The sequence below is a fragment of the Antechinus flavipes genome, chromosome 1 (assembly GCF_016432865.1).
Source record: "Antechinus flavipes isolate AdamAnt ecotype Samford, QLD, Australia chromosome 1, AdamAnt_v2, whole genome shotgun sequence".
Taxonomy (NCBI): domain Eukaryota; kingdom Metazoa; phylum Chordata; class Mammalia; order Dasyuromorphia; family Dasyuridae; genus Antechinus; species Antechinus flavipes.
The window spans coordinates 182,349,504-182,421,592 of record NC_067398.1 but is presented as its reverse complement, the minus strand read 5'-3'; positions in this window follow the sequence as shown (position 1 = coordinate 182,421,592).

The window sequence follows — 72,089 nt, the reverse complement described above, 5'->3', positions numbered from 1 at the left end:
ATACTTAGAAGTTTTCAGGTGAGTTTTTCTTAGAAAATTCATAAAATATCACTGAGTTTGATTCTAACGTCAACTTTTACACTTGAACCTCAAATTCTCCAAGTGTCATGTAACTGAAACAAACAAAAACTATCCAAAAATGTACATTAGGCACATATTTTGAATCATAATATGAAAAGTGTTGGCTGTAGTTTTAAAGCCTAAAAAGATTCAAAGAGTATTAATCAGGATGCTGAAACAGTAAGGACTTGACAAAAATGAAGTGCTGTTATTTGTTGGAAATCATCCTTTCTCTTGTGTTTCTCTCTTGCATTGTATCTCATCAGTACTAATTAAGGAGTTTTGCACATAATAAGTAATCAATGAGTGACTATTATTTAATGAATGATTAATGTATTTTAGCATCCTGTGAAACTATAAGCCCCTATTTCTAATTTCTATTTCTAAGTGATATTATGGAATAGGATTTTCAAAGAATCATATTTGTTTCTAATTTGCAAGTTAATTGTGGATCATGTGTGTTGAAGATGATAATGATTATGATGACTAACTTTTTGCAAACAGAGGATGATTTTGTTTTTGTTATTATTATTATTGGACTTTATATCTCTAGAGTTTAGCATACTTTATGGCATATAACATTTAATAATACTATTTGATTTATCAAAGTTTATTACTCACAATAATCCCATAGATAGATGGTGTAAATAATATTATTTCTGTTTTACAAATGAAGAAACTGAGGTTCTGTAAAGGTAATTTGCCAATTGTGATTTCAGATCTAAAGAAAAGTTTCCTGACTTAAATTTAGAAGATATGAGCTACATTTTTACCTCCCCCCAAAAATAATATAAACTTGGGCTATATTAGTAAAGGAGAGAGAGAGAGAGAGAGAGAGAGAGAGAGAAGAGAGAGAGAGAGAGAGAGAGAAATCTATTTACTGAAAACTAATTAATTAATTCAGGAGGAGAATTTAAAATCACAATGGCCATCCCATTGATACCACATAAAATATCACAGAAAGTTCTTGTCTATCAACTGGGAAATTTCAACATTATATACTCCATAGGGCTAATTCAACCTAAAGAACATTCAAAAAGAGGAAGATAAGTATTATTTGAATTAGCTCTGGACAGTCTCAGGGAAAATTGTAAAGGGTTTCAACACCCAATTAGGTCCTCTCTGCTTTTAGGAACTTCCAGGAGTCATTAAGCTATTTCTGTTTTTCCCAAATCTTATTTTCAAGAAATAACTGCTACTAGGGAGCATGAGTAAATCAACATCCATCCATCATCACCTAGGGTAACAATTGGAGTAAAGGTACTATTGCTTAATGGGAAGGATGAGAAAATCAATACTTTATTACCATCAAGGGAGATTCTTGTCTGAGCCTTAAGTACCCTGCCTTAAGTACTGTCACCAAGAGCCCCAGTTACCAGAAAGGGTGACAAAATAAACCCTTCTATACTTTGTTACCATTAACAGAAGTTTAGTTTGCTTAATGGAAAGGATAAGAAAGTTAATTATGTCTCAGCTTCCATAAACACCAAGATTAGCTGCCAGAGGTCCAGCTCCTACAACTCCAAGCCTCAGACACCAGACTAGACCAGGAAATGAGAAGACCTAGGGTATTTTTTTTTTTTTACTGTGCGTTAGCGAACTCCTGCCATCTGATGAGAAGCCAAAGAAACAGTGAATATGAGAACAGTCTCCTGGTATTCCAGTCAGCAACTTTTCCTTTGTTACTTTCCTAATGTCTCCTTTTTGCTACTGTTTGAGGAATAATCCAACAATATCCTTTTCTATTATTTACAGGAGTATCATGGAGGGAAGAGTTGAAACTAGCTAGCTTCTTGTTTTTAATCTTATCTCTGTAATTTAGAATTACAGGCTGTCTGTAAAGCTTGCCCCCTTTCTACTATTATCTGCTGTTTTACCCTTGTCCACCTCTGAAAATCTATCCTGCTCTGCCTCCCTTTTCTATATTCAAAAATAAGTGAATGAATGAACAAATTATTTAAAAACATTTATTTTGTTACTATCTGCTAAGAAACACTATGATAAAAATTAGAAGATATAAATACAAGTAAGATGTTATTTGCTTTAAAGGAACCAACTTGGCAAATGAAAAACCTAAGACAGAGTTTCTGGACAATAAATAATCAATTTATTAATTAGATTGGCAAATAATCAATAAATTAATGGTCAGTGATCTCTCTTAGGAACTTAGCAAATATTCTTCATTGATTTATGTAGCTTTTTACATAAGAACTTTTGCTGCATGTGTCAAGTTTTGGGAGATTTTCTATATTATAATTTTATTTTTTTATAATTAATGCATCTATAATATATTTTGATCTTTTTTGACTCATTCCCATTCTTTCTTTAGAATCACATTCATTAGTTATTCTTAATTTGAATCTAATTTTTTCTTGTAATTTTCCTTTGCTCATTATAATAAAAGTTGTTACTTTTATTGTATACTTAATATTCTTTTCTTCCTATATTTGCTTATGATTTTTTGAAATTTCCTATCTTCAAATTTTTCAAAGGTCTTAGATAAAGCTGAAAAAGGTTGTATATTCTTTTAGTACTTGTTCAGTTGTTATTGAAAAAATATATTTTTAAAATATTGTTATTGAAAAATATATCTATTTTAAAATATTGAAAAAGAAAGATATTTATTTCTTTATTATTTGATTTTCTAGTTAATTTTATGTATGTCTGAAAGGGAGTGTTGTTGAGATATGGAAACAAAATTATTACTTTATATTCTAAATTTCTGTGTAATTAAGTAATTTCTTCCTTTAAATAATTAGATTCTGTGTCATTTAATTTACATATGTTTAGTCCTGATATTATGTTATTAACTATACTTTTTTTGAACATAACATAGTTCCCCTACTTATGCATGTCTATTTTTACTATTGCCTGAGATCATGATTGCCAAGCAACCTTTTTGTGGGGGGAAGTGAGAATGTAGAGTGTAATTTAACTAATGTATAAAAGATTCTAGTCCAATTGTGTATACATTTTTATAAGTGTTTGCTTTTGTAAATAAGATTTTGTTTTCTGTCCATTCTACTATATTCATATTTAATGGGAATATTCTATCTTATTCACATCTACAGTTATAATATTTAGGTTTGCTTTTTTTTCTCTTTTATATCCTATTGTAATAATTATTTATGTATTATTTTTGTCACTCTTTTACTTTGATAGAAAAATTAAGAGAGGGGAATGTAATGTAATCAGCACAATTGCTGAGTTTGGCAAGTCTGATATCAATTATCTTCTCTTTTCTTATTTCCCCAGAACACAGATCATCATGAGTTGCCCTTTCTCTTTTTTTTTTTCTCCTTTATAATGAATTCTATGTAATTGAAATTTATTTTGCTTACCATTGTTTCTTCTATGACACTGCCCTTTCTTTTAATTTCTATTTATCCTACTTCATCTGGGGACATATCCAGTTGTCCTGACCTATTTTTTTGCCTCTGGATCCAGATGGCTTCCTAGGAAAGATTGAAGCTGGTGGATTTCCATAGATGTGCTTCATTTAAAACTATTCACTTGCAAGTGAAGGTATCATCTTCCTGACATCATTGGTCCTCTCTGAGAATAAAGGACAAATAATAATCCCTAAACCAGTCCAGTTTCTGGATTATTTGTATCTCTTTTCTCAAAAGAACAATATTTCTTAGCCAGTCTCAAAGGCAAGTTTATGTAATTCCAGTTCCTCTTCTTTCTTAGATAGTCCAACAATCCATTGTTTTCTTAGGTTAGCCTCCCCAAAGCCAATTGGTCTTGTTTCTTTAAACATTCAGACCCTTAAATTGTCTTCTTTGTCCTCTCATTGGTTTCTACAGTTAGGGAAAGAAAATGATTTCTTTCCTCCTTTTCTGAATGTAAACACTTGATTTAGCCCTTTCAAAATGTTCAAATTTGCTTCCCTTTGCCTTCGCCCCTTACACTGGCCTTTGTTTTGGGTTTCTCTTGGTTTCTATGTTATTAGCATTTCAAAAATTCTTCCCATGTCTGATTTTCTCAATAGTTATATCTGAAGGTTTATCAATTCTATTTAAGGTCTGCAGAAATTCTTCCTATGTAATGATTAAACTCATTTTTGCAGGTTGAGGTCTTTATGATAGAAGCCTTTTTTATTTGCCTATTGATAGGTCATATTCTACTCTTTGCTTTATTATCCTATATTTACTCTCTTCATAAGTCCTGATGGCTGTTCCAAACTCTGAAAGGTTCTCAGCCTGTGGAAGAAATCATTCAGCTGTGGCTCTATCAGTCTAGGCAAAGACTCATTATCTAGAAGATATGAATTATTATAGATTGAACCCACCAGAAATCTGCTTTTAAGTCCTCATGTCTGGAAAACCATCCTTCTCACCTGAGCTAGCTATATTTTATGGATCTTAATTCTATGGTCTTAGCATAATAGAATCAAAAACATTTATCATATCAGATATTGATGCCTATTAATTGTTGCTTTTATTTTTGGCTTTTAATCAACCAGAATTAGTTAATAAATAGTGAAGAAACATTTTTTAAGGATCTATTATATGTCAGGGAATGTTCAAAATCTAGGGATGTGAATAGAAATAAAAAGAAAGGCAACCTATACCTTCAATGTACTTATACCATAAGAGAAGTTTATACAGACATGGAAGCTCAGAAACTAGGGAAATAGGGCCATGAGGGAGATGAGAAGATTATAGGCCTGGGACAGGTTTGAAAATACCAAAAAACAGTGTTGCTAGTGGAGAATGTGGCTGAGCACATTCCTTAAGTGGAAACCTTAGAGGTCAGACTCTGCTTTTCAGTCAAAAGGTCCACTCAGGGTACCTATGAAATGAATATACCAAGACTGATTTAATCTTGCAGGGTAATGAGATTTAATAATTAGCACTGGATAACAGAAAAGAAAAAGAAAAAAAAAACTATAGTATAATGAAAATTTTACCATTTGGTTGCATGGAAGACTCCAGATATAGATCTGATCACATTACTCTCCTACTCAATTATCCCCAGGGATTTTCTACTGCTTCCAAAAGTAAATCCAAAATATTCTATTTGGCATTCAAAATCTTTCATAAATAGGCCCATTCTTACCTTTCTGGTCTTTTTGCACCTTATTCCCCAATTTAGATTCTTAAATCCAATATCACTTAAATAAAAATAAATGCAACTGACTTTTCCAGGAACAAGACACTCCATGTTTCAGCTCTGAACATTCTCACAGATTGGCCCCCAAGATTGGAACATTCTCCCTCTTCAGATATTCTTTACTTCCTTGAAATTCACTTAAAATCCCAGCTTCTACAAGAATCTATTCCCAATCCTTCCTGGTTCCAATGACTTCTCTCTGTTATTTTATGTATACTTTTGCAAGTCTCCCTCATTAGATTATAAACTCGTTTGCCTTTTTTTTTTTTTTTTTTGTATCTCTAGTTCTTAGTTCAGTGACTGGCACATAGTAGGTAAATAATTAATATTGATTGATTGATGATATGATACTGCCTCCTGTTTTGTAAGGTACTTAAGTTAAAAGATTATTTTTTCTTATTTGTATCCTAATTGCCTCACACAGTAATTATCATACCTCTCAAAAGAACTTAATATATGCTTGTTGTATTAGGTTAGAAAGGAGACAAGAAACTCATTCACAATAATAATAGCTAATATTTATATAATACTATATACTTGGCATTTTCCAATTATTACCAAATTTTATTCTCAAGATAACTCTGGGAGGTAGGTAATATTATACCCTTTTTACAATTGAGGAAACTAAGGCAAACAGAAGTTAGACGACTTGCCTAGGGTTACACAGCTAAGTGTGTGAGACCATGTTTTACCTCAGGTCTTCCTAACTTTAGATCTAGTGCTCTCTCCACTGAACCACCTAGATGCCTTTTTTTTCACATGAAGATATAAATGATAGTGTGCTGCCATTTCTAAGGATACTTTATAATTGATTTTTATTTTTCAAAATACATGCAAAGATAGTTTTCAACTTTCACTCTTGCAAAACCTTGTGTTCCATATTCTTTTCCCTGCCACTTCCCTACCCTAGATAATAAGTAATCCAATATGAGTTAAACATATGCAGTTCATCTAAACATATTTCCATATTTTTTAAGATATATGTTTTTAAAATGAATGTAAGACTACACCAAAGGGATATCTAATTGTAGAATTTCATGTATAACTAAAAAGATGTAAGACCAAGACCTTAGTGTATGGGCAGCTGCTTATTCTGCTTTATAATATTTTGTTTCTTATGGGGATTTATTAGTTCTCATTAGTCTTGGGGACTAAAAAATGTTCTTATAAAGGAAATAAACTCCATTGCCATTGATTTATGTCAATAAAGTATAGCTAGATACAATACTACTTATGTAGCCTAGGACAGATATTTAAGGATAGTACGATGGAAAGAGTACTCATAGTATTGTGGAATGAGCACTCAATCTGAAGACAATGGGGGTTGTTTAGTCATTTTCATTTGTGTCCAACTCTTCATGCCCTTACTTGGAATTTTCTTGGCAAAGATATTGGAATGGTTTTCTATTTCCTTTTGTGACTCATTTTACAGATAAGGAAACAAAGGCAAACAGGGTTAAGTGACTTACCTATGATCAAACAGATAGAAAATATTTGAGGCAAGATTTGAACTCCAGAAAATGAATCTTCTTGACTCCAGTCCTCAGTCTTCTACCTATTTAGCCACCAAACTATCCCTGCAGACAGTAGAAGTGAGTTCAAATCTTTTTGAGTGAGTCCCTTTATCTCTTTGAAACTCAGGTTCCTCCTTTGTATAATATAGGGTCTGCAACAACTAATTTATAAGGTCTTTTTCAGTTCTGGATCCAATAAATCCACCAAGAAAAGTTGTCATTTGGGAACATTTTAAAAATAACTGAAGTACATTAACAGTCGTCAGCCCTGCTGATTCTCTCTGTGACACTCCAGCTGCTCACTAGTCATTCTCAGGCAGCTTGAAGGTGGAAAATTTTGCATTTTCATCAATAAGGGTGATTTCAGGAGATAATCCAGGCGTAAGAATCCTCTTGTGCCATGGACCTGCCCTTCTTCCTCTGAAAGAGCAAAATTTATGGTTACTCCCAGGAGGGATGCATTTATCTAGAATTATCAGAGATAATCCAAATGAAATGAAATGGAAAGAAGCCCAACCACAGGTGATGCTGATATTACTATGGGATGGAGTATATAAAAGTGGGAGAAAGATCCTTCAACTTGCATTAGATTGTATGGAGAAAATGAAGTTTTATGAATAAGCTGATTTTCTCTCTTGGTATACAGCTAGCACCATGGATTGATGTCTTCATTTAGCTTCCTTTCCGATTTAAGTTTAATATGCAAGCTATATATTATTTAGTCTGATTTCACAGATTTAAGTGGGTGGGAATAGAGTTGTTCTATTTTGCCTTGACACAAAGCCTGGGCTTCCTCCTCTGTTCTCAAGCAGACAGTTTTGGATTTTGGTTAGGAAAACAAACACTCTGTGATGGACGACATTAATAAATAAGTATTATACTTGCACGGCAAGAACGGTCCCTCTTCATCTTTATCTTCTTGTTTAAATCCTAGGGGGTCTTATATTGCTCTTTATGGAGATCAAGAAGATTAAGCAAAATTAGCTTGCAACCACATAATGGGCTTCACTTTCCTGGCATGTTTCTCTCGACTCTGCACGGGGTGACTCCCTCTGATGTCAATAGGAGATTCACAGATGGAGGAAATATTATGCTCCGGGAGAGCAAAGCATATATGATTTTGGATTTCTCTTTAGTTCATTTTTAATTGATGCCTATGCTAATTTAAAAAAAATACCCTAAAAATGACAGCTACTAAAATGGCCATGAAGCTTTCATTCAAGCATTCACTTGATGTCGGACTGATCTCCTCCTTCTCAACCAAGAAGCAGTTATTAAGTGCCAACTAGGTGCCGGGAACTGCTCTCAGCTCTGGAAGTAGAAAGGTAAAAATCAAATAGTTTTTAACCTCAAGAAGTGTATTTCCTATCAGAAAAGATAACAGACAAAAATATGAAACTATTACAAATATTTTCCTTTTTGTGGGGAGTGGGGAAGGTTACCTGTGATTTCATTTATAATGGGACTTCCCTGTTGAAGAAACATCTTCTACCCTATGTAGATCAATATCTGTCCAGTAATTTATATTTAGAGATTTTCTTAGGACACTTGTCAAAACTACGTGCACTATGTGTCATTGCCAAGATAACAAGCTTTGAGGCTAGCTCTCCATTCATTCTAAGATGCTTTATCTCATATTCACAATATATACAAAATAAACAAAAATAAATATTTTAGTGAAGCACTAGCTACTAGTAGTCCTCCAGAAAGAGGCTTTTATCTCATAGATAAAAATTCTAAATTATAATCTCCTAATGCTGAAGGGATGGAAAGAGGTCATGCTATTAAACCACATCAGACAACAAAACCTATCCTGAGTGTGAAGAACTTTAGATCTTTGCTGAAACAGAGAAGGATTTTGCCCAGATAGTATGATTTGAGGGATATAGAAAGCCCCATACATTTAATTCAATTTAATAAACACACATTAAGCTCCTCTTTTTGTATTGGCATTGTGAAATTTGAGAGACATAGAGATGAAAGAGAACAGAATCTCATAAATATCTCCCTCCCAGAACTGCAATAATGCCTGAAATTCCCATAACTAGCCTTTATTCCTCAAGGATCCTTTAAAGAATAGATGTACTTTCTAGCAGGTTGTTATTTTATTTCCTGGGAAAGAGTTAAACATTAACTAATTAATTAGATATATCAGCACAGATTATTTTTTAATTAGTGGAAAATCCATCATTCCACCTAAGAGAGAAAGAGACATTACTAGAATGAATACGAGAATAGAAAAATTTGGAAGAGATGCAAACATTCTACTAAGGAGGATTTGGTTCCAGAATATGAGTTCAAATTCTAATGCAGGATTGCTACTTGTGTAATTGTGGGTAAATTACTTTTTGTGTTTGGACATTTCTTCTTTTGTCAAATAAGAGGGTTGGGGCACCTGATTTTGAAAATAACTTCCAGGTCAAATTGTTATGATCCTACAGTGAAGAGGGTGGAGGTACCAACATAAGGTGTTCATGGAGTGTTATATCAAGTGTTCCCACCCCAAACCAAGGGCCAGTAAAAAGCTTTGAATTTGGGAGGGGCACCAAAAGAGTGCCCATTAACAGTGGTAATGAAAACTCTTTTTGAATACACACACACACACACACACACACACACACTCTAATACATAACTCCTTTTGCTTCTGTCTCTGAACCATAGAAGGAGAGGCTATGGCCACTCTCAGGAAAACAAGGTCCCGTTTATTGTGAACAATAAATTTTCTGAAATGGTTTCATTATTTCAATTTACATAGCTAAAATCAAACCATATTTTATATAATTATAACTTCAAATAGTACAAATGTATAACCAACTGTAGAGCTTGGGTACCTACTTTCACCATTATAGTTATGGTTCAATTTAGTCTGCTTGTCTTTCAGTTCAGTTAGATCTTTTTCAGTACATTATCAATGGAAATAGTTATCATTCTTTACTAATATTTCATGGACTTGAAGATAATAATTTTTTCTCTTTAGCCTTAACCTCTTTAAAGCTATGTAACTATATTTCCTTTAGTGTTTTTTCCCTAAATCCTGATTTTCAAATATTTAATGCAGCCACAAAAATAGGCACTCTCCTATACCCTAAAATAAATCATGGTGGGCTTAATTAGCATAAGGAAGCTAGAATAATGAGAATCAGGTTGTAGGCCTAGCAGGAATATACACGACCTCTGCTTTCGGTTCCCTTTTCCTTTGGTTTTTATGGAAATCTGTGTTTTGATGGAACTATGAGTGACATTCCTGCTGGCGTATGTTTTTCTTTCTCTTACCCTACTGAATTGGGCAGTAGCAGGGAAGAGATAAAGATGTCAAATAGTGACAATAGGTGGCATTTAGTCTTAGTGCCTAAGTAAGGTTTCTTATATATCTTTGGCCCTCAGAATAACAGAGAAGAACCAAAATTTCTTGGGAAAACCCCAAACTTATTAAATTGTACTCTTTGGTTTTCCTGGAATTCCTCCAGAGATGAGGTGTTGGCAGTACGAGATTTAGCCCCATGCATTTCATCCCTACATTTCTATCGAAGAGAGAAGAGAATAGACTTGAGGTACTAATTAAGACACCTATACATTTAGAAAAAAGACTAATCTACTCTTTTGGCAAATTAGGAATAAGGCAAAATTGGAAATAAGTTTAGGAGAAAAAAAGTCTATGGAGTAACCAGACCTAGTAACAGTAAGAACAAACAGCTCCATTGTTCTCTGGACATATCTTTATAGGAATAAGAGCTCTGTATGAAGCTACTGCCCTATTTAAAATTTTATTTTATGTACATCTTAGCACTGCAACAAACTTAGCACCATTCTATGGTATTATTACTGTAATTATGACAGTCATATTTGCAGAGTTCTGATGCAAATGCATTTTTTTTACTCTGCATGTACCAGCTGCCTTCACCAAGAGAAGAAATGACCTCTTTCTTTCAAAAACTATTTATTACAGTTGTAAGACCTACATATTTCATTTTCATATGTGCTCTGTTGGTCCATGGAAAATTCCAGCTTTAGGCCGACTCCTTTCAGTGGAGATAAAAGCCAATAATGTATGAAATGGACTTTATCACCAATATGAAATAAAAAAGCTAATATAAGACAAATAGTAACCCCAACATTACTGAAATGCTGAGCATTTTTACAGCACTTATTTCTATTAGTGTTAATAATGATTTAGAAGAATCACTAAGAATGTGATAGATGCTGTGATAGAACACTGAACCTAACAATCAGGAAGAGAAGAGTTCAAATTCTACTTCAGACACTAGCTGTGTAACTCTGGATAAGTCACTTTGCTGTACCTCGATTTCGTGCAATATTGATAATAATAGTACCTACTTTATAGGGTTGGTGTGAAGATTGACTGAATTTACAAAAGGAAAATGCTTCATAAACTTAAAACTGCTACTCAAATGCTAGCCATTAAAAGAAATATTCAAAATGGCTCATATAGGAAATAGATCAAAGTCATTAGGTCCAACCCCTTGTGTTTAGGCATATGATTGTCGGAATTACTTATTCCTAAAGAGTTCTAGAGACACAAATACTCAGTTCTCTCAGAAGCCTCCACCAATATCTTTGGAGATGAGTGAAAAGAAATAATGAAATAACCATTGTGTTTCTAGTGGGAAAATCTGGGTCCCAAGTCTGCTACTTAGTGATTGTGTGACTTTGGAAAAATATCAGCCTTTCTAAATCTATATTTTCCTCATGTGTAATTGGAGAAAATAATGTAAACATTACTTCCTTCTACTTTTGTAAAAATCAAACGAGAGAGTATGTGTGAAACACAGTAAGTAAGTATAAAAAAAGCAATAGAATCTAAACAATTATGATAATTTCTTACTCAGAGAATTAAGTTATTGCCTATCTAGAATCACTCTATTTTTTTCTTCTGTCCTCTTTAGAATTAGCCAGTGATAGCTACTGAACCTCCATGTGTATGAAGTACATAATAAAGCCATCCCCTCAAATTTTGGGTTATCCCAGAAAAAAAATATTATCTTTTTTGACCCACTGGAGAATCATTATAGAAATCTATGCAACTTACTACTGGGTTTATATCCCAAAGAAATACTAAAGAAGGCAAAGGGACCTATATGTGCCAAAATGTTTGTGGTAGCCTTTTTTGTAGTGGCTAGAAACTGGAAATTGAATGGATGCCCATCAATTGGAGTAAATTGTGATATATGAATGTTATGGAATATTATTATTCTGTAAGAAATGACCAGCAAAAAGCATACAGAGAGGCTTGGAGAGACTTACATGAACTGATGCTGAGTAAAATGAGCAGAACCGGGAGATCATTATATACTTCAACAATACTGTATGAGGATGTATTCTGATGGAAGTGGATATCTTTGACAAAGAGAAGATCTAATTCAGTTCCAATTTATCAATGAGGGATAGAAGCAGGTACACCCAGAGAAGGTACACTGGGAAATGAGTGTAAACTGTTTTCATTTTTGTAATGAAATGAAATGAAAAAATGAAAACAGTTTTTGTTTTTCTTCCCAGGTTATTTTTACCTTCTGAATTCAATTCTTCTTATGCAACAAGAGAACTGTTCGGTTCTATACACATATATTATACCTAGGATATACTATAACATATTTAATACGTATAAAACTTCTTGCCATCTATGAGAGAGAGTGGAGGGAGGGAAGGGAAAAATTGGAACAGAAGTGAGTGCAAGGGATAATGTTGTAAAAAATTACCCATGCATATGTGCTGTCAATAAAAAGTTATAATTATTAAAAAAAAATCTTATCTCCTCTGGCTAGATTAAAAAAAAAAAAGAAATCCATGCAACTTAGACAAAAATCTCTCACTTCCCACTAAAATATTCAGATTTATGTTAAGCTATAGATAATTACATGAAAATTTTTCTTTGGATTTGGAGCTGGTTGAATGGTAATTGTAGTTGTTGATATTATTTGTTCTTCGTTTTTGAAGAGGACCATGACATCAGGAAGATGATGCCATGACTTATAAGTGAATTGGATTGACGGAGGGAGAGCTGTGCAAAGTCACCTGCCTCCCTCTCCCGTCCAAAACCATTTGGATCCAGTGGAAAGATATAGATCAATTACACTGGGGATGGCCCTGGATACAATGGGAAACCTTGGCCTTTTTAAGCTAAGGTTTTCAACAAGTCTCAGTTTGACTGAGGCTGTCCCCATTCAGTGATTAAGACTGGTAGCAATTGAGGCAAAGAATCTCCTCTTTGATCTAGTCAAAAACAATCTATACAAATGAATCTGCTAGGGGAAGACCCTTTCAGACCCGAATAACTGGTCAATAATTTCTTTGAATGGTTTGATTATTCAATGTCATCTTGGAAGATTTTCTCCACAGAAGTGCTCCAGGGATGCCTGCATTTTTGTTCTATATTATTTAGCAGTCTTATTCATAATTTGGACAAAGTAATTACTGTCATGCTTATAGATTACAAAATCGGCATGCTAAAATAAATCACAGAATTAGAAATTTAAAAGATTTTGGATAAGCTAGAACTTGACTTAAATATAATAATATGCTGTTTAATAGGGATAAATGTGAATCTTTGCACTTGCTTTAAAAAAGCTCAGTTTTCTGAAAAGTTGAACATCAAGTCATGGCTAGCTAACAGATTTTTAGGGGAAAACAGACACAGACAGAGACAGATATAGACATACACAAATGCACACAAAATAGACACAAGCCTCAAGTAAATGTCATTTGAATGTCTAAGAGAATTGGATGAGAATGTACTTGAGAAGGGAATATGTAGGGATAACATGATAACCATAGTCAAATTTTTGAAGAACAGTTATCTGGAATGGAGATTAGAGCAATAATGGATTGAAGTTGAAAATAATAGATTAAGTTTAGGCCTGAGGTGAGAAAAAAATTTCCTGAACAATTATAGCTATTCCAAAGTCCTTTTGTTACTTATTACTTGTTGTTTTGTTAAAACTGTGTCATCAAATTGAAAAGTTAGAAAGAATTTCAGTGGCTATCTAATCTAATCAGTGACTGAAAAAGAATTGCCTCTAACTTACCCTACAAAAGACCTCCAAGGAAAGGAACTCATTATCTCCATCACCTCTAAAGGTAATATTTATGAGATTGAATTTGCTTCTTTGCATTAACATCTTTATTTCACCTTGTTGATACCCTGTACTTTGAGTATCTGTTTAGGTCACGGTCTTTATTAATGTCTTTGTTAATATGACCTCCTAAGGATCACTGGTCTTCCTCACTGATATTTTTCTATCCATATTATAAATATGATTTTCTGTATGGCAAACCTTGGAATATCCCCTTGCAGCAAGATGGCCATGCATGGGTAGGTGATTAGGGCAATGAGAGTTAGGGACAATTTACTTCTAGAAAAAAGAGGTATCTGATAGTTCTGATAGTTTGCTTCTTAATTTCTTGTGTAAATCTCCTTGGCTTGAAACCTCTACTCTTGGACATTACGGTTCTGAAATATTTCTGGTTCCTGACTTTGCCCAGCCTTTGGTTTATGTTCATTCTTGGATTCCATTTTGGAACACACCCTCTTTTTCTAGGAAGGATTTTTCAACTTTAGTGAATTCCTTAATCACCAGCACATCAGTCCCCTGAGGAGGATATGACATAGATGAGAACACCATTTTTCCTCCCTCTCCATTTTCAGTTTATAGTCCTATTGATCAGATTCACACATGTCTGAGCAGATTTAATTTTACAGGTCCTCCTGAGAAGCATGCTATCCTTGACAAAGTCCCATTATTCCTACATTTTAAACACTGGCCCAGCAATACAAATTCCATTCTCAGACATAGTTTTCTTAAACTAGCTATTATTTTCCCAAACCCAATCTTCTCAGGCTCCTATCTTCAATCAGGAGTAGTGAGGAAAAAAAGGTATTTAGTTGCTGTCCCACCACTTCACAGTTCCTTACATACTTTCTTTATGTAAGTATAATGTTTCCTTGCAAATTATATCCTCAATTTGTAAAAGTCATTTTGATGAATTTGTATATTTGTACAGAACTAAAATTATACCAGAAAGCTTCATGGAGCTTGTAAGTGGTCTTTTTTGAGCAAAGTTACTAAGTTATTTTCTCTCTGAAGAAGAAACATCCCCAAATCCCTGGAACAGTGCTGATAAAGTGCCTTATACTGCATTTTTATGATGGTATTTTGACAGTGTTGTAAGGAAGACTAAAGAATCAAGTTCTTCTCTTGAAGATATCTCTTCAAGCTTAGGCTTTTCATACAATTGTGGTTTCGGTCAGCATAGATGTGTACAACTGTTTCTCCTTAGTTTTTATTAAGCAGTTTTTTGGACTAGGAAAACAATTGTTATTGTTCTTTAGTCATTTTAATGTTTCTGACTTTTCATGTTTCCTTTTGAAGTTTTCTTGGCAAAGATACTGGAATGGTTTGCCATTTTCTTTTCCAGCCTTTTACAGATGAGGAAACTGAGGCAAACAAAATTAAGTGACTTGCTCAGGGCCACACAACTTGTACTGAGGCTGGATTTGAATCCAGATCCCTCTGACTCTAGGTCTGTGCTCTATCCACTATAACACTTGGCTGCACTGATATGGACCTTTAAAAAATTCATTCACAAATACCCTACACTTAGAATACACACTTAGTGGCTCCCAAATAATGTTTTATCCAAATGGAATATTTGAGATATAGTTCTCATACAACTTAAAAAGGCAACTAATCAACAACTAATACTCATATAGAGGCCCCTCTTTTTCTCCAGAGGAGTGACATTCACAACAATAGCGATTTAGATAGTATTGTTAATTTGCTGCTGTATTTCCTTTTGAAGTCTAGTATCAGTAGAATGGGTGTTATGGGAAGGAACCCATTTATGTGGTTTCTCCTGCTGAGCCAGGTTGGTTAACTCAAACATGAGGACAAACTGGTGTATTTTTAGGCTTATTCTTCTTTAGAGAAAAGATGGGGTGAAGTGATACGTGGGAGTCAGCAGTAACACAGTTGTCAGGTTGAGACACAGGGGATGCCCTGTAGCCAAAATGGCCTGGTTGTCGAGAGGGGTATAATTTGCCTTGTACAATGTGAACTACATGTTATTAAAGATTCAGTTTAATGTTCTTTTCCAAGAAAGTTGTCTCTGGTGTTTTTATTGTCCAGGGAAATGTGGCACCAAAAACAATCACATTTCCTGCAATTTTCTTTGAAAGGGGGTAAACTTTCTTGGAGTTTTCTCTTCCTTCCATTAGAGTTGATAATGAGAAATTGTGAGGATTATTAAACACTCTTAGCTTTCAGTACAAACTTATTTAGCACAGATGTTTCTATAATTGCAGTACACTGGGAAAATTCACAATGTTCAATGGCCCAAGACTCATTATTACTTATTACTTCTACCTGTGTATTGTGGTGCTAGCAAGTTGGGCTGAAACGTTTAATGTAGCAGGGAGTTGTCATTGTAGATGCCCATTACTTTTCAAAGGCTACTGAAAAAAAAGGAGTTAATGGATGTTTCTTTTTCTCAACCCCTTATTATTTACTATTATTGTTCAATTTTTCTCATACTTTGTCACTTTTCCTGAGAAGACCATAATCTTTGAGGAAGAATAGGCTACTAAAACCAGATCCATTTTGGATTCTAGCTGATGGTTACCTATGCAATGCCCATCAGAAATTCATCAAGTCCTTAGGGACTTTTTAAATCCCAAGCATTACTGATGCTTGTGTTTTATTGGAAAGTGAAAGAGTATATCAGGTTCTCTGCAACATCTTAAATTACATCTCTCTCCCATGAGCTGTATTTGTGGTATACTCTTATAATGAGGGCTTAGAAGCTATGGCATAAGGGCATAAGAAATATATTGAGCAAGATTTGCAAAAGCCTACTTGGAAGAAAAGAAAGTTTTTCTTCTCTCCCTCCTTCCTTCCTTCCTTGCTTTCTCCCCTCCTTCCTTCCTTCCTCCCTCCCTCCATCCTTCCTTCTTTCCTTCCCTCCTTCCTTCTCTCCCTCCTTCCTTCTCTCCCTCCTTCCTTCTTCCCTCCTTCCTTCCTTCCTTCGTTCCTTCGTTCCTTCCTCCCTTCCTCCTTCCCTCCTTCCTTCTATTCCTTCCTTCCTTCTTTCCTTCCTTCCCTCTTTCCTTTTTTTCCTTCCTATTCCTAATCTTAATTTTATTTGAATTCTTTACAGGTTTGAACCTAGTTTTAAATATTTACTAGCTGTGTGACCTTGAACAAGTTATCCTATTTGCTTCAGTTTTCTTATCTATAAAATGAGCTGGAGAAGGAAACACTGAACCATTCCAGTATCTCTGCCAGAAAACTCAAAATGAGATCACAAAAAGTTGTACATGCCTAAAACAACAATAATAAAACCATTCCAAATGACAAAGAAGAGGGAAAACATACCCCTTTTATTTAAACTCACCTATTAGGAATGAAAGTTTAAAATTTTGACTCTAGCAATAATAAACATCAAAATCAGAGATTTTGATTTAAATTTGTCATACTTGGAATTTTTATTAATGATTGAAGGATTGCTTTTCAAGTGTTCTTTCTTTTCATAAAAATTTGTTTGGAGCCAAAATTGATAGGAGGAGGAAAGCAGGCTGGATTGTCTTTTGGATATGTGCTTTGAAAAAGCATCAAGCTTTGCCCTAAAAAAATACCCATCTTTGGAACAACAATATTCTTTTGCTTATGCTTCCTGGATGTGAGTCATGGAATATTATGATCTCTGAAGAGTCTCAGATTACTTAAGGGTAGTCAAGTGATGGCGTTTCAGTAGGCTGCGACATATTCCTGATGAAGGACTGAATAGAAGTAGCAGAAACAGTGTCATCAAAGAAATTTATGCCCTGAAAAAGAAAGTGGGAAGTCATTAAACAAGTACCTGGATTAATCAATAGATAGCCTACATGCTCCATTTTATTCAAAATTTCCACAGGTCTATGAGAGGGTTTCATGTTTTCTAAGTTGGCTCTATATGAAGAATTTACTGGAAGATAGAGATAACAGCACAGTATGAGAAGAGTGAGATGCATTGCAATTTATCATTGTAAAAAATGCATGTATGCAGATCAGGTACATCAAAATCTCAAAGAAGCATGGCTGGTTTTTCTCTATCATGGAAAACTTGAGGACTGTGTGAATTGGAATGTGTTTCCCCAGAAGGCAGTGTGTTTTGCCTAATATTTATTTTGTAAACATTTTGCTAAATATTTCCTAATTTTATGTAAAATAATTTAATCAATTTTTTAAATGAATTCCAAATTCTCTATCTTTCTCTTATCCTTTTGTCTAACTTGAAAAGGGAAGCAATTTGATTTCAATTATACATGTTAAATCATGTGCTGGAACCTGGAATTCTTCTTAGGTAAGTATGAGGGAATGGGGTTTGATGCACCCTCGTTACCTCATACCTGGACTACCACAATAACCTGCTGATTGTTCTTTCTGCCTCAAGCCTTTCCCCAGTTCAGGCTAACTTCCAGTCAGCTGCCAACTTCTCCCCAGAATACAAGTTTGACCCTTTTCCCTCTATTCAATAAATTCCAATCATTCCCTGTGAGCTCCAAGATCAAATGTAAAATTCTTCTTGATTTTTATAACATTCAAAGCCTGGATCTTGTACCACCTTTTAAGTCTTCTTATACTTTACTCCTTTTTATATTCTCTCTAATCCTGTTACATTCCTTATTGTTTCTTCTCACATTTTTTCGGGCTCTCTATCTATACATGGAGTTCTCTCTTCCCTCAATTTGGACTCCTGGCTTCTTTGGCTTCCTAGCTGAAACTCTGGCTTCTTCAGAAAGTCTTTTCTGATCGCCCTTAATGCAAATGTCTTTCCTTTTGAAATGTCTTCAATATCTTTGATATATCTAATAGTTGTACATAATTGTTTCATGTCATCTTCTCCACTAGACTGTGAATCCGTTATGAAAAGGGATTGTTTTTACATTTCTTTGTTTTCCTAGCACTTAGAGTTTCTCCCATATAGTAGGTGCTTAATAAATGCTTATTGACTTTACTTTCAGTTCTAGATCTGTTATTCTAGGATCATATGAAACAAAAAAAATCATTCATCATATATGTTTAATGAGGGATCCTTATTCAGGAATATTTTAGACTAGATAGTCTCTGAGATTCCTTCCAACTCTGGAATTTTGTAGGAATATAATATGTAGTTTTCAGTCTGCCTAACTATATGATTGACAGTTTCAAAAATTGAAGAGTAATTAGTTACTCAAAGAGGTTTTTTTATTTAAATCATTCTGATTAGCAAATGGACAACCTTCAACTCATCAAATAAGTCCTACTCCAGTTATTACAAATGGATATTTTATACTTAAATAATCAAATAATTGGTCTAAAGTCAGAAATTATTAAGCACTCACATCTTCTTTTAGATCAATTACATGTAAAGAATATTTCTATGAACCCTACTTTTCTAGGTCTGTATGTGGAAAAGTTTGGAAGCTAAAATAGTGTCTAATGATGAGTTGAATTATTTTAGGGAACAAAAAAAGGAAGCACTTTTTTTTTCCCTCAAAGGGCAGGTGTGTATGACAGAATGTTGTGCCTACAGTCAGGAAGACTTAGTTTCCTAAGTTCAAATCTGACTTCTGACACTAGCTGTGTGACTCTGGAAAAGTCACTTAATCCTATTTGCCTCAGTTTCTTTACCTATAAAATGAACTGGAGAATGAATTAGCAAACCACTATAATATCTTTGCTAAAAGAACCCTAAATGAAGTCACAAAGAATTGGATACAACTGAAATGACTAAACAGCAACAAAATGTTTCTCAAGCTCTAAAGGATAGATACTAGATATTATATATCTCTACATAAATATAAATAGTTTATATTAAGAAAAAAGGATTCCTGTTTACTCTGCTTTCTTTCAACTCCCTACTCCTTTCATGTATCCAGTTAGATGATAGAATGTTGGACTTGGAATCAGGTGCTATGTGATGCTGGACAAGTCACTTAAACTCATTAGGCTACAGCTTCATGAAGAAACAGATTTAGAACTAGAAGTGACCGTAAGATTCCTTATAATCTAGTCTCTATGAGGAAGGTCCAATCTTCCAGGATCTTCAAGGTCCCTTCCAGCTTTAAATCTATGATTCTAATGGAATCACTAGAAATCTGGGAGTCAAATGGTTGGGAAATTTGGAGGAGCATTGGTGACTAAATGAGAAAGAAATAATTTTAGCTGCAAGGATGGCTTTAAAAATGAATGCAAATGTAGAGCAACTCAGCTTTCTTTTTCAGAAAACTCAATAGACTTGGAACAATGGTGCAACATACTTAAGAAGGCTTAAATATTTCATATACATGTAATGCCAGTACTGAGCAGATGCTCCATTAATTAAAATGTCTTGCTAACTCCTACAAGTTGCACTTTTTTATTGTGGCAGAAAAAAAAAATCTCAAGGTTAAACTACTTATGAAAACCTTCTCATTAGCATTCAAACTTTTTAGATCATGTTTTCTAGTGAGATCTAAAACACCCTAATCAACTTGATCATGAAAACAAGCTAGTTCAAAATTCAAAATAGCATCTACATTATTTCCCATTTTCGGTTTCAATTGGTACTGATAATTTTAAAGATAAAGAAGTAGAACTAATTAAAAGTTAACTAATCTTCACTGGATATCACTATAGCATCAGTGTGGCTGAATGCTGCAGGGTCAGATTGTTGAAGTTGGAAGATGGGAGAGGGTTGGATTCAAGTTTTTTTTTAATATGTTCACCCCTTTCTCATTTGGGTTTGCTTTTTCCAGACTCTAAATCAAATTCTTCTATAGGATGGAAAATAAGTGACAGAGATAAATCTAAAGCCAGTGACACTTGCACAAAATATGCCAGCCTCAGATGGAGTTATCAGCATTTCATCCACACTGCATTGTACTAAAATCCTTCTCACCCATTCCTTCCCTGGAATATGTCTATTGAGAAGGAACAGTAATAACTGCACTGCCAATTAAGATGGTGTACCTGGGGCCAGCAAGCGCTTAGTTTGGGGACAAGGTCACTTCCTGGGATGGAGTTGTAGTTCCCCAATTACTAGTCGTGCCACTACCTCTTCTAACTTGTCAAATAATGAGGAGACTTTGAAGGCTAAATCCAGCAGTAGCTCCTAGCAGGGTTAGTGCTGAGTGAATGACAATGATCCGTGGAGCCTGAGAATCTGACAATGTCTGTCAAGTTCTGTTCACAAGGATGACGAAGTTCATTTCGACTCTGCACCTATCTAGGAAAGGTATTGGGCTTGATCCCATCAGTGAGAAAAGAGCAAATTACTCACTTTCAGGGAAGTGCATTCATTCTTTCAATCTACCATGACATTTCAAACCTATTGTCCAGAAAAAAGTTTCCTGTAGAAAAGTAAGGAGTTCACCAACAAGTCCGTGTCCTTTTTTTTTTTTTTTTTGTCATAGCTCAAGCTTTGAGTCCAGCCAATGAATTTTTTTTTTCCTTCTGGACTTCTGACATCAGTGCTGTCTCTTGGTGGTAACCTATCAATTAGCAATAGCACCAAAAAGAAAATATAAAACTTAAGGAAAAGCCCTCAATAACTTGAATTTATCTGGCATATTAAAGTTTTCAAGCACTTTACAATATTATATTTTATCCTGAACTGGAAAAAAGATAAAACAATAAGAAATGAAATGTATATCAGTAATGATATCCTACATTGCAGATAAAGACTTCTCTGAGTTAATTACATTAAGATTGGGGAAGAAGAGTCCAAAATCATCATGATCTCATCACATTAGTAATAAATTCATTTAGCAGTCCAACCTCAGTTGGAGACATCCTACATGACCTAAGAGCTAATATCTTCCAGGCTTTATTTCTATATTTTATCTTCCATAGACCTCATAAGTAAATAGCTAAAATGCTCAACTATTTTTGGCTAGTAGATCATTTGAAACGTATTTTCTTTTCTATTCTGTTTATTTATTGCGATCAGTGGGAGGGCATTGTAGGTCTTTGAATATGTTTGAATTCAGCTGTGCAAAAGATCAGGAAGGTGAATGATTCTACTTTCTCCCTAGGTGTTCTATGACTCATTCTTGGAATTCTGCTTTGATTCACTTTGGGGGATAGAACAGAGATTTACTCCATGTTGTACTGACAAAAATCCCTAAAGAGAAGCTGATTGCCTTATATTCCCTTCCAAATCAATCATTCAGCATAGAATTCTGTATCAGAATTGGGATTTTTTTCCACTGAGAAAAGGAGAAAGTAGTGTTTTCCTAAGTCTGAATGTTTTATAGGAAGGATCTTTGAAGAACTTCACAGATAACATATTTTACTGGTCCTTATTTAACCTTCCTGGTCTTCAGCTTCCTCATCTGTAAAATGAGGGGGTTGGACTAAATGGCTTTTTGTCTCCAAATCAATGATTCCATGATGAATTACCACATTCATTTGAAACATTTGATTTTGACTTACATGGTAAATTCACCGAGAACAGGAAAATAATCTGCTTGGTTGGTATCCACATAATCTAATTTGTAAACATCTATCCACTGACATGCAATTGAAGGAAATAATGAAAAATCTTCCTCTTGGGTTATAGTTATCCCTCATAGGTTACGATATTCCCTTAAGGGCCAAGATTTCAAATAACTAATCTTCAGAATTATGCCAATTACATACCCCTCCTAGATAACTTATATTTTAAGAGTGACTTTCTGAAGAAAATCCTGCACTCACACTCCTTTTGTTGTCTAACCAATTGATGACTCTGAAGTGTGAGGTTTTAGAGATTCTGAGAAATATTTCAGCAAGTGGACATTGTACTGTCTCTGAAGTATCACTACTTAATTGCTACCCTTCCCAGTGAAGGCTGGCTCCACTTCCCCCAATACCCCCAATACCCTTGGAAAAGCAATTGTATATTGCTCCAATCTCCAAGCTGATTGGATTAAATGAGAAGGTTCACATATTAGCTCAGCTTTTTATTTGTGTGACCTTGGGAAAGCTATGAGTCTCTGTTTCCTCATCTATAAAATAAGGAGAAAGAGGGCAATGTTGATTTATATGACCTCTAAGTCACATAAATATAAATTTTGCTTTTAATGTATAAATCTTAAAATTCTCAAATTACATAAATATTCTTTTTGTTTTTAAGGGCCAAGGGAGTAAAGGAGATAAGTAGTACAACTTCAGGATATTTTTGTGTTCTTGGAGAATCACTTGCCTTTTCTGCAGAAACTAGGTTTGGAATGTGGTCTAATATAGCTTTTCCACAGAAGGAAGCAACCTCTCTACTGGACTTTTCTGCGACTAAGGATCACTTTCCCATTTCCTGCAACATCTGCTTTTTTCTGTTTCCTGGAACAGCAAACTTTTATGTAGCCAAATGTGTCTCTTTTTAACTGTAGCACACTCTACTATCTTTTTTCCCACAAGAAAAAGTAGTCATTCTTCACTTAACAAACTTCATTTGTTATTCATAATTAAGAAGGTTCCATGTTGGCCTTGACAAGGAATTCTTTATTATACAGGATAGATTTTTACGGTTATATTAGATGTTTATGAAAGATAATTATAATTTCAGGAATTTTAATATTGGTGGATATGGGCAGAACTATGCCACAAAGAGAGGAAGAGGAGGAATCCGTTAAGAGATTACTGTTACTTTTCTGTTATTTTAGCTCACTTCAAATATTATATAACTCTATTGGACTTTTCCTAGTTTATTTGTAAGTCAACAAATACTTATAAGTGCTTATTATGCACCTAGCATACAGAGAGATAAAGAAAAGCAAAAACATAGACTCTGTATTGAAGGAACTCATAATCTAATGGGGGAGATAATTGGCAGATTTCTTAAGGGATTCTATCTTATTTTTCACATACACACATTTTATCTATACATCCATATGTTTTATATATACTTGCATTACATATATAAATGTAACAATTACTTAAATATGTATATATATATATGCACATACATCAGTTTTATCTATACACCTAGATGCTTATGTATATGTTTTATAAAAATCTTCATTATATACATATATGTGAAAAATAATGATATTTATAAATATATACATTTATATATATACACACTTTTATTTATTTAAAATAGTATCTATTCTGTTACTGTACCATAAGGATTATTCTGATTTGTAGAATTTTCCATATGTTTTGTCTCCCTCATTAGAATGAGAGTTCCTTGAGAACAGGCACTGTCATACTTTTCTATTTGCATCCCCAATACTTAGCAATTATTTTGTACCTAGTAAGCACTTAATAAATATTTTCTTCATTCATTTTCTTGAACATTATATATTCCCCCAAAAGAAATATAGAAATTCACCTCTTGTAAGATTCACAATACCTCTTTAAACAAACAAAATTCTTCTTAAGAAACAATGCTGTGGACTTCAAAACTTCAAGTTAAAACTATTTATTCAAACATTTAGAATAGATTCCCTTTATTAAATTCTTTTGATCCCCATAGAAGTGTTGCATTTTATTCCTAGGGACTATATATTGTACTTCACTTTAGACTCCAAGAAATACAACTCTTTTCCAAAGGAAGGCTCCTTACTGAGTACTTAGAAAAAGAAACACATACTTTTAAGTTTATTTTTCTTTGCATTATAGATGATATTATTTCCCTATGACATAAATGCCTTTGTAGATGATCATGGAGTTGGGAATGGATAGCATGATGATAATGGAATATTACTGCAGTATAAGAATGAGTACGAAGAATATAGAGAAGCATGGGAAGAATTAAATTAACTGGGACAAAGTAAGATAAAAAGAATATTTTTACACAATATACAACAACTACAACAGTGTAAGTAGAAGAAATAATATATAAACAAAAGAAATATTTTAAAAGATCTTTGAGAAAAGCAAAACAAAATAAGGAATAACCAAACATATTCCTTCCTTATGTTAATTTCTTTTTATAAGTAAATATTGAATCACCATTTGATCCTTAGGAGTTAATTGATTTAAGACATATTCTTTTGCATATATTTACTATATATTGGATTACTTAGGGAAAGGAGAAAAATGTGGAACACAAAGTTTGCAATGTTGAAAACTATCTTTACATGTACTTTGAAAAATAAAAAAAAAATCTATTTGAGTTCAAAAGCTAGTCTTTATTATTACTTGCTTCATTAAATTTGTCAGTTTACTTCATATTTCTGTATTCCTGTTACAGGCTCTCTGGATTCTGCTTCAGATCTCACTTTGTATTTCTATGCAATTCACTTGCACTCTTTTAGCCTCAGTTTACTTATTTATAAAATGAGGAATTATATAATGCCTAGCTCACAGAGTTGTTCTGAGAATCCAATGAGAAAATCTGTGTAAAGTGGTTTGAAAACCTTAAAGCATTAGATGAATGATAGATATTATTATTTTTAATTGTTACATATGCAATTTACCTCACAAACCTGTTGTAAAGAGTTTTTTTTTAAAAAAAACTTTAAGCATTATATGACTGTAAATTATTTGAAAATGTGACAGTTTTTATAATCACCTGATATTATCTACTCAAGTATTCTTCGGATTCTTCCTCACCTGCTTGAACAATTACCCAAAGGATGCCAGAAATCTCTGAATATTCATTTTGATAATCAGTTCCCCAATTTTCTTCCTTTGTACAATACCAATATTTACATAACAATAATTTAACAAGATAAAATAATGATGTGCTGTACAAGAAAAGAAGTGCATTGAAATTTAACATCTTCAACAATACATAGGAAATATGAAAATATTTATATTGATTTATCTGAGTTTAAGTAGCTTTTAAACAGTGTTTATAGAATGAGTGAATAATTACTATTTTATATAAGTAGGGGAAAGGCCATTAGGCATTCAGAATAGTTAGTCAACCTGAAGCTCACCTCTGGAAGTTTTATGATATTTGAACTATTGTTCTATTTTATTGAGTTAGACAACAAACACTTTCCTCTTTCAGTTTTAATCTTAGTAAATGACTCTGCTGTAGGAGACTTTAAAAAATTGCAATGCAAAGCTTCTGACTATAAGTGAACTAACGCATTACTCTCATTTAGCCTTGGGTTCAAGATAGACTTAAGAGGTCAAATGTAATCCAAAGCCATCTTAAATGAGTTTTTCATGAAACTTGTGCATTTAAAAAATTTAATGGCTTGGGTAGCTTACTGCACTATCCGATGGTTGCTGAATTATAGAAAAGAATCAAATGGCATGAGAATAAAAAAGCAGCTATAATTTCTAAATTACCTCCATAAGCTTCAAATTCAGAAAAAAAAAAAAAAAGGTTTGAGCACACAAAGTTCATCTAGGTTTTGTCAGGGACTTTGTGGTTGTTGTTCAATTGGGTCTGTCTGACTCTTCATAATTTTATTTGAGGTTTTCTTGGCAAAGATACTGAAGTAGTTTGCCATTTTCTTCTCCATCTTCTTTTTATAGATGAGTAACTGAGGCAAACAGAATCACATAGCTTTAAGTGTCCTAGGCCAGATTTGAACTCATAAAGATGAATCTTCTTGATTCCAAGCCTAGTGCTCTATCCCATTGTGCCAACTAACTACCTAGTTTGTTAATTAACTTGGCGAGAGAGGAGAGAATGGAATGGGGATGAGTTCTGACCCATATTTTCTCAGTGCAGCAACACCTAATCTATAAACTCTTTCTAATAATACTCCTGACAATTTGTCTGTAAGTTGTGAAAACTAGTGGGGTACTTGAGGCAAATAAATGACATAGTAGATAAAGTGCTGGACATGGAATAAGGAAGATATATACTCTAATTGTGATTATGGCACTTGCTAGATGTGTCTCTGGACATTAATAACAGTAGCTAGCATCCACAAATCCTTTAAGGTTTATAGAATGTTTTACATTGTTTATCTCATTTGGGTTGTCTCCCAGTTCTCTATACTAGGTATAAGTTATCTTTCTAGAACTCTGGTTTTTTTATCTATAAAATAAGGGGATTGGGATTAATTATCTCTAATGTCCTTTCCAACTCCAAATGAACAATTGACTTAATTCCTGGTTATGATTTTTATGTATAAGAACTGGAATCCAGTTCTTCCTGACTCCAGGATGGCTGCCAGAATATCTCTTAGTAATAACTGATGAAAGGAAATCAAATTTTTATTAAAATACTGTCAGAAGGATTATGAAATTTAAAGCTAGAAGCGTCCTTAGCAAACATCTAATCCACTTCTGTCCTCTCCTTGAAATTTTATACATGAAGAAAGAGTCTGAGAGAAACTGTAACATGATGAAAATCCAACAGTAGTAAAGTTAGTTTTTGAACCCAGATCTTTTAATTGAAAATTAAAATTACTTCTAGGTCATTTTCCTAGCAATATCCTATATCCCAGAAGTCAAGATTGACCCAAGTTCTCTGAAGCAGGGGTAAGTTGAGTAGCTACAGATACTACTGAGTATTTTCCATGTCTTCCCTACTTTTCTATTCAGTCTCAGTGGGGAGAGAAGTAGGTGAAGGACCACAGGTCACTTAAGTTATGGAAATAATAACAGGAACAGCTTAGGAGTAAGATGCTGATGATTATACAACAAAAGTGAAGGAAAGAAATTCTTGATGGATGTAATGATAAATGATTCCTCTAGTTCAAAAGGCACATATTTACTGATTTGGGCCCTGTTCACCTTGGTTAGGTGGAATTGCAACTCCAATCACATGTTCTTCTGAAATCATATATCACAGGAGATATCAAGAGACCAGTTCATAAAATCCCTGAGTATCTATCAAGAGAATTGTCAAATGTTTTTTGATTTGACTTATATACTCATACTCTAGCACACATTAATTTGTGTCAAAATTATTTGTTGATTGATTGATTGATATGTAAAATCACAGGAAAGGGAATAACTCTGAAAGTTCATTTTATAATCCTTTAATTCCAAATCATATGAAAAAAGTTTGACTTTTTTTTTTTTTTTGCAAAATATGTGTATTCAATGTACTCAATGGAATTTTCTCATGTAGCTAAGTTACTACACAGTATAAAGAAGTCCTTATCTATATCTGTTAACTTGGACATAGATTCATAATAACTCATCAGTGTTAAAGTCACTGGACTTTAAAAACATCCTTTATATTTATGGGTAGAGTCAGACTTCCTTTTTGTTGATGAAGAAGGCAACATTTCACATAGACTGTACAGAAGTTTTCACAGTACCTAAGTAGGTCTTTTGAGTTATCAGAGGTACCTGAATTTCTCAGTCTGCTCAAAAGGAGGGTCCTTTACCATTTGGAATACAATAGGATACAAATTAGGTCAGTATTGATAGGGGTAGAATGTTAAGAATACAGGACTTTGTCCTAACTACATGGACATCTGAGTTACCAAGAGAGTTGATAGTGTAGAGATGGAGTACATTTAAACACAGGGAAGAAGTGTAGAAGATAATATTTTCCTATTTCCCAGTTTTTCTTAGTGCTATCTTATGACTTGAATTATTGGATCAAAGGAGAATAGTCTGACAGTGATCTGAAAGCTCCTTGAATCCAATTTCCTCATTATACACATGAAAAAATAAGATGAAGATAATAAAGTCATTTGCCCATATGCATATACTAAATATCTGAGGCAGGGTTAAACTCAGATGTTGCCTACTCCAAACACAATGATTTTTTCAGTATACCACCCAACTTCTCTAAGTACCTTCTCTGGAAAACATAGGGGAATATGTCCATTGTAATTTTTTTCCCTACTTCATTTTCCCCTCTGGCTCCCCTAGGCTAACACACTCCAATTTTATATGAGGACTCTGGGATAAGACAGAAAGGAGACATGTGAAAAAGAAAAGGAACAGATAATAATTTTGATGATGATTGATAATGTGTTGTAATGATGACAATAAACCTACATGATGAAGCTGAATTTTGGTTCAACTAGAGAAAGAGAATGACACTAGTACCAAAGGGAAAATGACATATTTTCTGAGGTATACAGCCATATATATATATATGTGTGCCCCATAGTTACCCTTTATAATAAACCATTTTAAAATACATTTTTCCAAATGGGCTTTCTTGCTCTTACTGACCCCATAAGAATATAAGCAGGCAGCATCTTCATAAGGAACCCCTGTTGAAAATAGGTGAAGCCAAAGGCTAATGTTACCCTTGAGTTCTTTTTCTGGTGATAGTTTGTTTAATTCAAAGTCTTTCCCTGCCTCTAACTGAAGTAGACAAGTTGAAACACATTGTTATGTATAGCAACACGTGGATTTATTTACCAGACTCCCCCCACCCCTCTAATTTCTTTGACCATTTTCCCTTTTTCTCCCCACAATGATTTTTTTTTCATTCCCTAAGAGAAGTCAAACTTTTGCCCTTGTAAAAAAGGACACCATTTTCTCATCTCTGCTCTTATGGGTTTATGTAAGCTGACATTTACTGTGCCTATTCTCTCACTCTGAGCTATTTGAAAGTGCTTGGCCAGGAAATCCTTTGGGACCTGGTTTCCAGACTGAGGGCTGGTGTTGCTTTCAGGGTGAAACCTTGGAACCTCTTCAAAGAAGAGACAGGTTTGACCCCAGAGCCCTTATTTATAACAACCAGTCACAAGGTGGCCATCTTACATGACCTATGGAATGTGCCCTGTACTATTTTTAGATACCATAGAATGTGCTCAAGGGCAAATGACACATTCCACGATTAGGAATGAATTCCTGCAGCAACATTATTAAATATTAAGAACTACAAATAGCCCCATCAAATGGTTATATGACCCAAAAATCTTTTAGTAAAATATTTTTATTCTGAAAATATCCAAACATTTTAAATTATAGTTAAATGGAGGTGCTTTTTAAGAACTTTTTTAAAAAAGTAAGTTAAAAAAAAACTCCTAAAAGGAAGAAATGTGGAATCTTAGAAATGTCAAATGAGCACATTTTAGAAATGACCAAGAAGGGTGTTTTTCTTTTTAACTTCCCAAAAGAAGTTTAGTATATTTGTACTACTCAATGAAGAAACAATTGAATCATTCAGGGATTCGTGAACTATACATTCTTTTTCAGGGAGCTGCCATGATCTCCAAACAAGAATGATAATTTATTTATAATTTCTTATTTTAAGAATAAGAATTTACATATTCACAAATTATCTCATTTCCTTCAAATATCTTGACTTATTTTCTAAAACTTTATTGACATCATTCAATATCAAATTATAAAGAGAAAATTCTAGTCAAATAATATGTTTCCTTTCTCTAATGAATGGATTAATGGTCTTACTGATCTTTTTTCACTGATTTGATGTCATTTTCATCACATGGATTTTTCATGTAATGATGATTACATATGATAGTTTCAAAAAACATGTAACATGAGATTTACTACTTCATGGAAAAGTCTTTTAATTTCTCTGACATTTGTAAATTTATAATAATGTTATCTATAATCTGTACCTGATAAAGTTGTTTTGAATAGGAAAGTAAATGTATTATTGTGAGGATGATGATGAGGATGATGCAGGAAGGAAATAACCATTTATTTTGTTATGTACCAAGCACTCTGTTAAATCACTTTACAAATCTCATTTCACTTTATTCTCACGACAACTTTGGGAGGTAGCTGGTATTATTATTCCCATTTTACAACTGAACAAACTGAGGCAGACACAAGTTAAGTGAGTCATCCAGCTTGGAAGTGTCTGATTTTGAATTAGAATTTAAATATTCTTGATTCCAGGTCAAGTACCTCTATATTATATTTATGTCAATGTTTAATAGTAATAAATGTGGGGTCTTGTTTTCTCAATATTTAGGCCATCTCCTGACTCTATTTAGTTAAAGATGTTTTATCTGAGTAGACTGCTAGGAATCAAGGACTAAGGGATCTTTGAATTCTTCTTATGGGGATACAACCTTCTTTTCAGTATCTATGTTGAATTAAAGCCACTAACAAGCCTTTCCTGAACTGGAATGCATGTACTCAACCTTCTTATCCTATTGATTTGCCATTGATGTCAGTAATTGCTACAATAACATATAAAAACTATCTCTCCTTTCTTCTTATTTCTTTGGGACATCCTTCTGGTGTGATGTGGCAGATTCCAGAGTTTGCTAGAATAAAGCTGACTAAATTTAGCTTCACTGGAAATTTTCCTTCTAAAATTACCACTGTTTGGGGATAAAGGATAGAAAAATAGCAACAGGAGATGAATATTTGATCATTTTCAACTGAATTATTTCTGGTATAAGAATGGAAGTGGTTGAATGGATAAAAATATTTTTGTACTAATTTTTTCTAAGTGATAGCCACAATAGAATTTAATAGAAATATATGAGAAAAAGTGCTTCCCAAATGGATGTCATCAAATAATACCAACAATAATTCTTTTTTTTAAGTTTTTTTTTCAAAATATGCGCATGCAAAAATTTTCAACATTGATTGATGCATAGTCTTGTGTATCAGATTTTCCCCTTTTTCTCCCCATCCCCTTCCCTAGATGACAAACAATCCTATATATATTATACATTAAACAATAATTCTTAAAAGAAATTGTAAACTATTAATAACCAGATGAATAAATCCTCCAAAATACCAATAGTAAAAGATTTAGAAACAACTCAGATTTTATCTTATACCCACCAGGCTGACAAAGATGACAAAAAATAGGAATAGTCAATGTTAGCCTCAATTTATTTATCTGTAAAATAGGATAATAACCACAGCAATCTCCATGGATTGTTTTGAGAATGAAATAAAATGCTAGTTGTAAAGTGATTTGCAAACTTTAAAGTCTCATAAAAATTCTAACTATTTTTTTAAAAAGGGGATTATTATTATTAAGATAGTCACACAACATATTATTGTAAAAACTTGAATTTGTACATGCATTTGGAAAACAATTAGAAATTATGCAAATAAATTGACACACATGTTCTTATCCTTTGATCCAGATTCCACCTTTGATTATTGAGAAGAAGAGAATCTCCATATAAACTAACATATTTATAATAGCACTTTTGTGGTAACAAAGCAAATATCCATCAGCTAGGTTATGATTAAAACAAGTTTGATTACATAAATGTAAGGAAATTCCAGTGTGCTATCAGAAATGATGAATGAAATGAATATAAAGAAGCATTTGAAGAATTATATGAAATAGTGAAATATGAAGTAAGTAGAGTAACCCCCCAAACAAACAATATACATGACTTTGACAATGTAAACGAAAAACACAAAACAACAGAAAATGTTTGTAGCAAAATTACTAAGAAAAAAAATATCCCCCCAACAAGGAAACATGTCTTTTACCATTTACTTTGCAGAGGTGGGGTAAAATACAAGGGAGGGGCAAATAATGGGTGGGCTTTGTAAATTTTTTCTCTTTCTTCCTTTTTTTCTTAAAATAAAAATAAAAAACTAAATTAAAAGGAATGGCTTTGCATGAGTACAGAAGAATAGAGGAGGTATTTAAGTCATATAGAACAAAAATATTTCAACATCATTTGAAGACTAAGTATTTTTCTTTACTTATTCCTTTGAAATCAATTTAAAAGGTTAATGTATAGATAGAAAGTATATATATAGTGTTTCTTTAATTTTTGCACTAAGATTTTGATCATTTTTAGTCGTACTTTTAAATTCTATATCTAAAAAGACACAATTGGATTATTAAAAATAGAACTGTGCCTTTTAAAACTGATGATAGATCTAAGGCAATTATGGAAGAGGATGATTGCATTTGAGAGTGAAGCTTTAGAGTAAGAATGCAGAGGTTCACATTGGACATCATGGCTGAAAATGGGAAGCCCCCTAACTTACCTTGAAATGGCAAATAGAAACTGTCCAACAAAGTCAGGACTCTATCCAGAGGATGGACATCTGGAGTATCACAATAAAGACACTCTGGAAACCATTGAATGTTTTATTCTCTAATTACAACTTCTATAAATGTGAAATTTGTTATAGTTCCAATTTTCCTTTTCACTTGAGGAGTATGAATATGGACATGCTATTTGTGTCCTTGATCTATACAGTTATTTTCTATAAGGGCAATATGGCTTTATTCCAAAAGTATATTAAATAGCATTCTCTTGATTTAAAAGCAATAAAAGGTAATTACAATGTAATCATGCCAACAGCTAATTTGTTGCCAGCAGTTTTGGTTATCTCAGCTTGCCTTAAGAAACTCACAATTCACATTAACAAAGGTGTAAATCTCAAATTACTCTGCTTCTCCCTGCTCCCCTTTCTCTCCTTTATCCTTCCCCTCCCTACCTGTCAGACAAGCAAGTGTTCTAAACTGAGTGATTTAATCCATATACAGTACAACCTAAACTCTCTCTGGTTTCTTCCTCTCAAGTGTAAACTTTAATAGTATGGCTGCTGATAGTATTTTTTTCTTCTTCTAGATGAATGATACCAGTACCTTTTGTGCCACTCAGTTAAGAGTCTCTTAACATTTCCATTCTAAACATCTATTTTCAAAGGTTTATAACTCAGCTATAAAAATGTGCTCCAGGCTGAAACTTAGCATACAAGGTCCTAGCCCAGGAGCAATCTTTTACTCTTTTATATATTAATCTTGAAAAAATGGTGTGGCTGTATTTTAAGGAACTGGAGTGCTCACAATAATAGAAGTTAAGGACATAAGGGCACAGAGAAAGATCACAGTGCTCGCAAGTCCATCCACCTCCTCGATAATAGGTATATCTGAAATTCAGTTTCTCAACATCTCCTTTCTGTTTTTCATTCTCTCTGCTCAGAAATAAATCTAGTTTTATTACTTTTATTATTTGTTTCAATAGCCTCATTTGTGGAACTTATTTAGTAGTTATGCCATCTTGATCTATGTTCCTATCCAGAGGTGGCTTGTAGGCATAGGTTGGTCACTCCAGGCCAGGTCACTGTTTCTGGAGCTTTGGGTGTTCATTATGGGATTTCTGTTTTAGAAAGAAAACTTTTGTTTGGAATATTCTAGGGTTGGAGTATAAAGAATAGAGGGCCAACATTCATAACATGGAAACAATCATAACTATTTCCCTGCTTTGATGTGTTGTTTGTCCTATCTCCCAAAAACTATAAAAGAAATTTGTACCCCTCATTTAGTATAGCTGAGGAAGCTGAGATACAATTTATTGGTAAATTTATGTATCTTTTATAAATTTATCATGTTTGGGAAAAAAAGGAATAAAGTGCTAAAGAGGGTTTAACAGCAAAACTGGTCACTTTTTGAAGTCTGAAATCATTTCTCAAAGAGAAGAGAACATTGAAGGAAAGAAACACGGAAGATAGAGAAGAAAGAGGAATATACAGAGGTATAATATCTTTTTGTTTATTAAAGCTTTTTATTTTCAAAACATGTGCTTATGAAACCTTGTATTTCAAATTTTCCTCTCCTTACCTGTACCTCTTCCTTTAGCTGGCAAGTAACCCAATGTATGTTAAACATGTTAAAATATATGTTAAATCCAAGATATATACATATTTATGCAATAATCTTGTTGCATAATAAAAGTCAGATCAAAAAGGGAAAAAATGAGAACAAAAACAAAATGTAAGCAAACAACAACAAAAAGAGTGAAAATGCTGTGTTGTGTTCCACACTCAGTTACCACGATCTTCTCTCTGGGTGTAGTCTGAATCATCTCATTTGTTGGAAAGAGTCTTGTCCATCAGAATTGATCATTGTATAATCTTGTTGTTGCTGTGTATAATGGTCTCCTGGTTCTGCTCATTTCACTTAGCATCCATTTATGTAAGTCTCCCCAGGTATCTCTGAAATCAACCTGCTGATCATTTCTTATGGAAAAAAATATTTTATAATATTAACATACCATAACTTATTTAGTCATGCTCCAACTGATGGGCATCCATTAAGTTTCCAATTTCTTGCCACTACATAAAAGGCTGCCACAAACATTTTAGCACATATGGGTCCCTTTCCCTCCTTTATGATTAGAGATATAATTTCAAGACTTAGAGAATGTGAGAGATCAGTTAGTAGCTAGCTTCCTATTAGCAAGAAAAAAATGTGATAACATATACTTAGTACTAATAAAAACACTTAAAATTTTAGTTTAAAAGGTTTACTAAATATCAATTTGAAGATCTAGGCTAGCCCTGAAGCCACTTATTAAATACATAGTTTATTTCATATGATTAGTTTGCATTCAAATTGAAAAAATATGCATTTTTGATAACTGGATTCTATTTTTCTCTTGGCTAAAACCATTAAAGCAGAGCTATAACTAGGATTTCTGGTATCTATAGAAAGAAACATACAATTTGACAGCTGGACAAACTCTGTAGATAACTAGTCCAACTGATATGCAAAAGGAATCTCTATTATAATATACCTGAAAAATGGTTTTTGAATTTCTGTTTGAAGACCTCCATACTGGAGGAGAAGAGGGAGATTAACAGATTTATCTAGGAAAGTGTGGTCATATTGGTAGAGTTATGATATAATCTTCCTCCTAAGATTTTTGTTATTATGCTTGTGGCATAGCTGATACTACTACATCCCAATCCAAGGGGAAAGTGGCAGACATAGGATTTGGCAAAACAGAAAGATGTAGTAGTGGAGAGGAGATTAGAATCCTCAGTAAGTGGGAAAGTTCTTGATATGATGGGACTCAGATTTATCATTGTATCTCAGGGATGTTTTGTGCCCAGTAGCCCCATCTCTCTCCATATTCTCTATATATTCTGTTCTGACAAAATAACTTTTTATCCATGGCCTTCTCATCACTTTCTAATGTTGTTTCTGTGGTCTCATAGTTTTTCTAACTTCAAGGGGATGAGGACAGGTGGGTCCTTCCCTATGATTCTGACTTTCTTTCTAGATTAAAAGTACAACTAGAATTTTGAATTTTGATGCTGAAAAAATTTAGTTGAGTTAGAAGAACAAAAGGACAGCTTCACTGATTAAACTAGTGCTATGACAGAGGAAGGTACATGTGTCACAATGTATCGCTGTTTCCATAGCATATCTGATTACCCCTAATTCCAGAAAAGAGGCAGGGATTTCAGGGTCAGAAGACAGTAAGAGACATGGTAGTGATGGGAAGGAATAAAAGTAGAGTCTTAAGAAACAGTACCACATACATGAAAAGCCAAGGACCATGAGTTATGAAGACCATGGGTTAAATGTTTACAATGAAGAATACATGGTTATTGGATATTGGTATTGTGGAATAAAACTCTACTTCTCTTGTACTAATTATGGTTCTGAATTTAATTGATTTTTCATATATTCTAAATTCAGGTGATTCTACATTTGGCCTGAGAACTAGGCTTCAATTTAACTTTTAAATATATTAAAAGTCTATAATATATCCTTTGGAAAAAATATCATTCTTTTTTTCAATGAGGAGTATAATAGTAGATCACCAATCTGCATCCTCCCTTTTGATGTTAAATAGATTTAGGTGAGGTGGAAGAAGACAAATTCTGTGTAGCAAAGTCCCATCAGACTTACACTATACTTGTATCTTAAATAAATTTTTACAGTGTACTAAGGAATGTATGTTAGGCATACAACTACTAAAAATATGATTGATAGATGTATTGAAATATGCATATGATATAGCATAAGTGTTTCATGTGATAAATGTATAGCAGAAGGCCAAACAGAGTGACATGAAAGATTTAGAAGGAAGAGATCTCTTAGCTGGAGGAATTAAGAAAGATGGCATCATAATAAGGCCTTGAAGTAGGAGGAACATTTAACCAAATAGAAGTGTTAGGGTAGATCTTTCTGGAAATGGGAGCATTATGCCTTAAAAATATCTGAAAATAGCAGTATATGATAAGAAAAAAGGCAAGTAGAATTGACTGGAATATAGAGTGTAGAAAGGGGAGCTGCATGCAAACAAAGACTTAGAAATTGTTTGACACAAGAGAGTAGAGTGTAAAGATTGTTTGACAAGAAAATGGAGGATCTTGAATGCTAGACTGGGGAATTTATATTTTGTTTGGTAAATTATGAAGAACAATTGAAGATTTTTAGCAAAAACTGATTAACCTACACATAAATGAAGATTATTTTAGTTGCAATATGAAAGATGAAAAAAATGGAAGAAATTGTAGTCAGAGAGAGACTAGTTATGCTTTTTCCTAGAAGAAAGATCAAAGGTAACAGTGACCTACAGCTAGCCAGTAGAAATGTGAAGGGTAATTGTGGGAAATTAGGTAGCTATTGTAGAATTAGAATCAATCATACTTGATAACTAATTGGATATGGGGAGTGAGGAAAAGAAAAGAATAAAACTTATGAACCTGTGTGACTAGAAATATAATTGTCTTAGCAATAGAAAAAGGGATGTTAGGAGTTAAGGAAGCTTATTTTAGTTTTTATTTTAGTGGAACATAATGAACTTCGTTTGGGTCATATCTATTTTGAGCTTTTGGCAAGAAATCCAGGTATAAATATTATGTAGACACTTACAAATAGCTATAACTTTAAATGAATATTCCAACATTAAATTTTTTTATTATGGAATATAATCATGTTTTCTTTATTCACTTTAGCTATTTCTTGAACATTAAAAATTTCAGACAAAAATAGAAATGGAAGAGTCATGGGAAACCCATTAAAATGGATTAGTCTTCAAGGATGTGTTTACAAGGGTATCCTAAGTTCAAAAATATGCTCTTCTTCTACTAGGTTGGAGAACACTTGCTCCATTAGCTTCTTTCTTCTTAGTTCATTTTTCCATTTTGTTTCTTGACTTTGGACTTTATTTTAGAATTGGGCTTTCCTCATTTCTGGGAGTGTAGGCTGGATATGTTTGGCCTTAGCTTTTGGCTTTAATTGACTACCACTGCTTTTACAGCTTAGTGAATGACTGTACATTTTTGGTGTTTCCAGAATGGTATGATCTGAGGAAAGATCTGATTACTGTTTTCTTGTCTTGCAATCTGGTCCTTACATAAGTAGGACTCTTTCTCCCTCAATTGTGACCACTCTCCTCTGCCTGGTACAGCAATCCTAGAACTGCATAATGGCCAGCAGAGCTGCCAAATGGCACTTAATTCTGTGTCCAGTAGTAGTGTAGGGATCCCTAGGAATTCTCTTTGACCAAGTTTACAATCTCCTTACTGTCCTTGGTGCTTGGCTGCTCTTACTGCTACCATTCCACAGTCCACAACTATTCCTTTTACTTGCCATTCTGCCTAGCACTCTTGTTCAGCCCCGATAGGCATTTGCAGGCTTCTATCTTATGGAAATGAATGATATTTTTAAAAAATATAATTTTGTAATTTTAAAGGAAAACACCACAAAATTGGTTTGTGCCATTGGTTGAGCTGGCGTGCTAGAAGATCACTTTCATATTTTCATGTTTTATCTGTTTAAAATGTCACATGAAATGAAATAGGTAAGGACCAGATTGTAAGACAAGAAAACAGTAATCAAATCTTTCCTCAGATCACACCATTCTGGAAGCTTAGTGAATGACTGTACATTTTTGGTGCTCTTCAGAAAAAGCAGAGTATCTTATGGGTACTATGATGATTTTCTGAAGAGCAGGAATTTTTTTTGTGTGTGTTTAAAAGTAATGATTTGAAGAAAGAAAACATTAGAGTATAAACTGTAAGGTTCTTTTCTTAGTTAACTTCTGAATATATAGTTCTTCTGAGACCTGTGGGTAGTTATTCAAATTTTTTATCAATATTCTGGAAGGGATTTCATTTTCAAAAATCACCAGGAGGAAGGGAAGTATAGATTGTGAAGTATAGTGCATATTGATTAGAATTGCCACAAGGGAACATCTATATATTTTTTTGTAGAATTCAGAGATGGTATTTCCTCTAGAAATTTCATAAATTGAGCAATCTGCCACTTTAAAGGATATAGGTGGTAAGTGTTGTAAAGATAAAAATAAGCACAAACTATGGTACTTATATGGAAAGTGGAAAGTTCTATCTTATGAAAGATTTCTCAGGTGTGGGTTTTCTACAATAGTTACAAGGGATAGTCAGATCACAGATCCCGTAAAATATTACTGAAGTAAAAGTGTGAATGTTATTAGTTTTCTTTTGCATTAGCAACTTAAACTTATTTTGATAGTTTCTGTGAAATGAGACCAAAAAACCCAAAAGCCTTCAAAATCCAACAACAAAAATCACAAAAACCCAACCAAAATTCCTGAATAAAATATTAAAGTAGTTATCTGCATTTATAAAATCTCCACTAAAAATAATTTAAAAAATATAATGAATACATTGACCATCAATTTAATAAAGACATTTATTTAATTTGGACCAATTTCCTGCAATGCACTTAGCAGGCTTTAAAATCCATTTTGTTGGGACACCTCTGAGACCCCATGCTAGATAATAGGGACAGCTGGAAGCTGATTTCATAATTTCTATGTGCAACTGAGGTAGAATTAAAGTGCAAATGCAATTTTTGAAGTGCTTGACATGAGAGAAGCTATAAAATTGCTCTTTGCACTGACTTGTTTAATTTCTATATGAATGTTTTATACAATAGTCTTTTTACTGTTTTTTCAAGTTATGAGCAATTATATTTGATGAAAGGGCAATTATCACACATTGAAACTCAGCATTCTAAGATCTGTACAAAACCACTATTGGTTGTTTTTGTTTTTTTTATTCCAGTCTGATAAAGAAATTTTGTGGAGATTTTTTTAATTGTAAAAGTCCTGACTTCCCTGATTGCTGACAGCAAATTAGAATATTCTTTCAACTGCATGAATACATCCTCTATAACAAAATGCTATATAGTTTTAGCCTCATTGATTAAATATTAATTTTATGCCAGTATTATGGTACCAATCCCTAGGGCTTTTCTTCAAATGAACTTATCCATGTTCTAAGGTAACAAATGACAAAAAGTATCCAAAGAGCAGGTGTGGACTCAAGCAAGGTTGTGGTTTTGATTTATTGCATGGCATCCTCAATGTTCTCTATTGGTTCCTGGACCCATAGAATTGTGCTCTGTCTGACTTGTTCCCTTCTCATTTAAAATTAAACGTACAACTATTGGCAGGTTTGAAGCTTGATTTTCATCCCAGGCCTAATGGCTTACAGGTGGCAAAAAATCTCCACAAACAAACAAACAAAATCCCCAATATATCTCTCACTGAGATGCCTGAGAGAACATAATAGATAAAGGACAAGGAAAGGGATATTTTAAAAATTAAATCTGTATTTTCACTTGTCTTTCTTGTTTAAAAACTCCCTCCTCTTCCTCCTTCTCTTCTCATTTCCAATGTATGAAAGGGACTCCATTTTGAACTTTGGTTCTTTTAGTCTTTTTATCTCTGTTTATTTAAACTTTGACATTCTTAATGTTTTTGAATTCTAGCATTCTAGCAACGTGATCTGTATCCTATCAATGAAACATGTTGGACTTTTCTATGATTGACTCAGCCATATAGATCACTTTTCCATCCTTCTTAGAACTTGGCTGATCAAGATTAGAGAGTAGACTACAATATTCTCTTCCTATTAGTGCAACTATTGTGGGAATTGTTGGTATTTACTCCTTTTTAAATTATTAATATGTTAGCTGGGATTCCATTTTTAAAACTCTCCAGGAGGAAGATAAATATGGATAATGAATTATAGTATGTGTTTGTGTTGGAGCTACCATGAGGGAAAATCTTATTTTTGGTGGGACCCAGAGATGGTATTTTCTTTAGAAATTTCATAAATTGAGCAATCTGACACTTTAGAGTCTATATGTGATGAATGTTGTAAAGGTAAAAATAAGTACCAACTATCATATGTATGTGAAAAATTAAAAGTCCTCTGCTATGAGAAAAGTTAATTTTCTCAAGTGTGGGTTATCTCTAGGAATTAAAAGAGACATTTTAAAAACATACTAACCTGACATGCTCTATTCATTAAGTAGGTGGCCAAATTCATTACCATTTCACCCTCATTGTCATTGGTTTTTCTATTTTTCTTTACTCTTAAATAAATATATATTGATAGGGTTTCTTTAAGAGTAATCCATCCTCCACAAGTGCATGCAAAGACCACACATTTGCTCTGGGATGGTGCCTAGGGCACAGAAACCCAGTACGACATACAGAGTCAGGTGAATGGATAAACAAGAAGGGATGTTCCAGTCTATGGTAGTTAGAAAAGATTTCAGGCTCTACACCATACTGTGAATATTAAACCTTCCAAAAGCACTATTCTTTGTCATATAATATTCATAGGCAATGCTAGCTAGTACTTGTCAGAACCAGTAGATGGGTAGAGAGGGCACTGTACATTAAAAAATAAAAAAGTAAAGGAAATAGGATGCTAATCATTTAAATCATGTGGATTGATTATTGATAGTACCTGTGCAATTTACTTGTCCTAATCGAATCTCCTGAATCTTGTTGCCTAGACATGCTTTCTACTTTCTAGATTTACCCTATTGGTAAGCAATCTTAAAACTTCTCATTCATCTTGTTCAATCCATACACAAAAGGAAACCTCATTATAACACACGTGAAAAACAGTTATCAAGCCTCTGCCTGAAGATTTCCAAGAAGGAGTGAATATATTACCTCTTGAGGTTATCCATTCTACTGTTACAAATGTTAGGAGGTTACCTGATTTCAGGTCTAAATATCCCCCCTTTGAGCTTCTAAGCTCAAAGAGCTACGGCTCCTATTGTTGTTCTCGGGGTCCAGACAAAATAAATCTTCCATGCCAGCATTCAAATACTTGATAGCTATCATGTTGCTCTTGAGTCTTCTTTTTCCTAGGTTAAATTTGTTCAGTTCATCCAATTGATCCTCATCTTTCATGGACTGAAGGAATCTGTTGTTCCTGATGTTCCCTTTTGGAAACACTGAAGTGTCCTTAAATTGTGGCATACAAAACTTAAAACCATACTAAAGCTATGATGACAGAGTACATTAAAGTATATCCTTTTGATATAAGCCGAGATAACATTAAGTGTGTGTGTGTGTGTTTATTGAAAAATGACACTATTGACTCATATTGACCTTGAAATGCACTAAATGCCTCTCATCTGTTTTTTGTTTTTTTTAAGAATAATTACTAACTGTACATTCCCTATATTAAAATTGTGACATTGTTTTTTTTGTTACCTAAGTGCAGAACTTAATCCTTACTGATTTTCATTTTATTAGCTTCTAGCCTTTAAAAATCCTTTTAGTTACTCTGTCATCTTGTGTATTAGCCAACCCCTCAAGCTTTGTGTCATTGGAAAATCTGATGAGCCTACCATTTTAAGACTTTATCCAAGGCAATGGCAAAATGTTAAACAGAACAAGAAAGCACAGAATTCTGGGTTATTTCATTGGAAATCTGCCACATTAATACTAAGCAATCAACAATTATCCTCTGAATCTGACCATCTATTCCATTCCAAATACACTTGATGCCTTAATACATAACTTATATCTATCCATATCCATGAGAATATTATGAAATATTTTGTCAAACATTTGGCTAAAATCCAGGTAAACAATACCCACAAAATCCAACCTAATTAGTAATTTACTAACCCTAGGGAATAAAATTAATATGAAGTGAAGTGTTGGTCCTTTATACCTAGTAGTACTAAAATTTTCTCTGACTTTTCTTATCTCTACCATTCTCCCTGCTCCTTTGCATCTTTTGAAGACTCCTGAGCCTTTAGAATCACATTTTATAATTGTTTGAAGGAACTTTAGAAGCCCATCTGTCAATTTGCACCTGGAAAAATTATGTTCTCTACAGTATCTCAGTTATAATATCCTCAGCAAATAACCATTCAGCTTCTACTTGAACATTTCCAATGAGTATCTTCTGTTTAAAGACTTTCCATTTAAAACCCAAATCAGCATAACCTTTGATATCACCTGAAATTCTCCACAGCAAAATCATTGCCTTAAACTACAAGCACTATATACATGAATGTGAAAGACTTGATCACCTTCAGAGAGTATAATACTTTCACTAATTTGGACCCTCATGACTACTCTTGTGTACTGTTATAGTATCCTTTTAATTCACATCCTTGTCTTGAGTTCATTCCAATATAGTCTTTATTCAATTGCCATGGAGATTTCTCTAAAGAATTGATTGTGTCAACCTAATTCAATTGTATTTTTCTTACCATGTTGAATACTCCTGGAGGGCAGTGACCATTTATTACCTTTTTAAAAAATCTCCCCAGTGCTTTACACAGTGCCTAGTACATAGTAAACACTTAATAAATACTTGTTGGCTATTTGAGTAGATGGCTCATCACATCTCTTGTCCTCTTGAAGTTCCCTTCATTAACAAGTTAACAAATTTAATGTCTTAATTTTCTCTCTCTCTCTCTCTCTCTCTCTCTCTCTCTCTCTCTCTCTTTTTTTTTTTTGCTTTTTTGCTAGGAAATTAACAAATCAAGCCATGATAAAAAGAAAAAAAAAAGTAAAAAATACATAGTAACAGGTTATTATTGAAGTTTCCCCATGTAATATTTGTATTTTACCAAAGGTTTTCTGGCAAGAGAGTGTAATGCTGGAGATAGAGGCAGGATAGAGATTAGAGAATTTTTAATATTTTATTTGGATTTCTGAGAGGGAGAAATTGTGCTGGGCATGATGTTCCTAGGGCAGATGTCCAAAGCATCCAACAGCTACAGAGGTAGACCAAGACAGGAGTGGAGTCAGAACACTAAGAGTGGAATGGACTATTAATCCAGCTCTGACAAGGTGAAGGGAGGCACTGGACATTCTGATAAATTGGGATAAAGAACAATGACAGAATGGGGGCTAGGACTATAAATTCTTGATGACTTAGGAGGAGTTAAGAGCCAGGAAGTCTGAACTCTCCCTTATCTTGAGTTTACATCTTGACAATTTATAACCTTAGAATAAGTAGCTCTGAGTTATATCTGTTTTAATGAACCGGGCAGGGGGGGTAGGGGAGGGGAGTTGGGATTGAGGCAGAACAATTTGGGGAAACTGAGTCAGAACAATTTAGGGAAACTGAGGCAGGATCCTTATAGAAACTGAGTCAGGACAATAAAAGGGTACTGTGACACAACAAGAGGAAGCCAGATGATATAGTGGTAAAACTGTTGGACTTGGAGACAGGAAGAAGTGAGTTCAAATTTTACCACAAGATAGTTTCTAGATACTAGATATATAAATCTAGGCAAATTACTTGAACTTTCTCAGACTTAATTTCCTCACCTGTAAAATGAAGATAATAACAGTACCTACCTCACAGGATTACTATGAGGATCAAAAGAGATAAAAGAGATACAGTGCTTTGTAAACTTTAAAATATAGATGCTAGTATTATATTTATTATTATTGTCATTAAATATAATAACCCAAAAGTTTGAATAAAAATATTAGGCCATTACAGAAAGGTGCAGAGGATCATAAGCTCATAGGATTCATAGTAAAAAGGAACCTTAGAAATCATATTGTTCAGTTTGTTTATTTTGTAGATGAAGAAATGACGTTTATAGAGAGGTAAAGTGACATGCCCCAAAAACATCCCACTTAAAGACAATTGGTGATAGATCTGTGATTAAAACCCAGGATGACTCATTCCCAAATCACTGTTTCCACTATATCATGTTGCCTTAGGGCACTCTCAAGTGACAACTTTTATGTGTTTGGTTACTCCTCCTGTCCCCCAACATAAACTTGAATACTTCATATATAAACATGTAATCAAAAGGCATTTATACACCTTTGTATATAAGGCCAGTGACAAATAACAGGATGCCTATGGTCAAACATCCCGGTTTTTCAATGTCCTTTCATAGTCTATGAGGTGAAAATGAAACTTTTTTTCTGTTATGAGCGAGAATTCTATTTTCACTTCTATGCAAGTTTAATTTAGGATGCTACTTTGTTGCTGCTACTCTTGCCAAAAACATCAGAAAATGAAACATGTATATATAGAAACTCCAAAAGAGTTCTTTCTAATACCTTTATATTCACCTTTCTATGAGACTGCTATGATAAGTGGGTGAAAACTCAAGTTTCAACTAAAGTAAATATTTCATAAAATTGAAACAGAACTAAGTAAACAGTGAAGGAAGATGTATTTGACTATTATGAAGGGATCTTTGGGTTCCAATTCAAGGGGAAATCCACCTTGGCTGTAATGATAATCTCCCTGAAAATATGACACTTGGAAACCTGTTGATTTGGGTTGACTTGATGCTTATATTAGCTAACTGTTGTATTAGAGTCATCTAAGATGGCTCTAATTCATTTCAGTTTTTTTAAAACTCTCAAAACATTAGGGGAAAACGTATAGCTACAGTGAGATATCTTCTTTTACTATTTTATTTTATGCTTTTGAGTCATTTCATATCATTTTATTCATGCGACATTGCCTAACCCATAGTCCTATGGGAGAACCAAATGGATGCTCCTGTAGGGTTGTATAGGCTGAAAAACTCTTGCACTGCCACCTCCAATTTGCTGTGCCAGGATCATTCCCTAGGGCAAGAATTCAATGCAGAAGCAGTCTATGCAAACCTTATAAGATTCAGGTCCTATTGTTCTTCATGAAGATTATGGAAAACTCAAGCTTCAGGGATATACCAATGGGAAAACAAAGCCTTGAGCCTGGGCTTTGTTTTTCTGGCCACAGAAAGATTAAACTATTACTGTAAACAGCCCATTGTTTCTTGCATATATCCTAGATTTTTACTTCCTGTCATCTGTTAGAAGAACCTCTAAGAAGAATTAGTCTTACCACACAGTAAATAAATGCTTTAATACCCTGCATTGTTGTTTAAACTAAGCTTTGTGAACACTTAAACCACAACAGATATATTGTCATATGACAGAGCAGTAAAATCACAGCCAGCAGTTATAGTTTGCATATTATTCTAGGGAGTTGCTAGTTAGCCATAGGGCTTACATTTGGTTCCCGGGAAGGGGGGCAGGAGGGAGGAACAATAATTGATGAAAGTCTTTGTAAACATTTTTAAAAAAAGAAAGGAAAGGGTCCCTCAAATGCTTATCTTAAAATGTTCCCTAAACTGTGCTGTTACATTTGCTCCTTCTACTTCCATATTTTTTGTTTTGCTTGTCTAGTCACAAAATTAAGAAAGCACTTTGAATAATGGGGGGGAGGGGGGAGGAGGAGAGTCACCATGATGTATTTGGGAAGATCATGCCAATAGAATACTTTCTAGCAGGTACTACCAAGTTTTTTTAAAAAAAGTCTTTAAGTAAGCACTGATTAATCTTGAGGACCAGACTAAGGCTCATCACCAGTAGCTTGAGTATGAGGTAACACTCATTGCTTGGCTAGAATAAAAGCTAGTTGCACAGTGGATAGAGTGATGGGCCAGAAGTCAGAATCCATCTTCCTGATTTCGAATGTGACCTCAGATACTTAATATCTGTGTGACCCTGGGTGGGTCACATAACTGAAAAGGACCAGGAAACTCTCTGAAAACTCCTTCAAGGAGAAATTCTCCTTGAATTCTACCTCTGTGAGACCCACCCCAAGGAACCAAGATAAAGCAGTTTATCTTGGTGGGACTAATTGAAGTATTCAATTCCAAGATTTTCTACTCCTATTATTGGTTCAAAACCACTCCTAGTAAATGGTCTCATCTAGGCCTGGGGGCAGTGACAACATTGAGGGAATCCCATTCAATTGAAACTTCTGTCTCAGATTTTCTTATAAAAACTTGGAGCCCAATCCTTGCAAAGGACCAGAATATGCCTTGCCAAGAAACTCTCTTTTCCTGGCGTAGCAGCAAGCCTCTTCCCTCTGGAATGATATTCTCTTTCAGCGCTACCCTTTCTTTATCCTCACCTATTTTCCTAACAAGACTTTATGTCTCTCTATTGGGACCTCGGCACTAAGGAATTCAGCCTTTCTGTTGATGCATAGCAAAGGCTGACTTCCCAATTCCAATAATAAACTTCTTTTACCAGTCTAGCTTTTTGGGTTCATAAATTCCTTTACGAAGGACCTCTGCACTGCCAGTAGCAGGGTTTCCACAAACTTCCCAGCTTGTGTGAATCCTAAAGGGATTTAGGAGAGCCAAAACTCTTCATTTGGTTCCCTGAACCTGCCAGTAACCTCATTATTTAACTTCCTGACCACCAGGAACCCTAATCTCATCATTTTGATTCCCTGAATCTAATCTCATCATAACCTTACCGTCTCAGTTTCTTTATCTGTAAAATGAACTGGAGAAGGAAAGGGAAATCCACTTTAATATCTCTGCCAAGAAAATCCTAAGTGCTGTCATGAAGAATCAGATATGACTAATAATGATTGAACAACAATAACAAAAGAACTTTATAACACCTACTAAACTGTGAAGTGAATTCTAATTAGCATTTGCAGAGGGAACACCTTAAGGATGAGTTATCAGATCACTGAAAGGTATAAGAAGTAGAGACAGCAGTCAAGCAGCTCAAGAATCTTTGCCCTGGAAATCAACTTTCTTTACACATTATTAACTTTTCAGCGTTGTGGTATAGGTAGATAGCTAGGCTTCTCAAATACTCTTCTCTTAGACACAATAGTGGTGTTCCCTTTAGTTATGTAGCATCAGTTTCCTCATTTATAAAGATAATATTTGCACCTATAACAAGGATTGGTGTGAATCAAAAGAGTATACACACACGCACATAAACATAAATTCAGTAAAATTATGTTTTTGAATGCTTCTTTTTTATTATCTTTACCTTGGGTGGGTAAAAGACAGTGATATATATGTTTGTTTACCCAGGACGTTAGTGAAATGTGTGTTCTGTCAATTGTGATATAAATGAGTACACACAGTTTACCCTTGGTCATTATGTACCTATTTGGACTGATTATTTTCTGATAGCTCAGAAGCAGTTGGCTTCATTTACTCTGCTAGATCTGAAACTTTAGTTACCCTATAACTAGTAAGACAATGACATCTTTGTCAGAATTAGAGAAAAATTAAAGAAATTTTAACCAAGAAATAAAAAAAAAATAAAACAACCATTGCTAACAAAATTTCTACATGTTTTAAATTAGAAATTAGGGTGAATGGAGGAGAGGATGTGCAGTATATGTATTATAGCAAAAAAAAAATCCTAATTATTGTAGGTATAAAATGAATTTTTTAATCACCTATTTAATCTGATTACCAATTTTTTATTTAAAATAAATTCCTACAAACTATGATAGAATAATTCATATTCTCATAAAATGATAGCATTTTAGCATTTTTATAGGGAATGAGTTGATACTCTTACCCAAAAAATGTACTCTTTTTACATATAGTAGATGTGAAAATTCAGTCTTTTCTTAAAGACAAAAGAAGGAAGCTTCCATTAAATTTAGGGCATTACATCTAACTTTTGGATATTTCTAATTCTGAGGAAATCTTTCCTTACATTAGAACTAAATATACCAACTTCCTTGTGATAGAAACAATAACATGGAATATTACACCTTTTCTCCAATTTCTCAGTATATCTTCACAATATAATTATTCATGAGATAAAGTAATTTCAGTGGCTTCCATGGTATTTGGATACCAAGAACTCTAATAAGAAAACAATCTGAAGAACTAACAGCAGAGAAGGCTTTTCCCCAATCCCCCAGGAGCTGAGCACACTCTCAACACAATCAGGCACTACATTAAGGGAATTGACTTTCTAAAATCTGTAGGAATTTTTCATTCTAAGAATGAGACACAACATAAAAATGCATTCAGGGAACCTGGGTATGATGTCTGCAAGGCAATAGTACGGACACTATTTAGAAGGAACTCAATAAATACTTTAGAAATTTAGATTCCATTAGGAATATAGAGACTAAAGTAGTATTAATGGCCATGAATTAAAGTATAAGATTATAGAATATGCAGAAAAAAGAGGTAAACAATGAAATCAATGAAAGGGAAAAGTCTTTTCTTTTTTAATAAAAAGTACAAAATGAAATTAAAATAGAATAAAACAAGTTGAAAGGGAGGAGAGGAAGAAAGACTTTACTTAACTTCTTAACTAAAAAGAAAAATAGGGAAAGCCTTAAATAAGTAGATATAAAGAAAAAAAGAAAAAAAAAGTTTGATAAAACTCCACATTATAGAAAGGTATCAAACAGGAAGAGCAGTGATCCTTGAGTAAATCAGTGTGAACAGGGTTGCCTTAAAGAAGGTTAAGTTAAAATAACTGAAGAGATTTTTTTTTAATTGTCTTAAAAAAGGAAGAGGGGAAAAACATAGTAAAAGAAAGAGAATAAATAGAAAATAGAAACCTAACTCTAATAATTTTAAATGTGAATACAGCCTCACTATCCAATACAGTGAAAAAGAGTGGAAGATCAACTAAAAAACCAAAATCTTACAAAATATTGCTTGCAAGAAATACATTTTAAAAAATTATAGAAACAGGATTAAAATAAGGGGCTAGAAAAATTAGTATATATCATATGAATAAAAAGAAAGCAGGAGTTATAATCATGCTATGAGAAATAAACATTTAAAAATAGAAAAAGGAAAAAATAACTAGATACAGCTTAAAGACTCCACAGACAACAAGCCAATATTAATTTTCAACTTGGATATTTCAAATAACTTAGCATCCAAATGTAAAAATGAAAATATTACTGAACCATAAAAAAGATACAGATAATTATATAATAATGGCAAGAGATTTCAGTGTCCTCTCCATTTTGTATAAACCTAACAAAAATATAAATAAAAGGGGACAAACAAAATTAAATTGTTGGAGAACTCAGAGCTAAAAGACTTTTCACCTTTAAAAAAATGGAACTGTGTGTTTCTGAATGCTACACGGAACTTAAAAAAAATTTCGACCAGGTATAAGGGCACAAAGATTTTGTAAACACATATCAAAAGATAGAATGGAAAATACATGCTTTACATAATATAATGTAATAAAAATGTAATCAGTTAATAGAGTATAAACAAAAAACATAAATCAAAATAAGCACTGAAGTTCTTCCCCAAAAACGAAGTTGTGAATGATGAGTTAGTCAAAGAACAAATCATAAAATAATTATGAATTATGTAAAATTCTAATGATTAAATAATTTGCCAAAATTTCTGAGATGCAGCCAAAACAGTTATCAAGTGAAAAGGCATATTCCTATAGAGATATTTCAACAAAATTGAAAAAGAGAGAATTAATTAGCAAAATATACATTTTAAGAAATAGAAATTCAATAAATAAAAAGTAAAATATAAGCACACAAAAAGATATTATATGTTAATAGGAGAAATAAATCAATAATTAAAGGTAACCTAGAAAAATGATAAATGAATTAAAAAGTTTGTTCTTTGAAAATACTAAAGAAAATGTTAAACATCAGCCAATCCAGTTAAAATGAATAGAACAGAAATATCAAATCAACAATATAGAAAATGGGGAAAGGTGCAAGAAGTATAAAGAATTGCCTGGTACTCATTGAAAAAGAGAGAAGTAGATAAATGGAACAGAAAAGACAAAATAGAATCAGAAATGACAGAATCCAATAACTCTGTGTTCAATAAATCAGAAAATATAAATTACTTAGTAAAAATAAATCTGATTTGATTAAAAACCTTTTGGGAAAACTAGATCACAGTTTGGCAGAAATTAGTATTAGAGCAACATTTTGTAATATTCCACATTTTAAATGGATATGTGAACTTAATATTAAAGTTCATACTACAAAAAATAAAAGAAGCAAATAATGTGCATTTCATAATTATGAGAGGTATATTTTAATCAAAACAAAGAGTAGAAACAATAGAAGCGCAAATAAATATAAATAGCTATTAATTACCCATTATGTACCTATGTCTGTGCTAAGTACTGAGGATATAAAAAACAGGCATAGCAAAATCTTGCTGTCAAGTATATTTGTCTCAGGAAGAAGACAACATGCAAACAAATATACACAAAGCAAACTAGTATATAGGATAAATAGGAAATGATTACTAGGAAAAATCACCAGGATTAAAAAGTTCTGAGAAAGGCCTTTTGTAAACAATAATATTTTAGTTGAGACTTAAAAAAAGCCAGGGAAGTCATCAGGCAGAGTTAAGGAGCTGGAGTATTCTAAGCATGTAACATAGCCAGAAGAAATATCTAGACTTAAGAGATGGAGTAAAATAGCTAGTTTTTATTATATGAAAGTGAAAAACTTTATTACACAAAAAATTAATGTACTTAATATAAGAAAGAAAGCAGTGAAACTAAGTAAAAATCTTTGTATGAAATTTCGCTGACAATGATATGACATCCAAGATAAACAATTAACATATGTGTTTGTAAGATCAAAAACCATTCCCCAATAGACAAGTATTCAAAGAATTAAAAAAAAAGCCTTCAAAGAGTGGTTTAATATTAACCATTTAAAAGAATACTGCAAATCACTAAAAACAAGAAAAATTATAACAATCTTGATGCTTCACCTCATACCTAAAGTTGACAAAACTGACAAAAGTTGGGAATAGACATTCATAAGGAGAAGTTAGATGCACTGGTGATTTATTGATGGAGCTGTGAATCAGTACAACCAATTTAGGAAATGATTTGGAATTAAGCAAATTAAGTGATAAAAATGTCTATTACACCTTTTGTCCCAGAGATTCCATTACTAGACTAATACCATAATCAAATCAGTGATCAGAAAAGAAAGGAAAAAACAGTTCTCTGTTCTAAAGGAATTCAATCTAATTGAGGAGAGAACATGCAAACAGCTTTGCATAGTAAAGATCTAGACAAGTTATGTCTCCTTGGACATATACAGTTAAATGTTTTCTAAATTTTTATTAGTTTTCTTTGTTGTCACATCATTGACTCTTATTGACCTTGTTATCCACTAAAAACCTTAAGAACTTTTTTCAGATAAACTGAGAAAAGGTTGGTCATCCTCTCTCTATAGGAAATTGACTTTTTGAACCCAAGTGTAAGATTTTACATTTATATCTTTTTAAATTTAGTTTTGTTGCATTTGGTTCAATGGTATAGTCTATTGAGGTTTGTTTTTTTTTTTGGTTTTTTTTTTACAAATTCTATGTGCCAGTTATTCCTCTCAGCTTTGAGTCATTTGAAAATTTGATAAGCATGTCATGAATGTCAGCATTTTGTCATTTCACAGTGAATTGATAATGGCAGCAAGAGACAAGACTTAAAGTTTATTAAGTGTGTTTTGATTTCTGGAGAGGCTTAAAATAAGGATATTTCCAATGTATTGTCTAAAAATATGCCTATGGTTTATTTTTACTTTTCCTGAGTAGGCTAACAAATGTTTTTGAAGTAAGATCAGAAAATATAACAATATCTTGCTTTATTAATAACATCTTGGTCTCTTAGACATTGAAAGATAGACTCAACAGTGACTAGAAGGAAGCAAGACTTCCTGAAGCACTTTCAGTTTTAATTTAGAAGTGCTTTTGTGTTTGACCTCTCAGAAGGCTTCCTAATTGGTAGGGAAGGAATAAGTGACATGTACTCCCTCCTCTCTTTGAAGACTCCATCCTTCCATCAAGCTGTCTCTAGCTTTTCCCATTCCCCCTACCTCTGACATTATTTGGTTGACTTTAGATCCATTATAATCATTTAAAAAAATGGAGTGTAGTTCAGAGCTCTTTGGTTATTCTTTCCATTAAGCCTTATAGGCTAAGCATGGAGCTGTAACGAGTATTTTATCATTGTATAAAGATATTTAATTAAAGTCTGAAAAAGATTCCAATGAGGTAGCACAAATAGTCTGCCTGATCATTAATAATTTAACAGTTTGTAAGACATTAAAACATAATGTATTCATTATTTTCCTCAGGTCTGGTGAGAGCATTACATAATGGTATGCATTTTATAATCTGCATCCTCTCTTGCTTTAGCTGTGCTCTCGTTGTCTAGGATAATAACACCTAAAAGAAGATACTTACCCTTTTTTGGCAGATGTAAGATAGTGACATCCAGCAAACAGCACAGTTGTTTCTTAATTAAATGTGGTAACCAGTCTAATTCAGTGTCCTTTCATCCATCATTTATCTTCACTCTGAGTGCTCCTGGTATTATTTCTTATGCTAATTGCTCACTGCACTGCTCCCCAAATACATAGCTGCATAAATATTCCCTAAGCAGGAAGGTTGGCCCATCCGGTAGCTTGAAGTTCCAATGTAGAACAGTTCCATGTAAAAATAAGATAAAAGGCCAACATTTTCTCAGCCAGACATAGTATAATTTGCTGATTTTTCCTAAGTTTAACATACTTTCAGTGAAGGTAAAGTGATGCATACATGTTTTATCCCACCCAGGTTCCTACTGTAGGAAATCTGTTATGAGAAGTAGCAAATAGAAAATCAACCCTATAGTCAGGAAAACAAGGCTCACAGGCTTTTTCTGATACCTACTGGCTGTGTGACTATATATTGTAGACTTCACCTCTTGGAGCAGAGGTAATCAGACACACTAGGGAAAGCACACATCCGGGCCCCAAATAAAAACTGGGTTGCTGTTCATTTCTGTTTGGTTATGTAATAGGATGTTAGTATCATTTACTCTGTAATCATATTCAGAGTTCTATATGCAGACTTCTCTATGATAAAGGAAAGAAGAGTATGTTCTATGCCCTGAAGAAGCTTCTGTTGGACAGTAAAACATATTGAAAGAAACAATGCAGAAACCACAAGGATGAAAGCATAGAAGTGCTCAATTCCAGCTCATTTGTAGGGGTAACTGGAAACACTGGAGTGGGAATCAGCTTGAGCTAGAATGGGCTGACTTCATAATGTGGGTTAACCTTTAGCAGTAAGGGATAGAATAGAAAGGAGCTATGTTAGGAAAGGAAAGGGAGGTATACTGGGTACAATTCCACACTAGTGACATTTACATGATCTTCATTAGTTGATGCAAGTGAATATATTGATTCATCAGGTAGTAATAAAACTTGGGGAATCAGTCTATTTTAATATCATTGTTATTCTCTGATAAAAATAATAATGATAATAATAATATTAATAACTAACATTTATATAGCACTTACTATGTGTCAGGAACTGTATTAAGTTCTTTATAATTATTATCTCATTTGCCTACACCTGAGAGATAAATACTATTATTAATTACTATTCCCATTTTTACAGATTGCCTTGATAATAATAATAGCTAACATATACATGTACATATACATATATTTATGCATATCAACACATAAGTACACAATACATACATATATATGTATATATAGATAGATATATCATTCATCCATCCCAGATAGATAGATATATAGATTTTGTGTGTGTGTGTGTGTGTGTGTGTGTGTGTGTGTGTGTGCCAGACTCTCTATAATTGTTTTCTCTATGGTCTTCACAACTCAGAGAAGTAGGTGTTATTATTACCCCCATTTTATAGATGAGGAAACTAAGACAAATGGAGCCTAAGTGATTTGCTCAACACCCTATGCAAAATTTGAAGTAGTAGTCTTTCTGACTCTAGGCCCAACAATATCCACTGCCCTAGCAGTCCCTGACTTGGATTTTGGTTTAATTATAGTAATAATTTGTAAATGTACATGTACATGTACATGTAAATGTACAATATTTTATATTTCTTTCCTTTAATCTCCATTTGATGGAGATGTTAATGAATGGGGAACTGGTTGAGTGGTGTACAGGAGACAAGAGGAGCATTGAAAAAGGTGATAGATTTCTAGTCAAAAAGACTTGAGTTTCAATCCTGACTCTGCTAAGGATACAAAGTAAGGAAGATAAAGGATTTATTTCAAATTCAAATTGAATAAAGGACACATGACTTTCAGCAGGTCACCTAATCTTTGTAGACTTAAGCTTCTTCATATATAAAATTAGTGGGTTTTTCTAGATTACCTCTAAAGCTTCTTCCAGCTCAAATGTAAGATCCTATGAATTTCTTTTCAAAACGACAATTCAACTTTTGGTTTCCTTCCTTCCTTCCTTCCTTCCTTCCTTCCTTCCTTCCTTCCTTCCTTCCTTCCTTCCTTCTTTCCTTCCTTCTTTCCTCGTCCTTCTTTCTCTTTCTCTCTCTCTCTCTCTCTCTCTCTCTCTCTCTCTCTCTCTCTCTCTTCTCTCTCTCTCCTCTTCAAAGAAAACTGGAAAGAGCTATTGAACCAATGCAGAATGAAGTGAATAGGACCTAGAGAAAAAAATATACAACAATAATGATATTAACAAAAACAATCATGAAATCTTCAATTACAATTGCAGATGATGGAAGAGGAATCATACTACCTGCCTTCTGAAAAAGAGGTGATAGACTTCAAATTCAAATGAGACATGTATTTGTGGATTGAGATAATTTATTTGTATAATTTGATAAAGTGTATCTGTTGCTAGTAATATATTTTTCCTTTTCTTTTTTTTTTGACAGAAATTGAAAGTGAGAAAATAAATGAATGTTGATTTTAAAATGCATATTTGTGTATACATGTACATATACATACATGTACATATATATTAATATTTATAGGTATAGTCAAATGTATATATACCTATGTGTGTATACACACATATATAATGTAGAATTCAGAACATGGAGTAACCTTACAATATAGGACTTCTGACTTTGATAATGCTTTATAACAATGTCAGAACTGAAAGAGAATTTAGCATAAAATGTCCAACCTAGAAACACTTTTGCAACATGGAATATTAGACCTGAATGGGACCTTTAAATATAGCTTATGAAAATTGGGAGGAAATAGCAGAATTAAAAGCAGGATAGCAGAGTTCAAAGGAACATGGAGTGTAAAAACCAGGAGGAATCCTAGATGACAGAATTTAAGAGGTGGAAGTATGTTAGAACATTTAAAGTTAGTATGATAGCATTTGAAAGAGTATTTTTTCTGTCTCTTAAAAAAAATTTGCTTAGCAATCATTAACAAACTTTTATAAATAATATTACAGAATGTCAAAACTGAAAATGACCTTAGAAATAATTTAAGCCATCTTTTCGTATTGAACTAGGAAATGTGGAAATCCAGAAAGGTGTTATAATAAAATAAAGATTCCAAAGCAAGGGAACAATGTGGGTTTGGTTCCAGACTTCCATGATTCTAAGGCCAGCTGTCTACCACCCATGAAGATTATGTCACCCAAGTTCTTTTTCCTTTGAGAGAAATAATTAGAAATCTTTTTTCTAGATTATGCTGGTTGTTGCTGTGGGGTAGAGTGCAGGCCAAATTTATGATGAATAGACAAATTGTAATTGGAACAGAGCCTGGATACTACAGAGTATTTTTTTTAAGTAGCTCTTCTAGGCTAGTCACATCTTAAAGGTGAAATGATACAAAAATATGGGAAAGAGTCATGAGTTCGCTTTCTCTTTATTTTAATCTACAGTCAAACCAGAGTAAAATTCTGGGAAAATGACTAAGCAAAGTGCATGGTTTATGTCCAAGTTCTGCCCAGAAATAGTAATGAGATGCTCTTGAAAAAAGACTCATGGTATGTATTGGTTATTATCTATATAATAACTATTTGTCAGATCTTGTACAGAAAATACTCAAGATGTAAAGAGACATTTGTGCATGAAGAAATGGTGAAAATACAGAACATCTAAAGTAGCTCATTAGACTTATTATGCCTCTTCCAAAAGTTTAAAAACTTAATGGAGTGCTGAAATTTGACATTGCCCCTAGATTTGCAATTTCTCAAGGAACTGACAGAGTTCAGATTTTCTGAACAGTTAGGATATCTCTTGGACTTAGTCCTTTGCCACAGAATCCTTTTGATAATAGTTATCTTCTCTGAGAAACATTGCATTGTCAATGTTGCTCTCTTTCCTCTGGTCCACTGATGAGTAAATTGCAACCCATTAGCTAACCTCCAAGTTTGAAAATATTTGTTTCTTAGTATTTCTGCTCTCTTGTTTGTACTCAAAGATTACAAATGGAATGGAATGGAGTGGAATGGAAAGGCAGAAATACCAAGAATCTAATGTACTCCTCACCTAGGCAAGCACATGAACCTGTTTCTGTGTACTTATAGCTACCATTGCCAGTGGGATGGGTGAAACAGAAAGAAATCTTTTCTTATTGAACGATCAAGGGAAAAGCAGCTTTCAAAGAAGCCCATAATCGTATCTACCACTCTTTATATTCTACATTTCTTCTTATAAACTGCAAAGGAGTCCATCTCCCATGATGCCCTGTGTTTTTTTTAACAACCCCTTATCCCTCCTGCCCCTGGACTCTCCTATCATTGGAACTTATAGAGGTATATCAGAATCTATAGCACACATCCTTTTACAAGAGGGCAGAACCCATATCCCTCAGCTAAAAGTTTAGCGCCCTCCTTCAATCAGAAGTTCTTCTGATTCCTGACTCACTAAAGTCAGCATGAAGGAGAAAATACCTAATTATTAAAAATAAGTTGTGTTCCTAACATAACTCATTAGTTCTTTACTTTGACTACAAATGGCTGTGATGATACAGAGAACTAACTGAGCATTGATTAAGAATAAAATGTGCCATCCACTGAAATACCCCATGTGTGGGCTATGATTTGATTTATCACAAAAAAGGGCCATCATGATACCTTGAATCATGAGGCAAGGGGAAGAGACTGATAAACTATAAAAGGAAGGTAATCACAATATGAACAGTCGAAGCTGTACACTGTCAAACAGTGTTTTACAAAAGGAAATCTGAGATAATTTCCTTACTCATATCAGGGGAAAGTTCCAGACAGTCATCTAATTTGAAGAAGTGATGTTGTATTATTAACGATGAGTATTAATAGCAATTGTTTAGAGGGAAAAATAGGGCTCAAAGTGACAAAATACATCACAGTGCCCTGGTGATAAAATAAAGATGAGCTATTGTATGGAGGCAGCAATCCTCCTCTTTGGCTGCTAGGCTAGCCGATGGATACAGTACATGAATCCATAATGGACACTGGACCAAGCCGATTGGTTAGAGATCAGCAGCCGCATGCATTGTGCAGTAAATGTCTCTCACCCCGTTGCCACTTTTTCCAGGCCTCCATATGCTAGATTGCAAACTACAGATTTAGCCTTTTGCCCAAAGGCATCTGAACCTGTGAAAAGCCTCGCTGAAGCAATGCCTATTGTTCATTGACAACTTGTCAATTTACTTCCAGGCAAAATAACTCATAAACATGATAAGTAAAGGAGATAAAACAAGTATTCTTTCACACTTTGCAACTTTACTGCAAAAATGCCTTATTTTCCATAAATGTGTGAAATCTCCCCTCAGAATTGTGACTGTGCATTGAACTCGAAAACTGTTTGGAAACAGCACAAGCATTTCACAATTTCTGTCTATAATAAGATGAATGTTAAATATTAAACATGCATTAAAAGTGATAAAAATAAAAGATTTTCAAAGGTTCACTAGCATCACCATATTTCTCTCTGATTCCCCGTGTTAATAAAAGTTAAGTTTAGAAATACTCTCCAAAAGACAAATGTTTGAATACTACCTTCTAAATATGACATTTTATGTATTTATATTAGCTATTATCAAAACCCTTTTGTCAGCTCAGATAAAAAAGAAAAAACTCAACACCTATGTAGTAAACCGTGTAATATGCATTATACTCAGGAGCCTATAGTATGTGGGAGTTTTAGAAACTGTTTCTATTGAAATGAAGTCCCTTTTATTTCAGATATTTATAAACATTCCATTTTAATGTGCTGTTTAAATACTGAAAGCTAATTGTGAATTCTTTTAGGTAAAATATTTTAAGTGGATAATAATTTTGAAATATATTAGTCTCTAAGGCAAAACATTCTCTTTATGGTGTTGTTATTTATATAGCTATACTTTCTAATGAACCTGTGCTCCCCAGCTTCCATTCCCTGGTAATGAGTTTGATTTTAAGTTTCATGTTTCCTGTAGTGGCACAACAAATATATAATAGGTCTCCCACTCTCTTTCCCTCTGTGGTTTCCTGGATGAATTGCTTCCTGTCAGAAGGACTGAAAGAAGCCTCCTACCATTGGGCTGAGTATCAATTATGAATTCGAAGGAAAATATGAATAGGATTGGTAGGTATAGATAGATTTCCATCTGCACCATTGCAAGAAATATCTGAATCCTTAATTCCATAGGAGTATTAGTCCCCATAGCTATATTTTCAAAGCCAAAATGTAATCTCATGTTCCTACTAAGGACTGCCAAACTTTATTACTGATATTCTTCCTTTTCTTGAAATATTGATTAAACATCTAAATGTTTTGAGTAAGTCCTACTTTAGCCAATCTAGTGATTTAGGCTCGGGGTTAGTGTGCATTGAAATTCTCATAAACTATAAAATACAATAAAACTGGCTTACTTTGCTCATAATAGGAGATACAAAGAATATGATGATTAAAAATAGATATTAATTCCTACTATCTCTGCATTGACCAGGGCACTAACAGGAAAAAAAAAAAAAGTGTTTCAGAAAGTGTAGTAACAGAACAAGTAGGTGGTGCAATGGTTAGAATGAGCCCTAGTTTCAGGAGAACCTGAGTTCAAATGCTCCCTCAGACACTTAATACTTGCTAGTCATGTGACCTCGGGCAAGTCACTTAACTAAAATTGCTTAAATAAACAAACAAAAGTGCAGTAAGAACTCTGTTAGGTCTCAGAAACACCAACTCCCCATAAACTAAGCTTTGTATGCCCCTAGGCATGGACTAATCAAATATCAAGGATATGCTCCTTACTTCCTTAAAGGAAAATTATCTCAGCCTACTATGTTACATTATTTGGTGAAATCCTGGAGGGGATTTAAATGGCCTTAAAGCTTTTGCTAAATGACATTGACTTCAGGAGGAGGTCTAGGATAAGCAATTCTGGAGGAATGAACATGAAAACAATAAAAAATTAGAAACAGTAAATAATACAAAAGTAATTTCTTTAAGAATATGCTCCATGCAGTAGGGAACTAGAAGGGCAATTCAGAGTGTATCTCAGTGACAAGCAATGATGATGATGAGGAGGAATAGTATCAGAAACATCAAGACCATAGCAATATGGAAACAATGAGGGTACCACTGATCCACAAATATCCCCATCATGGGTCAGGGTTATCTGTAGGTAAGAATTCATAAGCTTCCCAAACATCCACTAACAATATCTGAAGTGATTCAACATTCTTTATGATTATTTAAAAATGTTTGTCAGGTTTTTTTTTTTTTTTTTTTAGGTACGTCTGCCACTTTGATACCCTTTTTAGAGTATTTTGGAAAAAATACTGGAGTGTTTTTTCATTTTCTTCTCCAGCTTATTTTATAGATGGGGAAACTGAGGCAAACAGGGTTATCTAACTTTCCCAGAGTCATAAATTAGTAAGTGTTTGAGGTTGGATTTGAACTCAGGTCTTCCTTACTCCAGACCTGATGCTTTATCCACTGTTCCACTTAGCTTCTCTATATGTATAGACACACAGAGGGAATTACACACACACACACACACACACACACACACACACACACATACATCTATAGATGAGAAATATCTATATGCATTTATCTCAACATTTATGTTATGTCTATATATGTACATATATTATATGTGTACATTTTGTATAATACATGCATGAATATATAAATATTTTACATGTGTAATATACATATATTCTTATAAATAAATGCATACATAATATATTTCATCACTTTATAGTACCTATTTTTCTTTATAGTCTAATCTATCTCTACTTCTGAATGTATAGCCATATCTGTGTCTGTGTCTATATCTTGATCAGTATCTATATAGATATAAATATGTCATTTTAGAGGGAAGCTGCTAGCATTTGAGTAGGAGAGTTTGGGAAGCAGAAAATGGGATCTAAGTTGAGTCTAGAAGAAAAGAAGTCAGTGAAAATGCTAAGCAGAGACAAGGAGAGATTTCTTGCTAGGCGTGCAAGAGAACTATTGCTGAGCCAAGGGAAGTGTCACTTTCAAGGCAGGAAAAAAAGGCAGGTATCTTTAAATGGTAGAGAGCCTGGACAGAGTCAGAATATAAGCAGATTGGAAAGGTTTTAGATGCCAGGTTTCAAGGGCTTTAAAACCAAAGAGAGAATTTTATATTTGATTCTAGAGGCAAAAAATAAGCCACTGGATTTTACTGATAAGAAGGTGACATGGTATGATATTATTATAGTACCTGTGCCCATCTAAATGTCAGTGTATATAGCAGCTCTACTTGTTGCTATTGTTTGTCCTTCATTCTTGAAAAGAACCATGACATCAGGGAGATGATGCCATGATGTGCAAGTGAATTGGATTTCAGTGAGGGAGGGAAGTGCAAAGTCCCCTGCCTCACTTTCCCCTCCAGAGCCATTTGGAAACTAGAGACCCCTTAACTGATTCATATGTAGGCAGACATATTTGTCAGGAAAACCATCAGGGCTTCCCAATCTCCTGTTCAAATTTCATAAATAGGTCTCTCGGACCTACATCTCAGTGTAGTGATGGATACTCATAGTCAAAGCCTGACACTAATCAGATGAGTGTCCACCCAAAAGGCGGAATTTAATTATACTTAAAGCCTGATCATAGGAGGTGAGGATGGGAGTGTTAGCACAGAGGCAACTCTTTTAGAAACTTAACTCTTTTTCCTGCTAACCCACATTGAGGAACACATTTAAGAAGGAATTTATGTATATGGAGTCAGATATATAGAATATTCCATCTTATTGCCATTGTAAATATTCTATGAGTTTGTCAAGCTGCTAAAACTCTACTGGGAGAAGATGTTTAATATCTACTTCCTCCCCTCCCTCTCCGCCTCCCTCCCCACCCCCCCTGCAATTACCTATTAGATAACACTCACCCTAAGCATTGTTCAGATGACTCATAGAGTATTTAAATTTTTCTTATCATCTTACCAAGCTTTTAAAGAATTAGTTGGTACAGTGGATAGAGTGCTGAGGAAGGAGTCAAGAAGACTCAACTTCTTGAGTTCAAGGAGCTGTGTAACTCTAATTGCCGCTTTTTTCTCATCAGTAAAATGATCTGGAGAAGGAAATGGCAAACCACTCCAGTATCTTTTGCAAGAAAACCCCAAATGGGATCATAAAGAGCCAAGTATCACAGAAGAATAACAACCAAACTTTGTGTGGGAAAGTCATTCTGCCTCTGGAGATCAGCATAGGAGACCAGTAGGTAAATCTGAAGCTGTCTTAACACTATTGATTCCCAGTCTTCATCCTATTCCTGCTCCCATTATTTCCTTTATATCCCTGATTTTAGCAAGATTTCATATCTTCTCTTATGGGATACTGGGTCAGAGTTCAGGAGATCATGCTTCTTGATTGCAGCCTGTTCCAGCTATTACCAGCACTGCCCCTATTACCTGTGATGCTATCAAGTTTGTAAGCTATAGTTCTATTCTTAAGACATGATCCTTAAAATTCAAAAGATCATTTATAACTGTCTCTAATTGCTGAGTATGCAAAACCAACTTATTTTCATTTTCCTTAAGCTGATGATCCAGCTTAAAAAAAAAAAAAAAAAAAAAACTATTAGAAACAGCCAAGGGGTATTGGATTGTAGAATTTTTTTTTTTTTTTAATTCTCCCTGTGTAGTTAAGATTTCACCGAATTAATTCTAAAGAATCAATAGGGTCTTCCTCCTTATTGAATTGATAGAGCTCCCCATTTGTATGTAAAGGTGCTGCCTCCACAGGGTACTTATATTTGAACATCTCTTTGCATGACAATTAAAGCTCTGAATCTTGAGTCAGAAAGTCTAAATTCAAATCCAATCTCAGAAACTTACTTGCCATGTGACCCTGGACAAATCACTTAATGTATATGCCTTAATTTCCCAACTATAAAGTGGGTACAATAATAGCATCTACTTCTCAGGATTGTTATGAGAATCCTATAAGATAATATTTATAAAGCCCTTAGGGTACTGCCTGGTACATACTTATAGCTTAATAAATGATTGCTCCCTTTCTCACCCTTTTCTCTACCCGCACTTAAGTTTTTTTCTGTCTCAATTTCCTTAATTATAAAACGGTGATGATAACAACACTTAGATTTCAGTGTTACTGCTATGGTAAAGTAATATTTCATAAAATTATAGCATGCAGCACTTGGCATATATAATAGTAGACACTTTATAATTGCATGCTTCTTTCCATCCTTCCTTTCCCTAATTTGAACCACAAAATAGTTGCAATTCAATCTTGCTGACCAACACCAATAATTGTAGATCAAACAGCTCAGGTGACTGCCAGGATGCATGCTTAGAATTTGATCATAATGAAGTATTCATGGATCATAAAATGCAATTAATAACTTTATTTATGATAAAAAGGATATGATTTTTAAAAGATGCTGCTTTATTCCACAATTGCCAGGGAAGCAATGAACAAAATGGTACCTCACTTTGGGCAATGTGAATTCTACTGGCCCTCTGAATAATAGCTCTATATTGGTTAAGTCATTTAGTTCCATAGTCTTTTCTTTCAACCAAATCCTTCAGATGGTCTTCTTGATTCCTTAAATGGAAATATCCCAACCTAAGTGAAACAAATGTTCCTACCGTAAGATTAGAGTAATAGCACTAAGGACATGCTGAATAAGGTTAAGCGGTGGTTAACACAGTCTTTAGACAATGATTAATGGTGCTTCCATGATGCCCATCCTGATCCTCACAGTCTCATTATCAGGAAATATGTTTAGAATTCCTTTCTTTGGTGGTTTGAGGCACTTCAGTCCTTCCTTCTTTTCTTTTTCTGTAAGTTATAAAATTTCTATAGTCTAACTGCAAGGATGAACTTATGTAACTATTTTCATCATTTTCAAAAGTCTCTTAGGAAAAAGAAAGTGGTAAAAATGAACAATAAAAAAAAAAAACTTAAATGTATCTCAAATAAAGTATCTTGAAAAATATCTCTTACAGAATAGGAAATCAGTGTAATAATAAATGTTTAACAATTAGCTCACAAAAATGCACTCAGGATACACTTTTAAATTTAATCTGTGTTATGAAAATTTCCCCCATTTCTTTCTTAAATACAGACAATAAAGAAAAAAATTAAAGCATGATTTGTATTGCTTGTTGATTTCTTATGTGTAAATTATTATGTTGGCAATTTAAAGTTCAATTGGTTTTCATGAGCAGGTTTGAGCTGGCTCTAGCATACTCAGCATTGTATTACTATAAATTACAACATTTTTATTACTTATATGAAATTTTTTATGAAAAAAAAAGTCTCACAAAACAAACATGTGGATGAAAAATGTGTCTTCCAGTAAATTGCAAATAATGAGGAAAATGGGATTAATTAGAAGCGAAGAATTGGTATTTGTATGAATATGATAAAATATATGCATATGGAAATTTGCATGTATATGTATACATATATATGTATACACACATATATACATAACCAATTATCATTAGTCTTATAGCTCCCTTATGACTTTTGCTCAATTTCTTTTATCATATACAAATTGTGGACATTCAAATATTGTAATTAATATTAGTAGAATTCATATAATACTCATTTTAATAGTAATATTAAATATAACCATGATACCAGCAATGATAATTGCTTTTCACACATTATCTCACTTAATTAAGACTCAATGAGATAAGTAGTGCAAGAATTATGTTTCCCATTTAATAGATAAGGAAACTGAGGTTCACCATTTTTAAAAAAAGCAAATGGATGGACAAGCATTTATTAAATATTTACTCAATGTCAACAAGGAGCAGCTAGTTGGCGCAGTGGAGAGAATAAAAAATCTGGAGTCAAGAAGACTCATCTTTCTGAGTTCAAATTCAGCTTCAAATACTTATTAGTTATTTGATCATTGTCAAAAGAGATGGAACTCTGGCCAGGCAACTCTACATTACCTCTTCAACAAAGTATGAATTCCCTCTACTAGATCAACACTTTGACAAGGTTCACTTTGTCATAAATACTAGTTACCTTATTGAAGTCATATTGAAAATGAAGTTCCTGAATAGTTAATACACTTAATCAATTTTCTTGATTTTTTTTTTAAAAAAGATAAAATACCAAAGAGAAAAAAAGTTGGACAGAGGAGATAAAGTGTACATAGAGAAGTAGACTCAGGTAGTTGGAAGGAAATCTGTAAAAGATCAGTCCCTCTAAGGAGCCAGAAATGGCATGGCACAAAAGTGATGGCACATTGGTGAGTAGTTCCACAGTCAATATGGAAACAATTGATATGCAAGATGGGGAGAAAGATTGCTTGGACCCCCCAAAAAGTTGGTTCAAATGAGGAGCTTCAGGAGTTAGAACCAAGGAGCAACAAGTCCAAGAATTTAAAGCATTACAGCATTATTGAGGTAAAACTCAAATGGACCTTTCAATCCTAGGCCAAATTATTCATTTTATAGATCTTGGGATGATAGATTTATACCTGAAATAGACTTTAAATGGTGTCTGGTCTAAGCCAATCATTTTATACATGAGAAAACAAATTCAGTTTAAGTACTAGCTGAAGGTTACACAGGTAAGAAGGGACAGAAGCTTTCTGACTCCAAAATTTATGCTCTTTTTATGCTTTATCATGCTGCCTTTCTCGGATAAAGGAGAATGCTATTCAAGATGTTAAGTTGATTGCCAAAGTTTCTTAGATAACAAATGTCAACACTATGATTCAAATACAGATTCTGAGTGCCACCCTGTTTCCTATCTTTCTCTTCAGTGAAATAGACTTCTTTGTCACTAAAGGATGAGCATAACCTCAACATTTGAGCTATGATTTGGAGAGATGTTGTAAGTCTGAAAGGAAAGTAGAATGTACCACAACATGGACCATTGACTCCAATAACCCTGAATGCCTTCCTGTTGTTATAGAGAGCACTCGGAGTAATATTTTTATGTTGGAACACAAAGATCTCCTCCAATTAGAGATGGGAAAGAATTTGGTTTAGCTTTTCATATGCTCATGAATAAGTACTTTGAATTTTCTATTGGATGAGAAACGGAGGACCCTTTTTCTGTTGTTACAAAGATCTAGCCAAATTCTGATCTCCTAGGGAAAACTCTAAGTAGACAGCTATTCATAGCTCAAAATTTATGTTGTAGGAAAGTCATGAGTTCTCAAGCTTGATAAAACTCAGTTCAGCTCAATAAATAAATATATATTTATTAAATGTCTACTGTGTACAGAGTAAGAAATGATAACTTACACATATCTATATATTTTTTCATTCTGGAACATTCCAGACTTGTAATTATCACTTCATAATTATGGGGAACTTCTATTGTGGAAACTCTCCCTTGAATGACAACTTGGTTGTAATCACATAGCTAGTATATATTAGAGACAACATTAGCATATGGGTCTTTCCGATTTAATGCCGGCATTTGATTCCCTATATCATGTTATCTCTACATTTACGTAGATCTTCATATATGTACATGTAATCTATTTTACTTATTCTAACATTATGAGAAAAGTAGTTTACTGTCACCCCCATATTCTATATGCATTACATTCAAACCTGTCATTACTTACTATAGAACCAATGCAGATCTTTAACTGGTGGTTCCATGTTCAAGATTCCCACCTTTTTCCCAAATAGTCACAGTATTGGTGTTTTTCTCAGCCTCCCTGATCAATTACTGATGGTCCTATGAGAACTAAACTGCTTACTGGGTGGGTTATTTTTCTTTTGTTTGTCCTTTTTGTGATGTGATCTGGCTAATGGCTGACATAGCTGTAACTCCTGACCCTCAGTCGTCTACAGAGAGATGTTACACATTGTTTTTTCCATCACATTTTCATTCTTCATTCCCAATTTAAAAGTAAAGAAAGGGAGATTTAGTGAGTTTAAGCAACTTTCCCAAGATGACACAGCTCTTGGATTGTAGAGTTTGACTTAAACTTAGGTTCTGACATCAAGAAAGAATATTTGGAAAGTTATTAGCAAGACTATCATAATTAAGGGAGTGAATGCGTAAAATTGTATTGGCTATGAATTTTTAGGGGACCTATGTGAGCAAGTAAAATTGTACTGGCCACAATTTTTAGGGGGCCTGTGTTTTAGAAAGTTATTCTAATTCTAAAAATGATGGGGACATTTTCCTATTTCTGGTGGAAAAAAAGAGAGAGGTCCAATTATTTAACCAACTGATTATATAATCATAAGGACTAGTCAGCCATACAAATCTACTCTACCATCATGGGTCTTTTCTGATTGGATGAAAGTATGAGCCAATAAAATGAAGAACGGACATATAAATTTGCACGAAAGACCCTGCCTGCAAGAAATTTCAGTGGTTTTTTGGAGCACATTTCTTGAAGCATTTACCTCACAGTATGGCAGTGAAGATCAAATGTAATACTACATGTAAAAGTTATTCTTATTTTTATCATTCTTATAATTTTTTATCACTGAACATTAATGTCATATCATTACAAATCATAAATAGAATAATAAAATTATTAATCATAAAGAGAAATATAATTTTGAAAGAACAACTTATATAACATAAAGAAAAAATTTTAAATGGGGGAACTTAAAGGCAATTCCACATGTATTCATATATTTTCACATGTATATATTCTGTATATTGCTATTAAATTCTTGGGCTTCCTAATAAGGAACTTTTGGAAATGAAGATATCATTATCAATCAGGATTGAGAGGTGTTTAAGATGTCTGAATTGGAGGAAAGAAGAGTGGGTTAACTTAGGAACTGTAGTTTTAAAATGATCATTGATTTAGGATTGGGAGGGACCACTAAGGTCTTTTGGGCCAAACCCCTCATTTTACAAATAAGAAGACAGAGACCTACAATGATTAATTGACTTAGCCAAGTTCACACAGGTAGTAAGTGTCAGAGGAAAGATTTAGGGAGGAAGGAAATGGATGCTAAAATTCATGTTATAATGGAAGAATTTTTTAAAAGCACAAATTCATTGTCTAGTGGTATTATAAAAATAAAATATATAGCATTTTAAAAGGGTATTGGTGAGTCTTTTTAACTAGAAAAATCTTTTTGTTTTAAAACACAAAAAAAGAGGGTGGTTAATTCTGGACGTCAATTAACATTCTTACAAAGGACTGGCAGGAAGCCACAGTGGACGTCTAATAAGAGACAGTGTGTCATACCACTGTTGACTGTAAAATTAATTACCATTTCTAAACAAGAACTCTGGGATGCATTTTCTTTCAGACATGTACTGCCTTCACTGGCATGATAAACACTGCAAATAACATTTTTAAACCATGCATTTTGGAAAAAAATCTTAATCTATAGAAAAAAAATCCCAAACTGTGTATTGCGCCAAATCCCCATTGTGCAGAATGGGTTGAAAATTAAGAAGTGTCACCTATCTCAAGTATGTGTTAGACATGCACGTGCTGGCATCAGCTGCTGATCTAATGCATCTGGAGCTGCCGTGTCACTAAGGCATTACGAACCATGGCAGAGCCACAGACAAAGCAGCTTCATCATTAATGTCAGTAAAAGGAACTGCAGGAAAAATAGAAAGCCTCTGGAGACCTTGTCTGGACTTCTTGGAGCCTGGACAAAAGTCCTTTCCAGTCTGATAGCAGCTGCAACAAAGGGAAAAATAAGACAATGACTCTAGTGGCCATTAAGTCAAAATGGGTAAGTAGAGGAGCCTGTGATGAACCTTTTCAGCCAGCAATAGTAATTGTGAGTTTATTTTTATGGCTTCTGGCTAAAATTAAATTAATATTCAATTATACTGACTTATTGTTTGGATGTATATGTACTTGTCAGTTTTAATCAGTTCAAATAAGATTGTTCTTTATCTCTAGAAGTTGAAACAGAAATCTGGATTTGTCTTCTTGGTGGGAACAAATAGATTTAAGATCTGATGAATACTGATTTAGGTTTATGTTCACTAGAAATCTAAGAAAATATGGCTTGGAATTGCAGGTGGCTTCAGAACAGGTTCATAACAGGCTCAGATGGTGATGGGTCATTATTAATTCTTTGGCTGCTACCTAAAAGGATATGTCAAATGAAGTTTCTCAGGATTCTGTCTGGGATTGGTTGTATACAACATTTTGTTGGTGGTTTTGATGATAACATATGAAACATATATATATATAAAGTTTCATGAAGGGATCCAAGTTGGAAGAGGTCATTAATAACTTGGATTATCAAATTATAATTTGAAATAACCTTGAGAAGTTGAAGTGGTCAAGTAATCAAAGAGCAGTATTGAAATTAAACAAATTTGGGAATGATTGTCAATAGATGAGAAAAAAAGACTAGGAAATACATTTGAATAGGAATTATGAGTTTTTATAATTATAGAAAAAGAAGCTAGCATGATATTTGGAAATAAAAATAATAATTATAATTATTTATAACTACTATTAAGAGCTAGCATTTATACAGGGATTTAAAGTTTGAAAAGTATATTATAGTTAACTTCAATGTAATTCAATTCAATAAACATTTATTAAGTGTCTACTATGTGCCAGGCAATGTACTAAGTGGTGGAGATAACAAACAAGAAAAAACGGGAAAAAAAAAAAAAAAAAAAAAAAACTATCTCTGCCCTCAAAGAATTTACAATCTAATGGAGGAATATAACACCCTAGTTCTAAGGACATGTTGATCATTCTCTTTCTTTGCCATTCTTCAGCAGTGATGGAGAGGCCTTGCTCACATGTTAATTTATAATTGTTCCCTTCCTGGTCCTGTATCTGACTTTTTGGGCCTTACTAGGGATGCGTCAGATACTATCTGATCCTAAAACTTATCTCATCACTAGGGTCTCATCATCCTGAATATCCATCTTTAGCTGCAGTCTTCCCATCCTGGAATATCTCACTACCACACCAATTTCCTTCTCCAAGGTCCTCTCTTTTAGAGAGTACAGACCAATTAACTTTGATTATTCTCTTGATTCTACTTTTAATTTCCCAGACTTTAATACTATACTTTCTCCTAATTTGCCTCTCCCCATCCCAAGACATACAAACCATTCTTTTATTCTCTAATCAAACTGCCTTCTTTTAAAGAAATCCAGTGAGACTGGTACCAGCTTTAGTCAGAGACTGGAAAATGTCTTTATGGTCAGGAAATGGATTCTTCTCAAGCTAAGGTCTGACTCTGATTTTTGAACTTTGAGAGTTCTATATTACAGCTGCATGGAGAACATGTAATAAAGCAACATAGGAGTCTTCTTTTTTTACTTCTTTCTTTCCTTTCATCAGTTTTTCAGCACTTCATTGTGACATGGTAAAGTTCCATCATCTCCAAGATCCTAAACTCTTTACTCACCATCAAGCCATCAGTTTATTTTTATTTATTGTTACATAGATATTTTGAAAAATTCCATGTTGGAATGGGTACCCCTGCTTGAATACCTTTGTTCTGGGCTTGTCTACCCAAATTCAACCTATTTTTTTAAACTTGTAGATCTTTCTGTTTAGGTACTTAGACCATCTCCGCTACTCTTTGATCTCTCAGCATATATTGAATCAATCATTTGACCACTCATCATATAGAGTTCTGTGATTTGTCCTTATTGACAGAAAAGTTTCTTAACTTTTATGCTGTTATTTAAGGTTAGATAAGTTCATACTTTGACTCAAAAATTTTGTTCTTTGAAGGCATAATGTATGTGTATGCCCTATTATTTGTTTCTCCCATGGTGCTTTGGAAATAGTAGAAATTAAATAAATATTTGTTAATCAAGAGGGAGAGAAGAGGAGGAATTAAAGAAAAGGAAGCAAGAGTGGGGAAAGAAAGAGAAACAGAGAGACAGAGAGAGAGATAAAGAAACACAGAGACAGAGAAAGAAAGACAGAGACAGAGAGAGAGGACACACACACAGAGAAACAGGACAGAGACAAAGACAGAAAGAAAGAAAGAGAAAGTGCTTTCTAGCTAAAACTGTTTACTTTTTGGAGGTGATTTAAGGGATTCCCCTCTCCCCCCTTTTTTGAGAAGAAATTGGGTTTTAGTGACTTGTTCAGGATCAAACAGTAAATGTTAAGTGTTTGAGGATGCATTTGAAATCAGTACCACTTGACTCTGGGGCTTGTGCGCTATCCAGTGCACCCATCTAGCTGCCTTGATTTAAGGGATTTTCAAGGGTAATTTTGACTGTAATATTTCCACGTTTAAAATGTAATCATCATAACAGCTTCAAATAGGCTGCATTTGCTTTTTAAAGTAAAAGATGAAGCCAGCTATCTTTTGTGTAGTGTGGGCACACAAGGGATCACTTTTGATCTGTAGGACCTTGCATTACTTTTAAGTTTATTTATTCCCAATAGATCCATGTACCCTTGAATTTCTCAAAATTAAATATAAGTTGTAGAAATCTATTCTAAGAAATGATTATTTTTCATGTTGAAATACATGTTAGATCCAATATATGTATACATATTTATAGTTATCTTGTTGCACAAGAAAACTCAGATCAGGAAGAAAGAAAAAAAAAAAACTGAGAAAGAAAACACAATGCAAGCAAATAATAACAGAGAGAGTGAGAATGCTATGTTGTGCTCCACACTGTTCCCATGGTTCTCTCTCTGGGTGTAGATTGCTCTCTTCATCACTGCCCAAGTGGAACTGGTTTGAATCATCTCAATGTTGAAGAGAGCCACGCCCATCAGAATTGATCATTATATAATCTTTTTGTTGCAGTGTATAATGATCTCCTGGTTCACGTAGGTCTCTCCAAGCCTCTCTAAAATCATCCTCCTGGTACATTTCTTACACAATAATAGTATTCCATAACATTCATATACCAATAACTTATTCAGCAATTCTCCAATTGATGGACATCCATTCAGTTTCCAGTTTCTTGCCACTACAAAGAGGGCTGCCACAAACATTTTTGCACATGTGGGTCCCTTTCCCTCCTTTAAAATCTTTTTGAGATATAAGCCCAGTCACACTGCTGGATTAAAGAGTATGCAAATTTGATACATTTTTGAGCATAGTTCCAAACTGCCCTCCAGAGTGATTGGATCTGTTGACAATTCTACCAACAATGTATCAGTGTCCCAGTTTTCCCACATCCCCTCTAATAGTCCTCATTATCATTTCCTGTCATCTTAGCCAATCTTACAGATGTGTAATGGTATCTCAGAGTTGTCTTAAATTGAATTTCTCTGATTAATAGTGATTTGGGGCAATTTTTCATGTGGCTACGAAATTGAAACTATTTGTTTTATTTGAAAATTTTCTGTTCATATCCTTTGACCATTTATCAATTGGAGAATGGCTTGAACTATTATAAATTTGAGTAAATTCTCTATATATTTTAGAAATGAAGCCTTTATCAGATCCTTTGGATATAAAAATGTTGTCCCAGTTTATTGCTTCCTTTCTAATCTTGTCTGCACTAATTTTGTTTGTACAAAAACTTTTTAACTTAATATAATCAAAATTATCTATTTTATGATCAATAATGATCTCTAGTTCTTCTTTGGTGACAAATCCCTTCCTCCTCCACAAATCTGAGAGATAAACTATCCTATGTTCTTCTAATTTGTTTATAATATCATTTGTTATGTCTAGATCATGAACCCATTTTGACCTTATCTT